Here is a 72,089-nt window from a genome sequence, read left to right on the forward strand (position 1 = left end):
TGTGTGTGTGTGTGTGTGTGTTTGCGTGTGGTATTTATCTTCTGGGACCACTTCCAGTGCCAATTCTATCACTCAGGGTCCAGGCAAGAGACAGAAACTACATAGGAATTTGATCAGGGAAGATTAATACAAGGAGTTACCTACAAGAATATATACTAATAGAGAACAGGGCAGAGGGAGAGCAGCCGACGAAGGAACAAACTTGGAAGGGCAGCCGCTTCCCCGTAGTGGGATTCAGATCTCCTAGAGGACAAGTCTCCAGCCTACTAGATAGTGGAGAAGCACTCCAGATGCCTAGGGCCAGACCTGGTCCAAAGTGGGTGAGCTGAGGCGGGTCCACTGTGAGGCCTCCTGCTGGGTGCCCGCAAGCAAATCAGCCAGGCTGGGCACTGGCAACACAACTTGCTGGAGGGTAAGCGCCACTCTGTGTCCTATATATTCCACAGACAACCAAACGGGAGTTCACTTCAAACAGGAAGGTGCCCCTGCTTCCTGCCATGTCCCTCCAGCACCCTCTACCGGCAAAGGCTGGCATTGCGCCGGACGGCAAAGGAGAAAGGTTTACAGTGTGGCTCCGCTATCAAGGCAGTGAAGGGCCCATTTGGAGCTGAGGGGCAGTAAACTGGTAACTAAAGTATTCACTCGCTATTGCACCCCCTTTTCCTTCACCCAGCCCATTAGCTGTCTGGGGCTCTTTACCTGGCTCAGTACCCTAAACCCTTATTCCCAATGGGGTTAGCCCTGGGTAACACTGCCTAGGGAGTGCCACTTGAGCACTTTGCTAACCTTGATTATGGACACAGTAGTCCCAAGACAGGACGGAACCCAAGGGAAGCCCTAGACATCTGCCATCCATATTTCTCTACATCCTCCTTGGGCAAGGAAACGTTCCCTTGATAGTTTCATCAGTCACTCCGGTCTTACATGTGGGTCGTGTTGTTTTTCATTTTTGTCCATTTGCCTGGTAGTGACTCCTGCAGCTCTAAGTGTCCAGGTGGCTCTGTCAATATCCACACTCAATAGACATATCACCGTGCCTCCTGGAGGAAGCATTTGTCCTTTGGGCACTAAAACCTCTAAACTAGCCAAGCCCAGATTCACAGGGACAGGAAACACTTCGGAAGTGAGTTATGCTATAATCATTAGAGGGAATGGAGACAAGGTTCCAGAGGAGAAAGCTGAAGCACATAGAGGTTAGATACCTCACAGAGGTTTCACGGTTACAAACAGCTAATCTGGAATTCAAAATCATGCCTGACTCCAAAGTCCACATTGTTTCCAATCTACCGTGTGGCCTCCCGACTATCTGCCAGGCAGCTGTGAAGTATTAATGATAAACACAACATCGGGCCCCAAACCTCCAGTGCTGTCTCAGCCTCTAAGAGAATCGCCTCCATCTCACAGACACACAACGCCTTGAGCTGTGCTTACCTGCTTCCAGCTCTCCCTGCCTGTCTGTGCTGTGCATCACCCAAAACCCAGCATCGTTCACCCAAGAATGTTGAAACCAAGGGTCCTACCTTTGTGGCTAGAGTTTTCTTCCCTTATGTCAGAGCTGCTGCACTTTTTCCAAGCTCGAAAACATTACAGCAGCACTAGCTCATGGGTCCAGACCTTCGGCAGTTGTCCTACCACACTTTTTACCCTGCGGGCGGTGGACAGGTAGTCTGGCTCAAGGGCGGCCATAGGAGTTTTGCGGCGGGGCGGTGCGGGGGGGAAACACAACTGACCATGAGTGGTGGAAATTTTAAGCTGCTGAGGGAGGAACAGCTGACCTTTAAGAACGCCTCCAAGCATGAGCGTGGCTGTTAGGAAAAGGAGCAGCAGCTGCAAAGGAACGAAGGCGCCCTTACAGGTGATTAACCACCACTAATGCCTCTCCTTCGAGATGGTGGGCGTGGCTGCCCCAGCCTCAAGATATGTGTTTTATGATGAGCTCTCCCTTCATGGCACCCTAATGGGAACACGTGGCTCAGATTTGGGGAAAATATTAACTAAAACCTACATTAATACAGAGTCTAATAGAGTCCTTTTTTTTTTTCTTTCTTAAAGAAGCAGCTGGCCATAACCTAACAGGGAAAGAAATGATCATGATGTAGCTGTTCTCCTTGCAGATGAAACTTCATAATAATATAACTTTCATGCATATAGGTCACCCCCAAGACCAGGCTCCACTGTGGGTTTTAGAAACATGATCTAATTTGTGTAGCTCTAAGTGCTCAGTCAGGGTCAGGCATTATTCATCCACGTATCCCATTTTACCACTGAGTCAGGTGAGGGATGAGGTAGAGCCCACCTTGGGAAATGGTGTGAAATGAGGAAAAGTATCTTCAGCTCTGGGCCAGCAGGGCACCACCCTCCACCCCCCTACCCTCCTTCCTCCAAGTTCCTGGAGCCTGGCCTCCCTCTGCTCTGCTCTCCACTAACCGAAACCTATTTCCTGTGTCTCATGCTCTCAGACCTCAGACGTCAGGCAGTGAATCTGATTCACAAATCAGTGCTCGTGTGAAGAGACAAACAGGCAGTGTACCATCATTTAAGTAGATTTTTAGTAAAATCTAGCTTTCACCTCTTAAGGGACAAGTAACAGCAATCACTTTGCTTCTGCTTTTTAAAAAGACGAAAAGAGTGAGTGTGACCCTGTGTGATTTGGAAGGGCCTGCACTGCCCACATCCCCTTTCTGAAGAAACAGCCTTATAGGGAACTATGTGATTCTACCCCATGCCCTCCATCCACAGCACTGGCAAATGCCTGACCAAAGGGTGGTCAGTCTAGACTTCTGGTCTGGCCCCAAAAGATGAACTTTGCAACTCGCGTTTTTTTCTTCGGAATTGGAAAACCGAAAGCAGCTGGAATGGCACATAGCCAGGGTATCATGGTCCAGAAGAGACTCTCCAGCCAAGAGAAGGGGGAGCAGGAGAGAGATGGTGAGGGGTGTGGCTGCCTTGAGAGTTTCCTTAGTCCCTGGCTACTTTCTAGGCTTCCACAGCTAGTCCAATGAGACTTCCACTCCTCTTAGCCTGTTCTTGGATGTCCATGACACTTGCTCTTGAATTTCAACACCAATGAGACTGCTACCTAGAGGGTGAACAATTGTCCACCAGTTAACAGCAGAATATAGAGCAAAATCCTGGCCTCCAAACCCGAACTGATGTATCTGTCCCCAAAAGTAGGGGTGATCCTGAAAACACCCAACAGTTGTACGGCAGAGGCCCCACTCATCGGAATGGTCTGCCCTGTCAGATACCAGCGCATGTGTCCCGGCCTCTAGCTTCAGTCAGGATGGTCGTGGCAGTTGGAAGAAAGCCATCAGAAATGCCTTCACACCCCTCCCTCGCTGAGATGACGCTGCAAGAGCTTACCATAAGTTATCGTCACATGTTTCCCACCCAGACTTGGTGCCTCCGGCATCCCTGCGATTCCCATGGTGCCTGAAAGGGGTGGGGTGGGCCCTTCTGAAAGGGAAAGTCACCCTGGTCTGGCACACGTTCCAAATCCTTAGGTGGAACCAATCCTTGGTTGGTCTGTATCCACACGAGTTAGAATGAGTCAGGGTGTGGCCATCAGAGCTGGGAGAAAATCTCTCTGAAGCTCTTGGGGGAGATTTTATAGGTCCCTGTGGAGAAAGACACACAGCATTGGCGGCCATGGTAAAAAGCACAGGCATGCTGCCTCTGTATACAGGCAGAGGACCACTCACTCCTTCACACAACTCCCGTTGAGCCCGTGGGCACTACCAGTCCTGCCCACTTTTACACAGACTCAGATGGAATTTGTAAAACATGGGTACCCCGTGCATATTTTTAAGCTAATATCTAAATTTTTCATTTTGAGTTTAAACAAACAGTGTCACAATGCAAATATTGACATTAAAAAAAAAAAAAACCTGTTCCATTATTCTCTTAAATGTAAAAATAGAAATGGCTAGTGAGATAGACTATGACTTGAGGGTGAGACAGAAGGGTGAGAAATCCTCTTTAAGCAGCTGAGATCATCAGTATCCAGGCAAAGCTGTAGGGCCAGAATGTTCTAAGCAGAGGACACAAGTGCAAAGGCCCTGAGGCGGGAACAGACCTGATTTATTTGAAGAACAGGAGAACGTTAGTGTTGCAGAAACACAGAAAACAAAGAGTAGTAAGACACAGGCCGTAAGAGAGAGGGGTAGGCAGGGGCTGGATCGTGCAGAACTCTGGAGGCCATTTGTGTTTACTTCTTTTTGTCCCTCCACACTCTCCACCCCTATGTCCCTCCCTGCCTGGGCCGCAGGAGCCTGACCCGTGCCTCCGTCAGTAGGCTTTGTTGACTGCTGACTTCCAGATGTGCTTAGCCAAGGGTGTGCTCCAGCAGGTGTGAAGAGGAAAAAGCAGCATTGCAGGGCTTATTCCCCTGGCTCCCTTCTTGCAGAGTCTCACGAGCCAGCTGGGTTCCTCCAGTGAAGATCCCAGCCCCTGTCAGGGAGCCTCTCTACCCTGCCTCTGGTTCTGGTCACCACTTTCTTTCCCCGCCTCCCCACACCCCTTCATGCCTGGGGTGATCCCACTTGCTGTTATAGCAAGGGAAACTCTTCTGGTTTCCCTAACACCCTCTCCACCTTGGTAAAAAGTGCCTCCATTCAACTCTTCTCCAATTATCCTAACTTGTGTGGGTCATCTATTTCCTCCCGGGACCCCGCTTGGCACGCCATGATAAAGTGCTTACATTTTATTAGCAGTATTCTTAAATCCTTTGGTAATCGTCTTCCATCCTGTGAAATTATAAAGTCGTATCACAGATCTTTTTTATTCTGGCTTTCATTTCCAGTGCTTCCATGGCGTTACAGGAAATGCAGTGACTCTATACACGATGCATGACAGAGCTACGCGACACTTGAGAGACAACTGGTCCATTGAGAACAAAATACAGTTGGAGGCCATGAAGTTCAAGTCTTGAGCGGCATTCCCATGCACAACCCTCTCTGGGGAATGCAGCCACAGTAACTGCAAAGTCCATTCCCCTCTCCAGGTTAAAAACTTCCTCTTCACCCTCGTGTTGTTATGTGGAAGACTTTCAGCCATAACCATATTTAGTCCTATTTGGGGAGGGGTGGGGAGTGGTGGGCCAAAAGCTAAAAAGAAAAATAAAGTCTGTGTCTATGCTTCCATAGCTGAGATCGGTTTACTCCTAGCATACTTGCTTGGGAAAGCCTCCATCAGAGGCCGCGTGACCAATAAACCAGGACGAAAACCTTTCCTTTCAACCGGGTGGACCCTGCCTGCTTTCATTCATCTCAATCCAAGGACCATCGTGTCAAGTCATGGCTCCGTTACACTGTGGGACCCATAAGTGGCTGCAAGGCCACTGCGGACGGAAGACGGTCCACGCTAATCACGGCAAGTCACAGCTGTCTTTTTTTGTTTGTTTGTTTAAAGCATGTTTCCTTCATCAAGATAACATAAATGTACTGACAAAGGGAAACGTACAGACAGCCCAGAGAGGAAGCAGAAGGTAAGAGTGGATGGCCCAGTTAAAAACAGGAACATGTGCAGAGGAGACAGTTTCCCTCCCCTTGCAGGCTGAGCCAGGTCCCCAGCACCCTGAGCGGCTGCTCCAGGATGGAAAACCCCCGGTGCCGTATATTGTAACCAGACGTTCGGCTCACACCTTCTGAGAACACCAGGGAAGGCCAAGAAGCGTGGGGGCTCCTGAAAATAAGAAGCGAAGAAGAAAGGATGTAGGGGTTGGTTAAAAATAAAACTTATCAGATGAGAATTAAGTCCGCAGAATGTTATCTCTCTTGGCAGGAGGGCTGGGGGGGGCGGGGGGGGGGGGAAGGTGGGAAATAGGCACGTCAAGGAGAACGCAGGCCACAGGATGAATAAGCATAAAAATAGGAGGAAATGACCAAGCAAAGGAGCCAACCCTGCTGGGGGAGGGCCTTTCTAGGACAGGCGAGGCGATAGCCCTCAAGGGCCGCATGAGAAACCAGCCAATGCACTGTTTCTCCTGCAGGGATCTATTTTTTTTTCCCCTCTGTACCTTTTTCAAATGGGTTATTCTTTGTCGCCTCCCAGGTGCATTTATTATACTTTCAGAAAAAAATAAAGGTCTGTGGAAGAGGTTCTTGGGGAATTCCTACTTCCCGGCATTTTTTACGGCAGGTAACCTTGTCCCCAGTGAATTTTTCAAAATCCAGACTGTGGGCAAGTACTTAAGCCCTCGCACCGCTGGGAACAGCTGCCCGCCTCCCTACCCCCACCCACCTACAGCTCATCTGAGATCTGGCAGGAATTTGGGCTATCCCCAAAGCTGCCTTCCCAACAGGCCTACCACACCCAGACCCTGTTCTCTTTCAACTTCCATTTCCCTGGAAGTTCACGAATGATAAAATGCTTCTTCTGCTTCTCAATCCCAAGTCACCTTCCTCCTGTACATCCGCCAGGCATCTGTCATGAGGGATATGCTGTTCTCCCTCAAAGAACAGGCACAAAACAATGTCTACTTGTTAAATTAATGTTTAATGACCCAGTGTTGATCTGCTCCTAAAATGATGAATTTCATTCCGCAACTGCTCTTAAATCTGCAAGGCAAAACTGTGGCAATAAAACACAACAGCCGTTCTGAGATGTTGCTCTAGTTTTAAAAAAAGACCCACAAAATCATCTTCATACATTTTCTGAAAAAAATCTCAGCACTCAGGAGCACGAGCAGCAACCACTTCCAAAAAAGCTGACTTTTCTAAGGGCTAAGTTTATCAAAGGTCAAACAAACAGGATTCAAGAAAGAAATCTGGTGCTTTTTCAGCGCGCACAGCATTTAAGTAAGCAAAAGAGCTGGGTTAAGGAAATTAAAATGACATCCTTTTAGAGGCCACCTTAAAAAGATTCGGCAGAGACTGTCCAAGGGCCTTTGAGAATTAAAAATGTTTATAAATTTCCACTCCATGTCACTCAGAGGTGATGAAAGCATTCCTAAGATGACAGAGCCTTGCTCAGTCTCTTCCCTTAGTTTCTATTTCTCAGATGGAGAATTGTCAGGAACAGAATTACACTGACATCTCAGCTCTACCTCAACCCCAGAGTGGGAAGCTAGGTGTGTGAAAAAGAAAACTCGGCTTTCCTCCCCCAGAGTGCATCAAAACAGGGACAGGAGGGTAACAGTTTACACGCTGCCCAAATGTCACGATGATGCACTGTGGCCCGCTGGGAAGCCTCCACATGGCAACCCAGGAACTCCATTCTGTTTTCCCTCCCAGTGGCCCACCCTGCATAACTCTGCTATGTGGGTGATGGCACGCCCATCCTGCCCACGCCCAGCGTGAGCCCGAGGGGCCAACATTGGACATATACCCAAAGTTCCTCCACGATCCTGAGAGGCAGGCAGGAAAGAACCCATTACAAAGTCAAGGGAGAATTCAACTATGAAGTTGGCGATTTCTGTTCACGTGGTTTACACTGAGTAACTGACATTCCTTTGGGAGGCTGGGCACTAGACCCCTGTGGATAACCAAATACTTACGTAAATATGCAAGCAGCTAGCATTGAAAGCTCCCCTTCTCCCTACTCCACTCATTCCTCTCTTGTTTTACCATCTCCTCTGCGGGAAGGAGACACCAAAGACAACAAATACTGAGGAGCTGGAAGTCCCAAGTCAAACCCAACCACGTTGTGCTACTCCATTACCCTGTGACCTTGGACAAGCCACCTAACTGTCCTGAGGACATTTTCTCACGTGTAGAGAAGAGCTGTATCCCATTGGCTGCAAAGAAGAAACACGTGAGAGTGTGCAGCACAGGCCTGGCATATAGGTATTCTTGAGTATGAAGTCATTTTACCGATTGTTCTGTGTCAAGACTCGTTAACCGCTGACCGTGGCCTTGTAAATAAATGTAAAGGAGAGAGGCCATGGTAAATGCAGCCTCTCAAAGGACCTAACCTATCAACATGAAGGATCAGCAATAAAGTAAAAAATCACATTCGGAGAGGAGTGGAGTGGGTCTGAAAGTTGATGGGTTCTTTAATATAAGGCAGCACATACGATCCAACAGAGCTCCACAATACCCAGCTTCATTTTGAGAAGAACTATTTACTCTGTTTTGGCAAGTCTCTAACCACTTTGTTAACCAGTAGTATTCTCTTCATGTCATTCAAAGGATTTAAGACTGAAGCTAAGTCGATCTGGGATGATTTTTATTTAAAATAACTTGACCAAGAACATCCTTTGGGCCAGTCCTCATAGTTAATCAAATAGAAAAGCACCTGACATGTCCAAACTCCTATTTCATACAAACTGCTGACCCAGCATGGCATTTCCCATCATGGCTTTCTAAAACACAGGAAATTTCAGGACTGAATGACAGAAAGAAAGTAGGATGACCCAACCTCTAAAAAACCGGAGTTATTTAAAGAAGAAAAACAAAATCATGTCTGAGTGGATAATTCATGATTCGGACAGCCTAGCATTTAATTGGTATTAACTACTCTACTAAAGATCTATTTAATGCACTTAGGTAAGACTTTTTATTTCCACGAAGTCGGATCTTTGGTTCAAAATTTAATCTCCTGCCAAGGGCTCTGTACTATATAGGTGACGTAACACTGAGGTAGGCTCTTAACATTTCATTGCCAGGAATATAAAGGAAATTGATCAAATTATTTGCCAAATAATGTTTCTTCAGCAGGGTTAAGTCTTCCCCTAAGTGGGCTGTCAAAGACAGGAGCAAAAAGCAGACCCTCTTAAAGTTTTATTTTCCAGGTTAAATCTTCCAGGGCTCAAATTCAACCATGAAAAAAATCAGTGCATTAAAAATTGATTTCATTTATAGTTTATTAGTTTATAGGACCTTTGTCTGAAGGAAATAAGCAAGGCCTAAGGGGTCAGATCTTCTGGCAAATCAAAATATTGACTAAAATGAAAGATACAAGACATACTATTGGAATGACAGGATATTCCTTCAGAATCTTGTCACTAGCATCCTCATGACATTAGCAACCATGGAAAAAAGTTACAATTTTATAGAATATAAAATTCCTAGTAGATGACGTTCTTTCTTTTCTCCTACTGATGTATTTCACCAAAAGTGTTGAAGGATGCATCCTGTCCTATCTGAAGTTATTCTTTTTGTTTAATTTTTTTTTTAACGTTTATTTATTTTTGAGACAGAGAGAGACAGAGCATGAATGGGGGAGGGGCAGAGAGAGAGGGAGACACAGAATCTGAAACAGGCTCCAGGCTCTGAGCCATCAGCCCAGAGCCCAACGCGGGGCTCGAACTCACGGACCGCGAGATCGTGACCTGAGTCGAACTCGGACGCTTAACCGACTGAGCCACCCAGGCGCCCCTGAAGTTATTCTTATGTTACTCCCATAGTCCCAGGCTATTAAAGGGCAGAATTCTTCTTTGTTCAATTTTCAGATTCAGAGTGTTCAACGACCTATTCCAACAGGTAAACAAATATAGAATGACACTATGACCAAAGCTTTCTAAAACTCTTAGCCTCGATTTGTAGGTCAACGAGAGAAAGATATGCACAAAAAAACTCTAGCGAGCCCTTTCTGCCAAAAGTGGAGGAAATGAATCAAACCATTAAGACACTAAAGTAGGAGACCAAGTTTATTCAACAAGTATTTACTGAGCCCTTAATGTGCCAGGCACTATTTTAGGTTCTGGGAATACATTCCATTGATTAAAAACATACAAAAATCCCTGTCTTCATTGTGCTTATACTCTAGAGAAAAGATATAAGACAGTAAACATAATAAATAAGTAAATTACATAGTAAGTTAGAAGATGATAAGTACTATGAAAAAAAAATAGAGCAGTTGTGAGAATGAAGACAAGCCTTATCTGGAAATTTTCCAAAACCAGAAACGGAAAAAAAAAAAATAAGCTTCTTTCTTGGAAAGTGTATATATCTGTAAATGACAAAAGAAGATATTTCTGGCTCTTTAATGTTCAAGAGATTTGCAAGCAAGAAACGAAAGGGATTTTAAAATATGAAAATGGAATTGAAAACCAGGAAGAGTAACTTTCGTAACATAGGTGCACAATACAGGGTTCTTGAGACGGTGGAATCTGTGGCTCTACTGTAGTGGAATCTTCCACATTTCTAGCAAATTCCATGATTCTGGACATACTGCCAACCACAGTGGATCTGAAGAGTCAATTCTGTTGAAGAAAGGCTACTAGGAACAGAAAATGTGGACAAACTCAAATAGCTTTTCAGGATTTTTTTGTTTTATTTCCATTTCAATTTTAAAATACAATGCCCCGTTTTTTGTTATTTTCTCATTCTGTTAAAGAAGGGTGAGCTCATTAAAAAGGAAAACTGAAACATGGGAAGGCCTACATTTCTAACACCACTGCCATTCTCAAATTGTTCACGATGCATACTTGAGGAATATTGTGTATCGGCAGACGCACGTCTTTTGATACCGTTTTTAGAGGTTGTGGTCTCCGAACTACCTTCCAGGTAGGTTCTTTTCCCCTTTGATTTAAATTCAAAATCCACTTCAACAAAGTAACCCGAACAATTGATGCCTGGTTTTTGCCTCTGGGGAATTAGGTCCTCCAAGTAAGAAGTGAAAATAAAAAATAAATGGTGTATCATCTTTGATCAGAAAGTCCTAATGTCAGAAAAATGGGGCAGAGGCAGAAAAGTCCAGGTTGCAGGACCAGGAAAAAAAGAATGTCCACCCACAGGATACTTACAAATTGATGACTATGACAGCAGCCCTTTCTAGAGTTAATAATGTCATTAGATTGTGATAATTCTCCAGAAACCCCAAAAGCCCTGGATTAAGAACATCTGGAAATTGTTCCGATGACACAAATTTCTCCTTCCTGCTGTTAAGGCTTTGATGATGCCTCTCTGTGGCATCTGTCACCGTTGCTTTTTCTTGGCAAACCTCCTCCTTTCAAATCAGGAAGTGTACATAAAGTGCAAGTAAGATTCACTCCCTTGCCCATGCTTCCATGATCTTGTTTTGATAGCTAGTATTACCAAATCTATCAGTTAAACCGCTGGCCAGCTAGGTCGTCTGCAGGCATTTCTGGCGTTAGCAAATGAGTTCATCTTGCAAGGAGAGTGTCTGAAGGTGGATGCCATCTCGGCAAGAAAACACAAAGTACCATACGTCAGACAGGGTTGTGAATGATGCAAGCAGGAGGTGGATTTCTTGTCACTGAGTCACCGAAGAGGCCTTCTTTGGATCTCAACTCTTAAAGAGAATTCGGGAACCATTACTAAAATGAATGAGGCCAGTGGATTCAGAGCACAGTCAGTCTTCAGTGAGGGCAGATTCAGTTTTCCCTGCGTTGGGGACAGGAAAGAAAATAAAGAGGGGAAGGAGCCAAATCTGATGAGTTTAATGTCCCAAGTGTCATCAAAATAGCTTCCAGTGAAAACTTCCCATCTTATAATACAAAGTTGAACACAGTGCCCCATGACAGCACTTAGCAAAATGTGTTTTCTTTGGTTTTTGATAGAACTACAGTCCAAATGGGTCATGGGTTAGGCAATGTTACATATATCTTTATTTTAATCTTATATTGGCTTGTCTTGATTAATATGCCAATGACCACTGTGACTCTTCAAGAGAGGAATATAGTATGTAATACATTTAAGGGGCCAGAAATTTACCTTTCGAAAACCAACTTGGCCAGACTAGCAGAATGTACAACAGATTTTGCGAAATGCTGGCCTACAACTGGAGGCAGGACAGGAATGGTGCTAAGTCACATTCGGTTTGTATTACATGAGCCCAGTGTCTGTAGACAGAGTCACAGTCTCACACCAATAGAATAAATCAACCATTCTAACTGGCCTCCACAGGATCCCCTATGAAATGTGCCAAAATCAGGGGCCAAATTGAATGTTATGTTTGATGGGTGAACATTAACGAAAAAAGTTAACTATTTCCCATGTATTATAACCTGTCACACAATCAGTGGACATTCATGGGAGATGAATGCCCTTTGCATTTTTTCTGATTTTTTCCAGCAGAGCCCAGGCCAGGGGTTCAGGATTAAGCCCATCAAGATGTCATTACCTCTGAAGCTAAGCCAAGGCTGAGACAGAACAGAGTACAGCTGACCCTTGAACAATATGGGTTCAAGGTTTGTTTTTGTTTTTTTTTTTTTTTATTTTAAATTTTTTTTTTTTCAACGTTTATTTATTTTTGGGACAGAGAGAGACAGAGCATGAATGGGGGAGGGGCAGAGAGAGAGGGAGACACAGAATCGGAAACAGGCTCCAGGCTCTGAGCCGTCAGCTCAGAGCCCGACGCGGGGCTCGAACTCCCGGACCGCGAGATCGTGACCTGGCTGAAGTCGGACGCTTAACCGACTGCGCCACCCAGGCGCCCCAGGTTCAAGGTTTGTTGAACCCATACACAGATTTGTTTCAACAAATACAGCACCGTACTGTAAATGCATTTTCTCTTCCCTAGGATTTTTCTTTTTTTTTTTAATTTAATTTTTTAATTTAGTTTTGAGAGAGAGAGAGAGACAGAGCACAAGCAGGGGAGGGGCAGAGAGAGAGGGAGACACAGAATCAGAAGCAGCCTCTAGGCTCGGAGCTGTCAGCACAGAGCCCGACACGGGGCTCAAACTCACGAAGGGCGAGCTCATGACCTGAACTGAAGTCAGAGGCTCAACCGACTGAGCCACCCACCGGGCGCCCCCCCTTGGATTTTTCTTATTGGCATTTTCTTTCCCCTAGCTTTTCCTTTGTTGTAAGAATACAGCACATAAATACATAAAGCATACAAAATATGTGTTGACTTCATGTTTAATGCTTCCTGTCAACAGTAGGCAATTAGTAGCTAAGTTCTGGAGAGTCAAAAGTTATATGCAGATTTTCAACTGCAGGGAGGTCGGCACCCCTAACACCCGCCCCCACCCCCACCCCCACCCCCGCCCCGTTGTTCAAGGGTCAACTGTACATTAGAATATATACAAAAAATCGTAAATAAAAGTCAAAGACTGACTTGATGAAAAGTCACAGAAAATTTTCGCACACGTACTGGTTAAATTCCTGAATTTCTTTTTGGCTTCTGCCCTTTCTTCAGCATCAAAGTACCATACAGTCATAGCGTATCTGTGAAAGATAAGCAGATATAATAAGAAGCTTAAAAACACTACCAAAAAATTAAAATGCTATGAATCTCACATCAGAGTCCTTTATAAAGCCAGCGTTTAAAGTTGTCCCTATTATTAGAAGTCCATCCCAATTTTAATTTAAAATAAACTTCTCTGGTTTCAATTCTATTTAAATGTAATAAAGCACGTGAGGAATTCCAAGTATGCACCAGGCATTATCCTGAGCAATGGGAATTCAAATGATCATGAGAATATATCTGTCCCTTTCTCAAGGAGCGCAGGCTTTCACAGGGGAGGCAGGCCACTTTACAAATAATGTATCGGGTCAAGATGATCTACACAGAAAAGGACTAGAAGGGTGTCATTCTGCTAAAGACTGGGAGACCCAAGATGTTGGAGACAGCGCAAAGAGGAGGTGACAGTTGAGTAAACCTTTGAAGAGCAATTTATTTAAATGACAGAACACTTAAAGCTCTTGGCTGGCTTTCTCTAGTTTTGGATACTAAGGCAAAGATACAAGGGAATAATGATGCCCTCAAGCTTTCTACTGTGTTCCCATTAATTTGCTTTATCCCATCTATGGGTTAGACTGTAACAGGAGTCATTTCATTCACGAGTTTTCAAAAAGTTTCACTTTATAATTACTATTAGCTACTGGAATTTCTAGAATAGCATTCGAAATTTTTTCAGGTGCTTCCCATCAACGTCTAATGTTTCTCCTGTGACTTTGGTCATCTAGGGATTGGGGAATGACGAGGGAATTCTGGCAGAAATGACAGGGTCCAATTATCATACCCCATTAAACAAGCCACAAGCAGGCTCTGGTGGTAGAATTAGTTACCTGCTCACCTAGGGCACATTCCAATTTGACATTTAATATGCAACTCTGTGTGAGGCTCAGATCGGTGATTTCTGGAGGGGCACAGCTATAAATCTTAAATACTTTACACATGTGATTCTAATTTAATTAGGCTTGTTAGGGTTCAGTCATTACCCTACCCAAGTTCTCTCCCCCTGCCCCCAACTGCGACTCCCCGTGCAAACTGCACCCCCACAGCACTCCAGCTGCACCTGGTTAACAGCTCTGGCCACGAGACAAAGGTAATAAGAGGCAGAATCCGAAGTTAGGATTATGTCAAGAGTTTCTAGATTAATACTAAACAATACAAGTTTATTTACTTATTTATTTATTTTTGAATTTTTTTTTCCACGTTTGTTTTGAAAGAGAAAAGAGAGCACAAGCCAGGGAGGGGCAGAGACAGAGGAGAACAGAGGATCTGAAGCAGGCTCTGTGCTGACAGCAGAGAGCCCAAGGTGGGGTGCGAACCTGCAAACCGTGAGACCTGAGCCTAAGTCAGCCGCTTAACCGACTGAGCCACCCAGGCGCCCCCTAAATGATACAAGTTCAGTTATTCAGTTACTCTGAAAATCTCAATGCTTGATCTAAAGATGGGGCTTTTAAAAATCCAATTATTGGGACAGGATGGGTATAGTGGGCCCACACCAATTTTCAGCAAAGGAAAGGGTAAAAAGGAAAAGAAGTAGGAACAAATTCCTCTTTCTTCTTCAAGGTTCCTTCTCTGTTTGCGATTGGCAACGTGTAAATTCACCCCGAGTTAACCATGAGAATTTCTGATATGAGATAGCCAGCATTCTCCAGGGACAGTTCAATGTTAAATTTGTTTAAGGTAGAAGTGGCAAAGAAAGAAGAGAAAAGCACTGTGGGAAATCTGGAATCCACAACGCTCACCTAATGGAAAACAATTTGTTAACAGTTCAAATTGGCATTAGGTTTTGTAAAGAACCTAAGGAATCTAGTTTCCCCTTTAACTGTTATTGCCTCCAAAGAGGTATGCTGTCAGCTTTGGGGTGTGCTTGGTCCCTCAAATGCACAGGACACAAGTTTAGGGAATTCTGTGGGAACCGAGTTGTACAAAAAGCTTCTAAGGAGGAATCATGGCCTTGGCTGTTACCTGGTCGCATAGGAAGGCTGGACTTCATGTGGGTTCCTGCGGTCTGACCAGAAGAACAAGAGTCTGTCAAAAATGGGCTCCACATCCGCTATGAATGATTTCCCTTCTGGAAATATCCGCAGGACCCCACCGTGTAGCTGAAGGCCACAAAGGAGATGGATTATTTCCTAGCCTCACACATAATTAACTAACAATGGTATTTCAGCCGCATCTAGAAACAATGCCATCTTCCAACCTCCACTCCCGGTGTATATTACTCCCCAGATTCTCTTCAACCTTACATCATGTACTAAATTTTACTTCAGACTTATCTGGTCATACCTCTTGCACCACCTCATACCAAATGAAGCCTTCCTACCCCCATCACAAAATCCACGGATACAAAGTGGGGGTGTGGTTAGGTCCAATCACACAAAATTGCCAACATTTGACAGGTTTTGACCTACAAAAACCCACCAGCAATTTCATACGGTTCAACTTAATATTACGAACTTCCTAGGAGAGTCATCACACAGAACATCTCATTCAGTTAGAATTTATAGTTTTCGGGGCGCCTGGGTGGCTCAGTCGGTTGAGGTCCGACTTCGGCTCAGGTCATGATCTCACGGTCTGTGAGTTCGAGCCCCGCGTCGGGCTCTGTGCTGACAGCTCGGAGCCTGGAGCCTGCTTCGGATTCTGTGTCTCCCTCTCTCTCTGCCCCTCCCCCACTCACGCTCTGTCTCTCTCTGTCAAAAATAAATAAACATTAAAAAAATTAAAAAAAAAAGAATTTATAGTTTTCTTTTGAAATCCTCCAACTCCTAGGTGATCTCATCAGTTGGAACTTCCATGCTCTTTTTTCTGAACGCAGACCGCCTCATCTGCACCTTGTATTAAATGTATCGCTCTCTTCCTCGGACTACTTTTTAAAAATACATACACCCAAATCTCCTGTTAGGATAACCATATCAAAGTAGAATTCAGGTCTCACACATCAATGTCTCCGCACAGCACAATGCCTGGCATTAACAGGCACTCAAATATTTGTTGAATGATTTCATACTCTGTGATTTATTATCACTGACGTGATCACTCCCTTGCCTGTAACACTACCTTTCACGATTTTAAAAGACAACTAAGGGACATATTCCAGTCATGTTACCAAATAGGGAGAAGAGATGAGCCTTGTCTCTTCTGATTCACTGGTTTCCCAAGTTTTGTTTTCCTGAAGCCAGATAAAATATCTTTGCTTTAGGACAACCAATATCTGCCCTAATGAACAGGAAACGGAGATGCAGAAGGTTCAAAAGCCAAATGAGCTTGAAAAGTTCTCTGACTTCTCAGACTCCTAAATCATCCTTAGCTTTCAGAAAGCATACAAATTCCAGACAAATGTTTGTAAGCGTGGAACCAGCTTTCATATCTCTATCTATCTATATGTTCAAAAAAAAAAAAAAAAAAAAAGCCAGAAAGCCTTTGGCATTCACAAACCAAGGACAGCCATGGCAAGTGGCCACCAATGAAACATATCACCCCAAGAGGACTGTGTGGGAAACCTCGCTTGGGGCTGGTTTTATATCCTACAGTTAGTTCTATTTTTGTGGAATTCTCTCAATGTTGCTGCTGGAAGGGAAAAGTATATATCTTACTGTGTGCACTGAAAATCCTATCAGCTCTGGAGTAGACGAAAAAAAAGAACTGATCCCCATTCTTAAAATACTAAATTACCTTCTCTTTATCAACCACCCTTCCCATAACCTAGTAATGACCCTCCCCTACGCCCTTTCCCATCAAATTAATTTGATATCTGTTATTTTCATCTCGTCAACTTAAGTACGAATACCACAGTAGGAGAAAAAAGGGAAATGGTGATGTAGAAAAGATTCATTCATGGGAATTATGAATTCCAAACCCTTCTCTAAGTCATCTGAATTAGCTTCCTATAGTTTCTAACCCCACACTCTACTCCCTTTAGTTCAAAAGTACCTTGGCGTCCCAATTCTTGTTCAGATAGTAGATACAGGTGATGCAGCGACCGTCACCGTTGGGGTTGTCTACGTGTCGAACATAACCCGTTCCATTTCCTGGGTAGCAAGCCACCATTGCCTATGGAGAAATCCCAAGAAAGCTGGTTAACAAAGCTGAGACAATCCACTCCTATTGGGGAACAGCTGAGTAACAGAAGTCTCCTTGGGTGCTATGTGACATTTACAGGCGGCTGCTGGCTCCTTAACTGCATGCACAGTACGTACATTTAGATTCTTCATCATATAAGATTAACAGCCAAGTCATACCTTAGGCTCAGCCCAAGTGGAAAGTGGTTCAGCCATATTCCCACAGTTCTAGAACGTTTCAGACCGTAATCCAGCTACATCATCAGGATGCCCTGCTTTTCTCCAATCTTTCTTTTGGCAAAAGCAGGTTCTGGGCTCCCACCCTAGACCCACAAAATCAGAATCGCTAGGTAATGGAGTTTAGGGATTATGCCTGGTGTAATAAGTGCTCCTGAATCACCAAATCACCCGCTGTCTTAGAACAATGGTGATGGTTGCATTGACAAAGAGACAGGAACCAACCACAAAGGGTGAAAAGATCAGGCTTGCTCAATAAAATGCTTAGGACAGAAAGAACAGGAAAGGAAGGGTCAATCAGAAGGAAGCTATGCCCCAATTTGTTAGGACAGGCAGTGTGATCAGGTGCAATTCACAAAAAAGCCACAGACACGTCTTAGTGTGTTTCTCAATACTCTCCTACTGTCTTCTCGCCTACTGATAATTATCACATCAGATGACATCCTGAAGTTTTCTTCCTTTGTCCAAGCACTACCTGTATCAGCCAGGTGGAGGGATAAAGTAGAAAGCCATACAGACAAATCCTACTGAAAATTACTATTAAAGAATTACTATTACTAGGGTACCAACCCTCTAATTGTCCCATGGGAAAATTATAGCAAGGAGTAGAAAAAAATGGGCAAAGTGCAAAAGCTAGTTCTTTCCACAGGACACTGCCTTATTTCTAAAATACTTTCATAGGGATGGAAACAGATAAATAAGTAAAACATTTTCATAGGGATGAGATATATGCAGGGAAGATATGGGAACTGACAACATAAAATGAAGAAAGGGATATTTTTCCTGTTTTGTTGGCCAATGCATCTTAGTGCCCAGAACAGTACGTGACACATGGAAGGTGTCTGTTTAAAATTTGATAAGGGGTGTGTGTGTGTGTGTGTGTGTGTGTGTGCGCACAGTGCATGGGCGGCTCAGTCAGTTAAGCATCCTACTTCAGTTCAGGTCATGATCTCACAGTTTGTGGGTTCGAGCCCTACATCAGGCTCTGTGCTCAGAGTTCAGAGCCTGGAGCCTGCTTCAGATTCTGTGTCTCCCTCTCTTTCTCTGCCCCTCCCCCACTCGTTCTCTCTCTCTCTCTCCCTCTCTCTCTCTCTCTCTCTCTCAAAAGTGAATATTTTAAAAATTTAAAAATTAAAGGGGTGCCTGGGTGGCTCAGTCGGTTAAGCGTCCGACTTCAGCTCAGGTCACGATCTCGCGGTCCGTGAGTTCGAGCCCCGCATCGGGCTCTGGGCTGATGGCTCAGAGCCTGGAGCCTGTTTCTGATTCTGTGTCTCCCTCTCTCTCTCTGCCCCTCCTCCGTTCATGCTCTGTCTCTCTCTGTCTCAAAAATAAATTAAAAAAAAAAGTTAAAAAAAATTTAAAAAAAAATTTAAAAATTAAAAAATAATAAAATTTGATAAGTGAATTAGCAAGTGGCTCTCTCCTCTGAAGAGTAAGTTTACATTCTACCTAGATCAATAGAGATTTCTGTCATTTTTTTTTAAGTTTATTTATTTTCAGAGAGAGAGAGAGAGAGAGAGAGAGAGAGAGAGAATCTAAGCAGGCTCCATGCTCACAGCACAGAGCCTGATGTAGGACTCGGTACCACGAACCGTGAAATCATGACCTGAGCCTAAATCAAGAGTTGGATGCTTAACTGACAGCCACCCAGGCGTCCTGAGATTTTTGTCATTTTAAAAACCTATCTCCAAACATACATGTAGTGATCCAGTTGGTATTTTTCCTCATCAAGGGCAGGGTTGTTTCACTGGTAAAATGATCAGTCACGTAGAGAGGCCCAAACTAATGCACTAGTGGCTCGAAGGATCAGCTTCAGTGCTGTGGGGCCAAGTCACTCCCAGCTGTAGCACGAAAACATGAACGAAGCGTGTAGCTTCAAAGGCTTCACGCACACTACATACTAGAACAACGATAAGGCTGAAGAGTAACTCGGCTTTACAATGATCTTAACGCTTAAATCACCGTCCCCCGCGTGCAGCTATCAATCCCCATATCCTGCCTCTGAACATCTAAAATGTCAATGCAATGTCATCTTGGAGCTGAAGTTAGGCTGTTAGCCCTAACCTCGTTCAGAAAGTGGAATTCTGAGGCTCCTGCAATCAAGATTTAACAAATGTGGTACCATCAGGCAAAGGATGGCTTGGAGAAAGCTAACTGGCAGCAGGCAGAAATGATGGGCCTGGCTGGGAAGAAGAGATAAATGAAGTCCCCTATAATGACTAGGGAATTACTCATCCCTGGAAGCAGCTATTAGGATTATAAGAGCCACCACTGAGCCAATAATGAAAGTCACTTAAGCCACAAACAATTATAGGCTAGATTCCCCACCATCTCAGCCTCTCCCCACTGTGAAGTCTTGAAAGGAAGAAGCGCTCCATCAATGCTATATAATCTTATATTCTTAAACAGCTCTACTCTAAGGAAAAGGTCAGTGGTCTGGATGCCTGCCATCTGGTTCACTCAGCAACTAATTGTGTGATCCCAGGCTCAGTGTCTTTTCTATAAAGAGGGGCTTGGGTTGGAGGGCCTCTGAAGGTCTAAGACTCTATCTAAGCAGCAACCCCAGAAGGAGCCACAGGGTTCTTCAGGGCATCATGAAGCACTCATCTGCCTCAGAATTCAGTTTGTATTAAATACTGGAAAAAAAATAGACACAAACGCACAGAAGTACATCCTTTACGAATTGCTGCATCTATAAAACATATACACTGAAAAAGAGCTAGCACATCCCAGGGACTTGGGACACCAGGCATAATCCCTAAACTCCATTAGGCACAAAACCCCTAAGTGCCAGAAAAGTATCTGATTGCTTAAGGAAGGGGAATGGAGGACATTTTTCTGGCCAGGGTGAATCTTCACCCTCTCTCCTGGTTTCTGAAGCCACAGCATCAAGTTTGAAACAATGGAAGGAAATTATTGTGGGCCTCAGTGGGCCTGTCGAAACTACATAGGCCAATTTTATCAGTGTTTTCTGGACAAGAGCCATTGGAGATAGGTCTTGGCTTGGGCACACTCCCAACTATTTGCTGGTCTCTGATACAGTCTAGAACCAGGAGGCTAAGGATATGCTGAGAAGCAAGGCTCACTTCAACAACTAGTCGTGCATTTCTGTGCCAATTTGTGCACGGGGCAGAAACAAACCCCGGAAACTGACCGGTTCAACTGCATTGCTATCTAAACCTCATCAAGCCTGGGAAGGGATTTATAATGTATAAAGGAGGAGAATGCTTCCGAACAGTGAAGAACAGGGCCAGAGTACTTGAATTATTGTGTGACCAACATGCCAAGCAGTAACACGGACACTGATCAGGAGGATGACTCATTTATTGTGGACCTTTTATTTGCCAACACTTCCTGAACGGATTAATATTTGAAATTTATAGAAGTATAATAACATATTAGTGTGGTCCACAATAGCATGTACAATATAGCCCTAGAGTTGTATTCTTGGATGTGTAAATAAACCCACATGTCCCCTTATGCACTTACCATTCCTTCTTCTGACCCCACTGTGCCCCCCCCCAGCCCCCAACCACTCCAGGAGGCCTTTCCAGAGCTCTGTAGCAAAAGGAAATGAGCAGAGGGGTGAACCCCACCCAAGCTGGCTCTAGACCAGAGATAAGTGCTCTAGGCCATCTAGGCGGCCATGTTCAGGCAGGAACTGTGTATGCATTCTTTGAAGATGCACACAGATACACAGAACTTTAATAGCCAAATCCAACTAACAAAATCTGTTCCCCGAATGCCACGGGCAGAAAAGAGAACAGTGGTTCTCTTGGGAGTTATCATTGAGCTGGCTTCATAAAAAGCCATATCTCATCAATCCAAAAGGCAAGGTTGAAAACTGAAAGTCAAAGATTTCCATTCTGATGCCTACACAGAACACTCTTGACTGAAATCAGCCACAGCTTGATTGTACGTATAAACCATTTTCAAAAAGTGCCATCATCAACACCCACTGTCCATTCAGCAATGATGATCATTTTAGACCCACAGGTGGGAAGGGGGTGCGTCTGCCCCATCTAGCCTCCAGTAAGACTCATCACTTTTCTAATAACAACCAACGGCCTAGATTTTCATGGAAACATATTTCACATTGCTCATGACTTTGAAGTCCGATTCGCCAGTCTGACTTGATCTTAAGTAATAAAGGGGCCTTTTATGTAATTTTAACTTCACAAATTAAAATATTAATCAGCTCATTTTATTTATAAAATTTGCAATAGGGGCGCCTGGGTGGCGCAGTCGGTTAAGCGTCCGACTTCGGCCGGGTCACGATCTCGTGGTCCGGGAGTTCGAGCCCCGCGTCAGGCTCTGGGCTGATGGCTCGGAGCCTGGAGCCAGTTTCCGATTCTGTGTCTCCCTCTCTCTCTGCCCCTCGCCCGTTCATGCTCTGTCTCTCTCTGTCCCAAAAATAAATAAACGTTGAAAAAAAAAATTAAAAAAAAAAATTTTCAATGGATGTGAATCCGTTTTTTAAAAAAATTGGCAAGAATAGCATAAATTCGAAGCTACCTGGCTGAGTGACCTTTATATTGGTATTTTGGTCCACTGCTAGACCCCCCCTAACTAGCAGGCAGAAATACCAGTCAGTCTTTGTAAGGATTTGTTTTGAATTATGAATGGTCTTAAGCACAGCATACTTTGAATAAAATGCCACCTAAGTACAGGATAACCTGTGCTTAACCTCTTCATGCCTCAGTTTTCTCATCTGTCAAATTGGCTTATGAGGATTAAAGGAGTTAATCCATGTAAAATGCTAGCACAAGGCCTGGCATACACTAAACACTGCTTCTTTAGCTATTTTTAATTCTTTTAATGTTTATTTATTTTTGAGAGAGAGAGAGAGAGAGAGAGAGCATGAGCAGGAGAGGGGCAGAGAGAGGCGGAGACACAGAATCTGAAGCAGGTTCCAGGCTCTGAGCTGTCAGCACAGAGCCTGATGCAGGGCTCGAATCCACGAACCATGAGATCATGACCCGAGCAGAAGTCAGATGCTTAAACGACTGAGTCACCCAGGGTCCCCTTTAGCTATTTTTAAAGTTGATGGCGTGCACAGTTGTCTTCCCCTCAACTGGGGCTTCTGAGTATCTACCTCTTCTTCAGGGATCCAATTCTACTTAAGCGTTTTGTAGCTTCAAATCCAGGACTGGCTAACTCAAATAGCTTCTGGCGCTTCCAAGTAACATAAATGATTGAAGCCAATCAGGCATATATGTGTCAGAACTCCGGAGCGTGTGCTATGCTGCCTACAGCCAGGGAATCTGCTGTCCTTTGCAATGAAGGCTCCCTCTTCCAAATCTTCAGATTTTCAGAGGGATGCAAGCAACTGAACCAGATTTGCGCATAAACTCTCCTGAATAGCTTTTATCCCAATTGTAAAATCGGGGCCACAAAAAACTACATCAGGCTGTACTATGAGGTCACTGTCTGCGGTCTCCTAAGAGGTCAAGCTGCTCGGGGCACCTGGGTGGCTCAGCTGGTTGAGCATCCAACTTTTGACCTTGGCTCAGGTTATGATCTCACGGTACAACATGGAGAACTCAATGTGTAAAGACTTGAGAAGAAATACACGAGACCATGCACCTTCTTCAGCTTGGAAAAACAGCCAAGCAGCTCACCACAGTAGAGAACACAATAGCTCAAACCTTCTGGCTAGAAATGGGCCCAGTTTATAGTTGGGTGACAACAACCGAGGCAATAAACTTGCCCATTTTTCTAGTCAGCTATGGGTAGAGGAGTTGAAGGCTATACCTACTCCCAGGGTTATTTTTCTGGGTGGTTTGTGGTCAGCACATATTTTAACATACACATGTGATGAGGACACAGAGCAGAGGAGCCCCGTGTCTGTACATTTTATGTCCTGTATTGACTAACACATCCTCTGAGAAAGGGGACCCATCTGGTAATTTGGGGGGTGGTGAGGGGATTGTTAACCACTGCAACAAAGGCACTAGCCCTAAAACTGGACTCCTATTTAAACTGAACTCCTCCCTTAAAGCAAGGCCACCTGGGTGGCTCCGTGGGTTAAGCGTCTGACTCTTGATTTCAGTTCAGGTCATGATCTCATGGTCCTGAGACTGAGTCCGGCATCAGGTTCTGCGCTGACAGTGTGGAGCCTGCTTGGGATTCTCTCTCCTTCTCTCTCTGCCTGTCCCCCAGCTCAAGCAGACTCATGTACCCCCCCTCTCTCTCAGAAATAAACTTTAAAAAGAAAAGCAAAAATTTTTTAAAGAAGTCTTCAAACTGCTCTAGGTATACCATAAGGAAGGCTAGAGAGAAAAACTGGAAGAGGCATGATCTTTGCAAGTTTTGTTCCAAAAGAAAGAAAGAAAGAAAGAAGGAAATAAAGAAAAACTAAGGATAAATTAAGCCAAAATGTCATTTTCCATTTGGCTCTGACAAGGACTAGAGGAGAGAACCACAAAAATCCTTTTCAAGGGCAAGTCACTTAAATCCGGAGGAAGAAAGCAAACTGGGATTATTGCTTTAGACTTTCTCAGTCTTCCTGGTTCCGGGCTAAGTAATCTTTAAGGGTACCTTGTAGGACCCACTCTTGTCACTTAATTTCCCACTGTGCACTATTCATAAAACATCTTGACAAGATAAAGGCAACCGTGCAAAGCTTTCTCCAAGAGTTTCCAACAAATGACACTCTGCAAAGTTCACACTATTGGCCAGTCCCATCCTGTATCTGAAACTGAACAAAAGCTCTCCAGGTGATGATGAGTAGCTCATAAACATAAAAAGTGCTTTAGAATCTTTATACATTCATTCCAACTTCATCCAGATTGACCTAAAGAAATTAGTTGTAGATAATGGAGATACTTTAGAGAAAAAAGTAGGAAACTCTATGCAAACTGTCACTAGTTATCTCGGTATCTTGCCTGTTATCTATCTCATTGGTTAAGAGCAAACCTAGCTACCTCCTTCCTCCTAGTGCCTCTAGTTAAAGAGCGATGTAACAAAACGAGGGGAAAATAGGAAATATGTTTTTGGTGGGCAATAACGTGAGCTGTGGCCAAGCTACCATGTTCCCCTTCCCAAAGTTGTCCGAGCAGACAAATCAGAAGAAGCAAAACACCAGACAGTCCAGACAAATACATCTGTAAGGCAAGTAAACCTTTCAACAAACTTCAAGTTATTCATTAAAATGTTTTCCGTTATTCGACTTGTACACGGAGAACCACTTCTGCCTTCCTCATTTGTTCTAAACCCACACTAAAAATGCCTCTACCTGAACCTATGTACCCAGAACACTGCTACACAAAACCCCCCCTTCAGTTTAGAGCAATAATCATCACACCCCTCGTGCATTAATTTTTTTGGAATGTGACAGCTTCAGTAATTCTGAAAATGAAAAGTAAGAAGGTATAGCCAACTCTTGGTTGCTCTGGTGATGTGGATCTACCCAGCCCTTCAGGTCAGGTGAGAGCATCATGCCTGTAAAGGCTGAAATTTACCATCTTCACTTGAAAACCCAGGCAGACCTTTCCATCAGTGTCCTTGTTCTGCTCTACGAGGAATTCGGTTCTAGTGTGGGGATCATTCAAACCATCAACAACTACCCAGACTTTAGAACCTTCGATTTAGTTCTCCTGGCTCAGCGATGACAGTTTTACCGGATGGCAAAACCCCTTGAGATTCTTACATTAAAGAGTTAGGCTCCCACCCCGACCCCAGAAATATGCACACGTATACACACACACAAGTCTATATAAAATCACAGGGGATTCACAGCCTTGTAAAGTCTAACTGCACTAGATCAAGATTCTATTACAGGGAATCCTGCACTTCGTGCATGAACTTGAGTGAATCATCTTCCCCAGAGAAGCTATTGAAACTCTGCAAGGCCAAGAATTTAAGAAACTATTGTCATTCCTTTCTGAATTGTGGTTAATTCCTCTCCTTGGAGAGGATTCAGCCAGAGCTCTGCAATTAAGCACAGTAAACAGGCCGGGGAACATCGACATATCAATACAGGCTGTTTGGGTTTGGAAAGGCGGCCCTTCCCCCCCCCCCCCCCCCCCCCGGAGGCCTGGCTCTGGGCCAGCAGGGTGACGGCTGAGTGACAGGGCTACGTGCGCTGCGTGAGGGTGGCAGCCAGCCCACACCCGAGCACACCGCAGGGCAGACTGCGGAGGGAACCGGCACAGGACAGCCCTCCCCCAGCACTACTCCAGTCACCAGAGAAATGTTTTGAATAAGGGCTTCCTTGCACTTATGAAATTGGCAAAAGTCAGCCAGACTCAGGGTGAAGGACATTAAGACGGGCGTTTAACCATATCCTTTCCTATACCTTTCCCCATATTGTAACAGCTGCCATTTCCCCGAGGACCTATGTAGCCAGGTGGCACTTTGGGGTGGTGCTTTACACATACCATCCCATTTAGTTTCCTGATTACGGGGAAGGTAAGCAGCAGCTGTCTGTCCTGAGTCACGCTGCTCACAAGTTCTCAGTAGAAGTCATTAACCCTGAAAGTTATCAGGTGAACCTACAAGTTATCTTTGTTGTCTAGAAAAACAAATTCATGCGTGATCCCTGAGGCGATCTGGGGGTAGGGACTCACAATATTTAACTTCTTTTGATGTGAGAAATAGCCTTATCAGAAAAACAAAACTTTACCTGCAGCTCTCTAAAGTCTCTGAAAACATCTGTGGTTGCAGGATTGTCAGAAAATTAAATGCGGCTGTCCTTAAAGTCTTATCTGTAATGAATCCTAACATATTTCAGGGAATCTATGATAACTCAAATGTAACTGGTAAGACAAGATTTTATAAATGGGTAATATACAAAAAAAAAAAGTTACCAGTCAAAACACATCATGAAAAATGCCTTGGAACAATATTGTTAAGCCAAGAAAAACCGGGAAAACACTTCACCTGCAATTCCCACTGGATTTTCAGAGTATTGACTAGGAACACTGCAAATATGCTGGAAAAAATAAAGTCAAAGAACTTTCTAGGAAACCAGATCTTATATTTGTGTGTGCATTTCAGCACCTAGGAAGATATATCTGCTCAATGAAAGAAATGACACATGGCAAATCAGTTAGAATTAGAACGCACGAAATTCAGTAGACACATCTGTTTACCGAACAAACATTTGTATAGTGCTTACAACGTGCCTGGCACTGTTGTATGAGCTCCACGAATAATCTCTCGTTCAATATTCATAATAACCCATAAGGCAGGAACCATCATTATCTCCGTTTTACAGATGAGGAAACTGAGGCACGAGGAGGTTAGGTAACTTTCCTTTTTGAACCCAGTTAGTCTGGCCGCAGAGCATGAGGCCATCATCACCAAGTCATGCTGTATCTGCACAGCTTACTTAATGTCCAACATTAACCAGTTCATCCATTTTTGAGGGAACAGAGATCTTCAGTTCTACCTGAGGCATTTGAAGGCCTTCTCACCCCTGCCTATAACTCTTTCCACAATCATAGAAAATTGTAAAATGCAAAAAAAGAAGAAAATCACCAACTATGAAAAAGCAGCATGCTTGGCACGGAGTCTGGGAACCAAGGCTCCAAGGTGGTGGAGGGTAGGCAGCGGTTAACAAAAAGCACAGAGCCGAGGAAACTGACTCTGTATCTTGCCTCAAAGTACCAGCGGTCCACATGGTCTCTGCTTCAGTTACTCCCACTGGAGGACAAATTCACTCCCATTCTAAACACTTAGCAGCCCTGGCAGGGCCCACATCTACTTAGGATGCAACTGCTCAACAACTAGCCCAAGTCATCCCAGGCTGCTCTTTCCAGGCCCAGGTTCTACGGGAGGAAATGAGCCTCTCAGGACCTTTCCTTGTTAGCTCAGGTCAGCACCAGTCAAGGTTTTCAGACTTGTTCCAAAGTCAGAAGATAAATGACCAATTAAGCAAAAATTTTAGGGGGAGCCTGGGTGGCTCAGTCAGTTAAATGTCCAACCTGGGCTCAAGTCATGATCTCATGGTTCGTGAGTTCAAGCCCCGTCTCGGGCTCTGTGCTGACAGCTCGGACCCCGGAGCCTGCTTCAGATTCTGTGTCTCCCTCTCACTCTGTGCCGCCTTCCCCCGCGCTCACGCTCTCTCTCTCTCTCAAAAATAAGTAAAGATTAAAAAAAAATTTTTTTTAAGAAAAAATGTTAGGGGTTCCTGGGTGGCTCAGTTGGTTGAACATCAACTCGATTTTAGCTCAGGTCATGATCCCAGGGCCGTGACAGACAGGCTCTGTGCTGAGCCCCACATCAGGCTCTGTGCTAAGCATGGAGCCTACTTAAGAGACTCTCTCTCTCTCTCTCTCTCTCTCTCTCTCTCTCTCTCTCTCTCTCTCTCGCCACCCTCACTTGCATGAGCTCTCTTTCTCAAAAATGCAAATAAACAAATTAAAAATATCTTTATAAAAATTTTAACGTAAATATAAAAATGAATTTGTAAAAGGAGCAGCACCTGGTAAACTCAGAGGAATCCCAGGGATGAGATGAATTTTCCTTCCTCATGGCCAAAGCCTGTTTAGGAGACAAACCCACTGCTTCCATGTGAACTGGAACTCACTGAATACAGAACTTCTTAAAATCATGTTAATTAGAATACACTGGACACAGACCTGAGACTTAGAGGGGGGATAAGATCTAGAAGGAGGAACTTAGAGGAGTAGAAAGTAAAAGGCTCCTCTGAGAATAAAGTATAAACCATTTTAGGAGCGGCAAGGGGACTAGAAATAAAGGAGTGCCTGGCTCTGAATTCGGGGGACAGGGGTCATTAATTTAATTCTCCCCATGTTCTCCTGATATATATACAAGCCCCATTTTACAAACATAGAAACCGAATCAGAAACCAAAAGTAACTCATGGAACGTTATAGAACTAAGCGTGACCTTTCCACCACTAAACACTGCTTCTAAAATATCAGGAAACATTTGTTAACTGAAAACAGGTGCTCTTATTTCCAGAGCGCCTGCTTCCACTCCACGATAAAGCAGCAAGGGTGAGCCTCGGATGACTCCCGTGACTTACCAAACGCAGGCTCGAACTTTGAACGGGGAAATTGAAGGCCTCCAAGGCAAGCAATCAGAAGAGGCAAAGAGCTGCTAGTCCCCAACCTCCTCCCGGTGGCACCTTTGATTCCCATCAAGCTGGATTCAGTTGTCCATGTTCCCCTCCCCCACCCCCTTCCCCACCCCCAAAGGGCTCCTCACCGCAGCCTTCCCAGGTCTCCCACGGGACAAGGGCCAGGGACCACCTCAGACTTCTGTGTGGTGTCCACGGGGAGCACAGAAGAGTGAGCACGAAATCAAGGCAGTCTGTGCTTCCAGTCTGTGCTCATCCCAGATCACTAGTATTCTTCCCCCTTCCTCCTGGTGCCTTCAGCTCCCACTTCTCGCAAGACTGTTGGACACAGGAGGGAAAGCAACACCCTGCAGTTCATTCCCAAAGACTCTTCCTTCCGCCTCCGTTCACCGTGAACAGGCGGGAATCGGTTCCCAATTTCGCTCCAATTCTGGCTCTAGAAAATTTAAGGTAACTGATACAAATAATACAAAAACAATGTGTGAACATGTTAATAACATGTGGTGGCTTTTTCTCAAAAATTTCCCGAATAAACTATACATGCTTGTATGTTTTAGTTCTAGCAATGAATTAGCTCACATCTGATCAAATGACTGAACTTTGATTTTCTTACTAAGAAAGTATAAGAAGATATAGCACCACCCCTATTTGGCCTCCTCTTATTTTCTCAGTGCTTCTCCAACTTTAGCACGTGTGAGAAGCACCTGGAAGACTCGTGAGTTTCTGACTCACTAGGTTCGGGGGGAAGGCCCCAAAACTCATATTTATGTAGCAGATTTCCAGGTAATCCTGATGCGGCCGGTCCAACAAGCACACTTCGAGAACCATGGCTGTTCTGTGGCAAAACCAAGAGATTTTGTGCAACACCTCGCCCCGGATGATAAAAGGTAAAGCGTAAGGAGGCGACTGTCACTAGTGAATCTGGGGAGGGTGGTCGTTGGTGGAAGGGGCGGTGCATAGAGCAGGAAGTGAGAGAATTCCTCAGGCAGTTTCTGGCACAGGCTTTGCAGTGTGATTCCTAAAGCTGGCAGGAAACATTCCAATTGTAACTCTGTAGCATTGTTGAGGATTACTGTCATGTCAGCGCTGGAGTGTGACTGCTGGTAGGAGTCTCTTTGGGAATCAAATAAGAGGCACTGAGAGCACCTATTTGCCCTCTCAGATGGAAATTTAGTCTCAATTTTCATTTAACTCCCTATCATCTTGGAGGTAGTTAAATATTGTATCCATGTTCTAGAGGAGGAAAGTAAGGTTCGGAAAACTGATTGGCCCAAGATCACAAAACCAGCCAAGGTTTTCAGACTTGTTTCAAAGTCAGAAGATAAATGACCAATTAAGAAAAAAAATTAGGGGCGCCTGGGTGGCTCAGGCAGTTGAGCGTCTGACTCTTGATTTCGGCTGAGGTCACTGAAATAAAATGTAAAGTACCCATCCTAGGGTCTAGTGGTAGCTCCCAATTAAATTAAATTAAAATATAAAAATAAAAAATCCATCTCGTTCATGAAGAAGTGGAAACTGAGGTCCCGAGACACCACTTGCCAGAGCCAGGATCAGAAGCCAGGGCTCAAACATCACGGTCCTGGGTATTCTTGCTTCTCTGAGCCAGACCCATACGGTATGAGCTGCCAGCATCTGGGTATGACCTGGAGACCTTACCCCCTGGGGCCAAGAAAAAAATTTCAGAACTGAGAAAAAAAAAAAAAAAAAAAAAAAAAAAAAAAAAAAAAAAAAAACCTTATAAAGCCAAAGTCCTTTCTTTGAGATGCTCCTTTGCAGCACATTAACGTAATAAAATATTTAAACACTTTGACATGAAATTAGGGGCCACACTGCAAAATCTTTTTTTTCACCTAACAAAATATTCATAGCTTTTTTGACACCCTGACAGCCTTTGAAATCAAAGTTCCTTTTGAAGATGAAATTAAGTCAAACACTGATGAACTGTAAGAGACTATATATATATATATATATATATATATATATATATATATATATATCAAGTTTACCAGTGTCTGCCGTTGAGGAATTTATAAGTAAATGGACGGCAGGGTAAGCAAGTAAGTAGGTAAATAAATACATTCATGTATGCGTCATGTAGTGGGGAAGCTTGACCTGAGCTACCCACAGAGTTCTAGGCTGCAGAAGGGAAGACTTCATGGAAAAGGCACCTAAGATGCATTCTGAAGAGCACAAGACAATAGGGAGGCTCAGTGGGCCTGGCAAATCAGCTTCTAGTATTTCAGGGACTGGGACTGAAGGTAGTGGGTCAGCAGGAGATTAAGCAGATGGGGTCAGATGGGGTCACATGGAGGGCCTTAAATGACAGGGTAAGAAGTTCACAGCACATACAGTGGACAATGGGGTGAGAGCATGGTTGTTGTTTTTTTTTAATGCATGGAGACTACATGATTAATGTTGAGTTTTACACTACTTACATTCTGGCAAAATCACATTAAAATGGATCACAGGGAGAATGAGAAACAAAGGCAGGTGATCTATGGTTAAAATAAGTCTCTTGAAAATAATTCCCTCCTCAGGGATTTCTACTATGAAAGCAAAAAAAATTTTGTTAAGAGAAAAAAAAAAGACAAACCTTGAGGTTCCACAGCGAACCTAAAACAAAACAAAGACAAAAAGCCAAAACAGTACAAAATAGGCCAAATTTTGACCAATAATACTTACTGCATGTTCCTGCCTGTGTTGAATATTTTGTTTTAAATTTTAAAAAAAATTTTTTTAATGTTTATTTATTTTTAAGACACACACACACACACACACACACACACACACACACACGTGTGAGCAGGGGCAGGGGAGGGGCAGAGAGAGAGGGAGACACAGAATCCGAAGCAGGCTCCAGGCTCTGAGCTGTCAGCACAGAGCCCGATGCGGGGCTCGAACTCACGGACCGTGAGATCATGACCTGAGCCGAAGTCGGATGCTTAACCGACTGCGCCACAGAGGCAGCATCGCCAATATTTTGTGTTTTAAAAAGATTCTATTTAGGGGTGCCTGGCTGGCTGGCTCTGTCCACAGAGCATGTGACTCTTGGTCTCGGGGTTGAGTGTGAGCCCCCAAAATAGGTGTAAAGATGTAAAAACAAAATCTTAGAAAAAAATAAAATAAATAAAATGTTTTGTTTATCCACTCCCATCATTCAAATTAACCTGCAAAACAGTATGAGGCGGAACGAAGCCATCCCAAACACACAGACACACAAAAGACTCACTGTCAATTCTGTGTGGGGCATGAAACTCTGAGTAATAGTCCCTCAGGTTTAACTAGAACGATGAGGTAGAAATAGGAGGGAACGTCGAGGGAGGGGCCCAGGCAGAATCTATGTTCGATGTGTTGCATCCCGAGAACACAGAGCACGCTCCAAGAGATGCTCAGTCTGTTTCAAACAGCCGTGTCCTTACTACTCCCAAACAATGCTCAGAAGAGTAGTACCCTGAATACTTCAAAACAACTTCACGTCCCCCCTCGTAGAACCAAAAAGAGATGTCACTGACAGCTGGAATTGAGTTTTTCATTTTGTTTTCTTCCCAGTGAAGAACTAATCGGGACGACTATCCTATTCTTGGAGTCTTTGTATCTTGGAACTGTTTTTACATGGGAATAGTATTTTGGCCCCATTTTGGAAGGAAAAATAATATCTACTAGGAAACAGGCACTTTTATTCCAGAACTTGAGAAACAGTGATCACTATTATCTCCCCTACAGAATAAAAAGCTGGCTTGGCCTAATAAGGAGGTATATATAATCACATGACACTGATCATGAGGGACGCTCAGTAAGTAGGTACCGAATGAGGGAATCCAGTACAAGATCTGAAAGCCTGCATTATACGACTATAAACCCACATGTCTGGAAGGCTGGGATTGAGTTGGGGAGGGAGTGAAAAATATAACCCTCAATCACTACCAGCACACCAAACCCAAGAATAGGAATGTAACCCACAAATCATTATCAAAAGAAGACACAAAATTAAGGCAAGTCCCATGTTGGTTTAAGATTGAAATAATCGCTGGAAACGGGGTATAAATTGTATGTATAATGAACCAAGCTAACTAATCTTGCTTGGTAAACAGACACATGGCTCTGAATCAGAGCCAAATCAACGGCTCCTGGCAATCTGCCAAAACCGAATTCCTTAGTCTGGCAACATAAAATGATCTGTCTGTCGCATTTACAATTCCAGTGCCTCTGGATTCCACTACCCGCTGGGCACCCCTGGCAGTTGCCCAGCAGAAGACATCTGAGCTATCATTACAGTCAGAACGGCAGCATTTGACAAACACTAGAGAAAAATGACACCCATTTCTTAGAGCAATATTAGTTAACAACTACAAAGTGATACTACAAAGGAATTAGCAAATCTGTTGCTGTAATAATTAACAAAGAATTAATAACCTCCTCTATAGTGCTAACCTGTAAGCTGCTCCTTGGTGCTCAGTAGACTTGGGTCAATATGTCACTTACTGTACCCAAGACCACAAAGGTGATTCAGAAGCAGAGGTCTTGCCAAACTGAGCAAACGTGGCCCACAGGCAAGGTCCTCCAAGTTTTATCCTGGAGTGCATGATGCTGGAAGTGCCTGGAGATGCTTCTCAGATGTGCTCTGCTCATTATGGGTTAACTCCACCCCACTTTGAAGCTTCAGCGGAGAAATCTTCCATACATGGTGTGTTTTCAGAATGCAGTTGTAATATGCAAGACTGCGTGCTATTTACAAATTTGAAATGTTTCTAGCCAGAGTCAGGATACAGGGAGGAATTTACAAATTTGGCTTGAGCTGAGCAAGGTCAGAAAGGGAAATCATTCATGACACCCAAAAGTCAAATGCACATAATTCCACCTAAGGGTGGATGCACATAATTCCACTTAAGGATGTTTATTAACTTAAAGTCGTAATTATATTTAAAATCCCCAAATCATGTGCTGGTGCAGGTGAATTAACCTAACGACCCTGTCTCTTGGTCTACCTGACTCATGGAGCAAGCCTAACCAGGAGAGCCCCTCTCTAAGGCACCTTTGCTCAGGCCCAAGACACGCCCCAATCCCTCCTTCCAGGGCTTGTATAAGGCTTCATCTTTCCAAATATAAAAACACCTTACCTGTGGAACGACTGACAGACCGCACAGGTGTGATTTCTCATACCTCGTTAGCTCAAAAACCTGTATTATTAAAGTTCTGTGTATTTGGGGCCACTTACTTTAAGTGTATTTTGGTCACTTCTCATTTTAGGTAAATAGAGAAGTTGCTGAAAGCCCAAAGAAGAGAAACAAAAATGACAAATCACTGGATGAGTGGACTACTTAACCAGAAAAAGAGAAAGCAAAGTTAGTGACAACTATCTCGCCCCACTCTCGGGGCACCTGGGTGGCTCAGTCGGTTGAGCATCTGGCTTCGGCTCAGGTCATGATCTCATGGTTTGTGGGTTCGAGCCCCACGTCGGGCTCTGTGCTGACAGCTCAGAGCCTGGAGCCTGCTTCGGATTCTGTGTCTCCTTCTCTCTCTGCCCCTCCCCAACTAGCGCTCTGTCTCTGTCCCTCAAAAAATAAAAACATTAAAAAAAACCCACAAAACTATCTCACCTCACTTTCTATTTTCAGCATACTTCTTCAGGTAGTTCTGTAATCACTTTCTACCTCCCTGTGTCAATCCATGCACAGGTCTACCTCAGCACAAGGCATTTAATGATTTGTGAATAAATAAACTCATACCCGCTGATTTGCCACTTCACCGCAAAGCAGGTAAGGTTGTGGTGGAGGAGCCAGTGGCCCAAAATTGAGCAAAAGAAATTATAAGGTAAACGCACACACATGCGCCCCTATTGTCTTTTCTTTGCTCCTAAGTGTCATTCAACAAAATGGACCAGGAACATGATAAAAATTCACCCAATGGGGAAACCTGCTTCACTGTCAACTGAGGCTGTATTTTATAAATTATTTCCTTGAATTAATACCCTGCCTCCAGGAGCTAAGCTATTTTTAAATACAAAACCTTTTATAGAAATTCCTCACATCCTTACAAGAAGATATTCCAGTGCTTCAAACTCCATGCCTCCTCCCCGCTAAAGTACCTTATTCACAGGCAGACTTTTAAGATCTTACTTACAGAGACACCACGCATCGTGTCTCGTCCTCAAACACCATATTCTGAGAACGGGACCTTTCATGGGCCCTGATAACCACTGTCTCACATGATTCTACATGCCCCACTACCACCCTCAAGCCAGGCTGTTAGGTCCCCAGGGCCAAGGTGAAACCATCAAACTTTACTCCAGAGAATGAAAACAGGGATTCCAGAATGTTAGTCAAGCCTCTGTTGATCTCAGACTGAGGCTGAGGTGGCCTCCAAGATGGCTGTGGGGCCGCCATCTTGAGCCATATGCATGGAGAAGCAGCCAAAGCGAGATGGTAAGTAGATTGGGGAAGAAATCCAGAGCGGAGCAAAGACAAAGGCCATAAAGCTCCAGAGAAAAAAACTAATACACCAGCTGGCCTTAGGACTTTCTGGTTCCAAGTTCGTGATTCTGGTCTTCTGTGAACCCTGATGGTGTTTCCTACGCTAGGGTCCTGAGACATATCCTGATTTGTGAAGTATTTTATCCCCTTTTTATTTAAAGCAGCTTTCAACCATGATAATAAGCCCCCTTGAGGAAAAGACATTCCTGATATCACGAGAAGGGTGGGCCACAACTGCTACTGCTCAGCAGCAGACGAACAAACCCACCACCTTGCAACATGTTTTCTTTTATTCGTAACTTATTGCTGAATTACCATTTGTCTGGACCGGCTCGGGACTGATCTATCTGTTCACGGTACAACTTCCTCCCATGACCCCATCCTCCAGAACTACTCCAGTCAGGGATCCTAACAACCAACCTTGTTAACAAATACATGAGCACAGGACTCCATGCTTTCTTCTTCAGTCTTTGGGTTTTGTCTTTTTGCTGTTTTCAGCTTGCAAATTAATCAGGTGTGAACTAGGGAATCCTACCATTCACAAGCCCATGGGCATAGAAGCTCCATGAGGCAGTGTCTATGCCTGTTTACCTCTGTATCCCCACCCCCTGCGGGTCAGATAAATGAAAGGACAAAAAGCAGAAGCATTATAGTCAAGAACACAAACTCTGGAAGATCCAGGTAAGAATTCTCAATCTTAAAAAAAAAAAGAAAAAGAAAGAAAGAAAAGGAAAGAATTCTATCTAAATCTTCCGGTTACAGCTTCGTAACATTTATGGGGGCATGGAATTCTAAGAATTTTATGTACATTATCTTGTTTAATGCTCCTTCCCCCCGAAAAGCTTTAAGGTATTATTATCCCCCATTTCACAGTTGGCGAAAACTAAGCAACTTACCTAAGGCCACAAAGTTACTGAGCTCAAGCCTAAACCCCTAACACCTATAATAAATGGTTTCTTCTGGCTCCCTTTGCGACCTTGGGGAAATGATTTAATCACTCAGTGTGCTGAAGATTGTGGTTCCGAAGACTAAGTCAGATACACAGTGTTTATAAAGTGCTGAGCACAGTGCCAGACAGGGCAAACTGCTCAATAAAAAGTAGTTCTTATTCTTAAAGTTACTAACTAGTGAGTCTGCAGTGAGATGCTTCAAGCAGGAGAACATTTGGTTCCATAAATTACACGTTCTCTGGAAAACAGCCATTTTCAAGATCTAGGCAGCCAAAGCAAAAGGAGCAAATTATGACCAATATTTATCTTGGATATGGTCTAAATTCTCCAAAAGGGAGTAATAGATAAGAAATCTCGATAGCCTGAAAGCAATGACCATGCTTGAAGTTAGGGGGCGCCATGCTGCTGCACATTTTAGGAAACCCGCTTCCCCAGAGGGTCTCCAGCACCCTTGGATTTTTCTCCAACAAACTGGAGGGAGATAAACTCTGACTGGTGACAACTTTTTTGGCAGGGAGGGGGAACCTTTTAGTATTTCTTTCCATACTCTTCCACAATTCCAATTTTAGGTCCAATATATATACCTCTATTTTACTCCCAATGCCTTTGCTTTTGCTTCATTGAGATAAAGGGCACTCTTGCATTATTCAATGACCTTTAAAAGTCCAGGGGAAAAAAAGTATTTAATTAGGATGAATGGGTTAACAGACGAGCCCCAAGAAATATCTAAAAGAAATTGGTGTAAAATAAATGTATAAATTGGCAATTGTTGAAAATGGGTCCTAGGAGCATAATTCATTATACTAACCTCTCCACATTATATACATGTTTGAAATTTTCCTTAATAAAAAGTTGCAAATAAATGTTGAAAATAACTGTATAAACTGTGCCTTTTAAAAATTTAGTTTCTACTGAAAACCTGCTTGGAGGATGCAGCAGGAAACTGGGTCTGTATCGCTAATCTGGGAAATGGCACAGAGTAAGGCACTCGGTTGAGGGAAGAGAAGAAAGTTAAACTAACTTGAAACTAATAAAAATCATGTATTAATGGACTGTTTTTCTACCATGCCTTAATAATGGACATCAAACAAGAGACCCAAGGCCACAAAGCTAAGGAGAATTCCTTATACAGGCAAATCAAACTTTTTTATTTTTTGACTCTTAATAAAATTTGCTCAAGCCTGGTTTACATTGGGCTCCAGTTGACCAGGGAGTATCCCAGTCTAGAGGTGATTTTTCTAAAGGACAGGAATGAAGAGTTTTGTGCCACGACAACCAAAGAAAAGCTGGAAATCTAGGTATGGACAAAAGATGAATTTCTCCTTTCAATTCACAGTCACCTTCTGAAAGGGTTAACTGAGGAGTTACTTGTTCCACCCAGAAGATAATCTATAACTAAAGAATCTTATCTAGAGATCTTTCTTTTTCCTTATCCAGATGTACACAGTGTTTTTCATTCAGTTTGCCTGAAATCTAGCCTAAAACCCAACCACTGTCCTTCAAATCAAAGCCAAATACAAATACTTAACTCTGAAATATGTTAGTGATGTCTTTCTACCAATTAATTCTGACCTCCCTCAGAACACAGTATGCTCCTAGAATGCTGGAGGTAAAACTCTTAGCACCTGAGTTTAAATGAAACTTTAAAACTGATAAGAAGCCATCTGCTCTTCCAGATTAAAGCAACAAGCACTTCTGTGACACTGAGGCTAGCCCTTCCCCCCTCCCCATTCCCAGCCCGGTAAGCAAGGTCAGTCACTGCAAAAACAAAGCTAACCAAGACAAACAGCTTTCTAACACACACCCAAACGACAGACTAAGAGTAAAGAAACACTTGAACGTCAATCTTCTTTACAGTCCAGGTAACTCTGGATTTTCCCCAAATCAAAATAAAATTTAGAAAGCAGCATTTTCTCCTAACATTTACTTTATTTGCGTCCGATTAACAACTGTGGGTTCACACATTCTATTCATGTCCTCCTGGCTTGACAGGCATACAGCAATCTGCTTCTCCCCTACTCTGTTTCCCCCACTCCAACCCCTTCGTTTCTACACATTTCCAGTCTTCACCACTTGCCCTATATTAGCAGTGTCCCGGACACCTATGAGACAAATGTGACAATAAGGGTATGTGTCATCAAAAGGTTAACCTTAAACTGAGATTATACTGCATATATTGTTAAAGAATGGTGCACCTTCCTTCCCGTGCTAGCATGCCTTGCCTCTCTGTGTTACAGTGAAGTTTTCCACAGTTCTGAGTGCCCCTTGACCAGTCCGCAAATTCAAGTGCAAGTCACTCAGAACTGCCACCGGAAAATGGCCGCATTATCATTTGTAGAAAAGACTGAGTAGATGGGACTACCCCAAAGTTATGTACATGGACCAATATCGTGGTGCTACACGTTCCCTATTTCTGCCAATCTACCTGCAAATGTTTCCAAGATAAATTACCACCCAGGGAGTCACTTTGGGTGGTGTGAACAAAAACATGGTTTCTTTCCAGAGGTACTTGACTACTTCTCCCCATCTCTTAATTAGTTCTGAGTGGATTTCTCCATCGATTGATAGTTGGGAAAGGGAAGGTGGTGGTGTAGGGCTCAGGACCAAGAGACTTTTCCCAGCCAAGGAGATGATCCAATAGTGTCCTGGGTGCAATTAGCCAAGGGCAACACTCAAAAGTGAAGAGGAGCTTTCCTCTTTCCCAGGTCAGACTTTTACCACACCTGCCAAACTCCACAAACGAAAGGCTACATTGCAAAATCACAACCGGCTCCAGACTTCTTTAAGAGAGCTTTGGCAGGAATACCCTCTGAACGGGGTGAAGTACAGTATTAGGTGACTTTTGAGTGGACAGAGAATATCAATAACTCACACCTGTCTCAGATCACACACAATGCTCCTAATATCCTGACCCCCATCTGGACCTTTGAGAACCCCCATGTATTAAAATCAGACCAAAATCCCACAGCTTATCCGGTTTGTACGACCCACCAGACCCATTATTTCAGTGAACAGCAGGTCATCGGAATTATACTCCTGAGTCCTCAGCATAGATTTTTCGCTCCGAGGAGGTGTGGGGGAGGGGGAACCAGACCGACTTCTCGCTTCTTGGTTAAAAACTAAAGTTCACTTGCAGCCTCGCGAAGGCAACAGACAACGGGCTCCGAATGTCCCGGGTCCCCGCGGGCTACAGCGGTGGCGGGGAGCCCGCGCGCGTCCTACCTTGGACCTTTCCTTGACGTAGTATTTGCCCAGCCGGCTCCCGCAGTACAGGACAAGCCTGTCAATGAGAGACAGGAGGAAGCTGATGGCCTCGCAGCCCTCCTCATTGCCCCCGATCCACGTGATTTGGTCTCCCCGCAGGTGCCGCTTGGAGACGCCGGCGCGGGGCCCCGCCAACTGGCCGTCCCGCAGGGCCCCGTTGCAGTGCAGCTGCTTGACGCGCTCCAGGACGCAGTCGCCCACCACTTCGCCCAGGAAGTTGTCCAGGTAACAGAAGCCGACCTCGTGCAGACAGGGCACGATGTACTCCAGGGCGATCTTCTCCAGATCCAGCCTCATGATGTGTCCCAGGGGCATCTCGCCCGCAGAGCCGAGCTCGGGGATCCCCAGCGTGCACTGAGACCCGGAGCGACCTACGCGCGCGCGCAGCCGAGGCTCGGGGAGCGTGGCTCGGGGTTCAGCTACCTGCGGCGGCCACGGTCCCCGAGCCACCGCCGCGCCAGGCAGAGGGGAAAGTTGCTCGAAACTCTGGAGGAGAGATCCCTTCAGAAACCGGCGGGAGTTGCGCGGGGTTCCACGACCCAACGCCGGACTGGCCCAGCGAAGAGTCGGAGGGCCCCTTTTGGAGATGCGGAGCCACCCCCGGTGCGGCCGCGGCCCCAGGCGGGGAGAGGCTGAGGTCCAGCCCCCAAGCCGGCCGACTAGGCGCGTCACCGGCCCCGCCCAGGCCCCGCCCCGGGACCGCCTCTGGGACAGCCCTTCCCCGGGCCAGTCACCCACTCCCCGTCTACCACTGCCCGGCGCCAGCCTCACTTGTTTGTGACCCAGGGAGGGGCTGGAGAACACAGGGAATTTTTAGAATGCTATCGATTTGCATATGTTTTACATAAAATCCCATAACAAACTTAGATCCCAACTCTTAAAATGTAAATGAAATTAGCACAGTTTACTGCCACGTTCTGGGCTAGTCACCCCTTGAACAGAACAACCAACCCACGAACAAATATGTATATTAAACAGTGACCTCCTTACAGCTTTACTGGTGCCTTTCCTTATTCCCCTTTCCTCTGCTGTTTGACCGACTTCAGGAGGCTCCAGCCACTGAGAGACTGGGAGAAATCCAGTTTTAACTAAAATTAACAAACATTTCCCTAACCCCTACTATGTGCAAAGCCCTGTGCTCTCTCAACGGGGAGGGGGGCGGGGAGGAGTGGATGTGCACAATGAAAAAATGCTGGGTATTATCTGATTGAACCCTGGAAATGCTGTGTTTTGCTTTGCTGGATGTTTCCATCAACTTCTCTTTAAAGCTTCTTACTGAAATAGGATGCTCTGAAAGCCTGCCTTCAGAATCAATCACATGCTCATGTAACAGCCCTATAGGTAAATCCCCTCAAAAATAGACTAAATTTTAGGTTTCCAATCTCACTTTTTCTACAAGAATCTACACCTACACAGGAGGGACAGACACCACCTGGAAGACTTTTTAGTTACCCAAAGGTAAGCTGACTGCTTTATGGATTTTTCATTCTGTTTCCTGCCAAACACCAGAGATCAGAATCAGGGGAAAGAGATCCATAAATTGCATGCAAAGTCATTTCCATATTTTAAATTTTACATTGGATTGCATTCAGGTTATTCATTTAAGTTGAACAAAAGAATGTACAGGCTTTACAGGTATTGTGTATTTTGTACACAATCCTCTGCATCTTTTTTGTACACCCCTCTCCTCTCTGCATGCCAGAGGTAAGATATGCAAGGGAGCAACAGAGGGAAATCCAGGCCAAGAACAAAGAGTAGGATAGGAAAAGACACCGCTGCTACATGGTGGAAAGAAGCAGACAGAGTGCCTGGTGGCCTAAGAACCTGAGGAATGTTCAGGAGGAGTGGTCCATAAGAAACCGTGGTAAAACTTCTGTTTTACTGAGAGGAGGTTCCCTGCCAGGATAGTGACTGTTGGCACTGTCAGCATGACCTTTCAACAGGAGCTGCACCAACTGGGGTAAAGGCTTGACTTGGCCAGCCTCAAGGAGCTGTTGTGCAAATTTCCACAGCAGCTCCATAATGACAGGAGCCCATCATCCTGGGACCCCCTGCCCCTAGCACCTAATAGGTGCCTAATAACAGTGACTGGGAATCTGGTGTGCAACCCTTAGCCATGGCAACCTCCACGAGGGTCCGGGGCATGTCTGGACTTGTCTGAAAGGCTGCAGGGGGGGTCTATTGGCTTGAGGACCTGGGGGAACCTACCCAAAGAAAAGTCACTGTAATGGGAATGCAAGCTGGTGCAGGCACTCTGGAAAACAGTATGGAGGTTCCTCAAAAAACTAAAAATAGAATTACCCTACAACCCAGCAATTGCACTACTAGGCATTTATCCAAGGGATACAGGCGTGCTGTTTCGAAGGGACACATGCACCCCCATGTTTATAGCAGCACTATCCACAATAGCCAAAGTATGGAAAGAGCCCAAGTGTCCATCGATGGATGAATGGATAAAGAAGATGTGTTATATATATATATATTTATATACAATGGAGTATTACTCGGCAATCAAAAAAAATGAAATCTTGACATTTCCAACTACGTGGATGGAACTGGAGGGTATTATGCTAAATGAAATTAGTCAGCATAAGACAAATTTCATATGACTTCACTCATATGAGGACTTTAAGAGACAAAACAGATAAACATAAGGGAATGGAAGCAAAAATAATATAAAAACAGGGAGGGGGACAAAACAGAAGAGACTCATAAATATGGAGAACAGAAGGTTACTGGAGGGGTTGTGGGTGGGGATGGGATAAATGGGTAAGGGGCACTAAGGAATCTACTCCTGAAATCATTGTTGTACTATATGCTAACTAATTTGGATGTAAATTTAAAAAAATAAAAAATAAAATAAAATAAAGTCACCGTAAGAGTGTCAGGCAGATCTGCCGGTCCAGAACAAAAACCTCTGAGGCCAGTGAAGGAGACGGGCATTCTGCAGGGTATCTGTCTCTTGGCTTTGTCTCCCCATCCAGCCATCGTAAATGTTCAAATCCTGGGAGCAGGAAACCTAAAGTCAAAGCTGAAGGACTGTTCATTTGTGGCAAGGAGTGAAATGGAGATGCGATACCAAAAGGGAGGAAAGCCCTTCTCCCACTTCTGCTTAAACCCCCACTTAGCCAGAAACTGCTTTGGCCCATTCAGTGATCTCCTCCGGGGGCATTACAGATAGTGGGGAAACCAGGAGAAGTGTGGCCGGAGATGACTTGAATATGGGCCCTATTAGGCAGTGGCTTGTAGTGTTTGCAGGTTTGGTGTGTTGTTGACCTTAGGGGTAGATATCCCTGAACAAAAAAAAGAAAGAAAGAAAAAGGAAAAATGACAGATAATCCTTGGTAGTTGGCTGAAATTTTTCTAGCTAAGGGTTCTTTGACGTTTATTTATTTTTGAGACAGAGAGAGACAGAGCATGAACAGGGGAGGGTCAGAGAGAGACAGGGAGACACAGAATCTGAAACAGGCTCCAGGCGGTCTGCACAGAGCCCAACGCAGGGCTCAAACTCACGGACCGTGAGATCATGGCCTGAGCCGAAGTCGGACGCTTAACCCATTGAGCCACCCAGGAGCCCCTAGCTAAGGGTTCTTTGTAGATACACCTGACGCTCATAGGAATAATTAGGAGGGAATTTATAGAGGACTAGAAATCTGTAGTAGCAGATGGAGGAAGCGGCAGTCAGCAAAATACCGAAAATCGCATACCCATCTCCCGGAATGAACATGTTGACTCAGGACTTGAAATCGCAGGCCTGGGTAAATTTGGCTTATCAGTCAAATAATGTTTCAATAATTTTAGAGTCTAGTTGTAACTAGAGCAATCGTCTATAAACAGGTTATAGTGACTGATAGTCTTAAACTGTTCCAGATGATTCAGTTGCAAAATGTGGGCAGTCTAAAAGGATATTATCCCTTGCCACCCTCCCTGCTCGGCAAGGGCACCTATTAATCAATCAAGCGCCTCCTGATCAACTTGGGGCTGCCAGCACTGCGCTTGGCAAAAGAACCCGAGATACTGTGACTGGCAAAAAGCACAGTGTGTGATTACACAGAGGGGCGCAGACAGGCTGGAGCCGCGTGCGGGCTCAGAGTCCGAGCGTCAGCGTGGCAAACTCCAAACCAATTGTTAAAGCATATTTGTTTTAGTTATTTATCCATTAATTTGTGGCATTATAATAATATTAAAATATGTTCATATTACTAACCAAAACAAATGAATTTCCCTGTCATTTAACTACAATCCTATCGTCTTCCGGGGCACATCCGCAGTACAGATGAATCCATTTTCAAGCAAGTGCCAGAGTCAGGGAGAAAGGAGGATGTTGGATTTCTTTGCCTTAGAATTTGAACTCAAAGGGATCCCAGATGAGAGAAGCAAGGCCCGAAGGGGCTGGACGTCAATCAGCCCCGAAGGAGTCTCTAGTGGGTGGCAGGGGAAGCCTGGAGCACCTCTGTCTTCTCTAGAATAAAGAGAGCACTCACTCTCATCCTGGGCTGTATTTGGGGGCTTTTTTCTAATGAGGTAAAATTGACCAAACATATTACTCTTTTAAAGTGAACAATGCAGTGGCATTTAGTACAGTCATATGTTGTGCAAACCGCCACCTCTCTCTAGCGCCAAAACATTTTCACCACTCCAAATGAAAACCCTGTACTCGCTAAGCAGTTACTCCCCAGTTCCCACCCACCCCCAGCCCCTGACGACCACCAATCTGTTTTCAATCTGGATATTCCCCATAAGTGGAATCATAGAAGATGTAATCTTTTGTGACTCACTTCTTTCCCTTGGCATGTTTTCCAGGTTCATCCGTGTTATGCTGTGTTATCAGTACTTTATGCCTTTCTATGGCTGAATAATATTCCAACGTATGGATATACCCCATGTGTTTACCCGTTCATAAGTTCATGGACATTTGGGTTGTCTCCACTGTGGGGTTATTTTGAGTAATGCTGTTAGAAGCATATATATGTAAGTATTTGGGTGCCTGCTTTCAATTCTTTTGGGTATATACACGTAGGACTGGAATTGCTGGGTCATGTGGCAATCCTATGACTTTTTGAGGAACCACCAAACTGGTTTCTACAGCAGGGGCACCATTTTACATTCCCACCAATAATACGGGAGAGTCCCGTCACACCCTTTTTAAATTTCTGACAGAGACTGGCAACATTTCTCTTGCCCCTTCAGCGTCCCGCTATGCCTGAGGTTCCCTCTCCCCTAGCTGCTACAAATATTCTCTTTTGTGTTTTTGTCATGCCATATCAAGAGGTTGATCATTACATGTGAATGACTTTAATGTGCGCAAGGGCTGTGCTATTTGTTGATTTATCAAACAGTTTTGCAACATTTACCACATTCCAGGCACTGTGTTCAAGTGTTAACATTACTTCTATTAATTCTGATGACATCGCCGAGCAACAGCTACTCGTATATTTCTGCATCATGAGGATGACGAAAATGAGACACAGAGAGGCTAAGGAACTTGTCCCAGTCACGCAGTAAGAGATTATAACAACACTGGACAAAATCAGAGAGATTCCAATGGAGTAAGATCAGGGGAAACACTCATCTTGAGCCACTTGCTTGGCATAGTAATGTTTTTGCCCTTAAGTACTCTCTTTTGTTAGAACTCTTAATTATAACACTCTCACCTGCAATGACAGTTTTAATTATTGGTTCCCTTACCGATAGTTGGTGCAGAAGGGAGATAAGCAAAACTTAGCATAAATTAGTCGCCTACATTACGAGTAATCTTCCAAACTACAAATTAGGAGTTGCTCCTTGCTCCATTCCAATTATGACCCAGTGTTTCCAGAAATCCCACATAAATCCAGTGACAGTCTGTTGCTGGCAGTTGAGTAGTCCTTGGTGAGAAGCCTCACCTCAGTCCATCGGGTTGCCGGGCTCACCCCTCAGGACACAGGAATTGCATTTAATTTAAATGGAGCTGAGAAACAAGAGGAGAGTGCCTGAAGGGAACTTATGTTCCAGCTCACTGCTATGAATCGGGTTTAGAGAAAGATGCATATGATTATGTCCCATTCCCTGTGAGTCAAGCCAACCTACTCCTTTCCAGGTCTAGAGGGATGGCAATGAAAGTGACTTTCTATATGGGCTCTTAATTGTTCTAACATATGGACAAGCTTAAGCCTCTCTCACTTGTTCTTTGATAATTCAGGCCGTGGGCAGATTCTGGAAAGTGACAAATATCAGGAATCTTCATTAATATTTTCCAGTTCAACTCTTGTTTAAGCTGAAAATGTTTTAAAAGCATTTGCTCTGGCTAAAAGCATGATACTGATCATAAAAATACAGCAGGGTCAAGTTTCTATTAACATGGAGTACTTTAAAGAATGTTTTATGCTTCGTTTTATGAAATCTTTTCCAAAAGTGTTCTCATTCATTAGAATTTCACATCTTCGTGTATCGTATTTTTTAAAAATGTTTTATTTGACAATAGTAGATTTACAGGAAAGTCGTGAAGATTTATACAGAGTCCTCATGTGCCCTATGTCCAGCTTCCACTACTAATATCTAATTTAGTACAGATATGGGCACATTGTCACCATTTGTGAACCAATATTGATATATTATTTTTAACAAAAGTCTTTATTGTGTTCAGATTTCCTGTGTTTTTACCTAATGACCTTTTTCTTTTCCAGGATCCTGTTGAAACTGCACCGTGGTTGAAATAAGGTCACAGTGTTTTCAGGAAAGTGTAGACCAAAACAGTCTTTCCAGCCCTTGAGCTCCTACAGAAACTTGAGCTCTTACAGAACATGCCTTCTTCCCGTCCTATTCCCAGTCCACTGTGGTGGCTGAGGCTTGCTGGCACCATTGGGAGACCATCTCTGTAAAACCAGGGGTCTCTGGGGTTCAGGTCACTAATCCTTCCCCTCTCCCCGCTCTTCCAGGCTGACTATGAAAGGAAGGGGTGCTACAGGCTCCAGTGACTTGGGGCTCACTGTTCTCGCAGACCTTGATTTTGTTCACATATTTACCTCCTCCCTAGCTCCACAGAAGGAGCCTGACTGCTCTAAGGCTATGTGCCACAAACCTTAGCGTCCATCAGAATCACCTGCCAAGCTGGCTAAAGCAGAGGTTACTGAGCCCCACTCCCAGGACCGATCAGGTCTGGGTGGGGCCCAATAATTTACATCTCTGACAGGTTCCCAGGGGCTGTTTCTGCTGGTCTAGGTCACACTTTGAGATCCACTTTTCTAAGCCAATCAGTTCATGACATTACCCTGGTAACGGTCAGTCCAGGGGGTGGGCAGGTGACCTAAACCAGCCTTATCCAGTGGTTCTCCGCCCTGGTTGTACATTGGACTCGCTCGGCAGCTCCTAAAAACTACCTCCAGCTGGGAAACTAATATTTCCAGCAATAAGGCCCAGGCATCCAGCAGCTTAAAAATTAAAATAGCAAGTAAATACATACTACATCATAATCACCATCACCATCAGAAATGAGTAATAAATTAATAAAGATCAATTAATTAATCATAATGAAATAACAGCAACAAATAAATAATTAATAAAGCGCTCCTGGTGATGTTAACGTGTAGCAGCATTTGCACTGAAAAGAATTTATATTGGAGGGAGATGTCTCTCTGTTTTTCTCTATGCTAAACGTGCAGCCTCGGTGGCCTCTGGCCGTCATCTAGTCACCACGAAGAGAGCCAGCCTCAGGATGGAGCCAACACGGAGGAAGGTGGAACAGAGTGTTGAAAGAACTTGGGACCTTGGTGACGTCACTGAGCGGCTTATCTTACTGTTCCGGGAGTCTGTCCTACCTCTGGACTTCTAGTTATGTGAGAATGTGAGATAACGCAGTCTCTCATTTTAAAAACCAGTTCAAGTCACGGTTTTCAGCTACTCGTCCTCAGAAACATTCTAACAGGTAACCCCAGAGAAATGGTCATCCTGCACCCGTAATAAAGAGCCTCTACTCTTGAAGGACACATCAGCTCTGTGGCACCCCTTTTGTGCACCCCAGGGCACCAGCTTCCTTGTCAGAAATCTGACTCACGGAGACCAGACAGATGAGGCAAGCACAGTTTTGGTAGAGTGTGGGGCTAAGCACCTCTCCCTCCCCAGACCACGCGTTTCCAGTTCTGCCCTGAGTCCTAGTTTCTTCTCCCCAGCAGGGAGAGAAAGACCTGGCATTCTACCTTCTGTTCAAAATAATTAGTTTTCTCTATCTACCTAAGCAAATAATCTCATAATAGTCAAGTTGGAGATTACAACTGTATTCTTCGTGAACTGTTTTCTTAAATTGCAAATTTGCTTTCAGGCAATAATTCCTTTTTTTATATATTTATAATAGGAAAATGTTAGTAAAACATAAATATTCAACACTGGGAGCTAGTTGGAACAAAGGAAATGTCCAGCAAATGTTTATGGCATATAGTTAGTACAATAGGTTACAAAACCGAAGGTAGGGTAAGAGTCTCTTTTTGAGAGAGAAAAAGAGAGAGATTGAGACCAAGATGTTATTAGTAATTATTTCTGAGTAAGTGGGAATATGAAAGGTTTTTTTTTTATGTTCTATTGTTTCTCTTAATTGCTAATGTTTTTCCAATGGGCACATATTGTTTTTGTAAAAATAAATCCATATTTGTAAAGGATATGGGATTATTTTTTCTACATGAAACAAATCTTTCATTCTTCCATGTGTTGGTCATTGGCCGGTTGGTGCCAAGTACCGTTCCCGCCATTCTGTGCGGTGCTCTGTCGGAGGTGACTAGAATCCTGTGAATTGCACTTCCCAGACTCTCTTGCCAGCTGGCAAAGTTAGATGCTGCCAGTGGGAAGCATTGGTGGGAAACTGGATGAAATGATGGGGAGACACCCTCCCCTTTGTTAAAAGCTTCTGGCAGTGGCTGTGGCAGTGACCAGCGGCTAGGGGCTCCGATAGCCTTTGGCAGCTCCAGCAACAGCATCAGCGGTTGGGGCAGTGGCCGGTCCAACGGCACCAGCGGCTTCCCACAGTGTCAGGTGCCATCACCGCCTCCCTCTTTTCCCTCCAGCATTAGGAATGGTCCTGGCTTCCTGCAGATGCTTACTTACCTCCAGGTTACCACACCTTCCCTTTGTGTTCCTCTAAATCTTTCCAACACTTGTGACCGATTCCTTAAGTTGAATTCCCTCTGTTTGAAATACCTAGAATGATTTGTTTTCCCAATTAGAGACTCACTGATATGCTTAGTACTCTCAGTTCCGGCATCAAATTCACCAATAACTCCTCTACTGCCAAACTGTAACTCTGTCCTCTCCTCCCTATCTCCATTGCCACGGCCCGTCTGGCCCACCTCTGTTTCCCATGTGCATTACGAAGCCTTCTCTCAGGTCTCCTCCCTTCTTTTCGACTTGCCTTAGACATAAATAAGGTGGCATCATTCTCCTTTGGGAAACCCCTGCTTTTAAAGTCCAAACTCATTAACATGGCCTACAAAGCCCCAGGCTGTCATCATGCCTTGTCTTCTTCACTCACTGTGAATCAGCCACACCACTTTTCTTTCAGTTCTTGAAACAAGCTAAGCTCTCCTACCTCAGCGTTAGTGCATATATGGTATCTTCACCTTGGACTACATTTTTCCCTACCCTACGTAAAGCTAGCTTCTTCTGATCATTTCCAACATTTTATTTCTTCACAAAGACCTTTATTATCACCCTAACAAAAGTAAGTTCTGCCCATCTCAGCTCCTTGTTTATTTCCTTCATAGTAACTATCAACACTTGACTTGTTTGTTTGTTTTGCTTTTGGTTTTGGTCTGTTTTACATTCTTTTCTCCCAGAAGTCTGAAGGCAGGGACACGTTCACTGTGGTATTTTCTGATGCCCAGCACAGTGCCTGACACAAATCAGATGCTTGCTATACACTGAATGAATGTGCTTCATATTTAACTGTGTTTCTAAATTCATGTGTAGAACTCAAGGAAATCTGATTTTCTCGATAATTTTTTCATTGTTGGATGTTTACATTATGTTTCTGTAGAGAATAAGCCAAAAGTTAATTAAAATCTAAGAAGTGGAAAGAAAAAAGTAAACATTTTGGGAAAAGAGACCAAATTGACAAAAGATAAATAAAGAGCTGAAAAATCTTCCCATGATGTAGTGGCAAAATGTTCTACCAAAACTGATTTCGTACAAGTTCTTCAGCTGACAGATTTGCTTTTGCCTAAATTGATTTAAGTCCATTAGCTAAAGCTGATCCAGTTATCCAACCTGGGTTCTGAGTCACTTTTAAGGCTCTACGAAGGTCAAGCAGAGAATTTCACTTAGGATCCGATCTCATTCTTGAAACACTTTTACTCTTGCATTCTTATATCCTTCAGGTAGGCATTCATTCATTGAGTCTGTCAGTCAGTCAACAAATATTTTCTTGCATGTTTTCCCTCTGCCACACACTATACTAGGTGCAGGATACAGAGGTACAAGACAGATGGGATTCCTGGGCTTCGGAGGCCTACCAACAAAAGGGAGACAACCAACGAGGAAGCACATAAAAAGCACAATTTCAAAAAAAAGAAAAAAAAATAGTCTAGGAGCTCCTGGCTGGCTCAGTTGGTTCAGCGTCCAACTTCAGCTCAGGTCATGATCTCACAGTTTGTGGGTTCAAGCCCCACGTCGGGCTCTGTGCTGACAACTCAGAGCCTGGAGCCTGCTTTGGATTCTGTGTCTCCCTCTCTCTCTCTGCCCCTCCCCCACTTGTGCTCACTCAAAAAACAAACAAACAAAAAAAACAAAACACAACAATTTCAGGTAGTGATTAAGTGCAATGGGAAAATGTAACAGCAGAATGTGATGGGTGGCAGAGGGGCACCTTCAAGTCACTGGTCGAAGAAACCTTCCCTAAGAACACCCCATGAGCAGGGCCACACCAAGACTTGAACACGTCAAAATTAGGATGTCTCTCTCCTTCCCACTCTCCAGGTCATGAAAACTTTAAAAAGCCAACCAAGTCTTAAAATAAGTGGAAAGAGTGTCAACAAAGCCCCGATCTCTCTACCCCCCACCCTCAATACAACTACTTGAATACTTCATTCCAAAATATTTTCTCATTTTTAGGGATTTTTTTTTTTTTTCTGAGTCTCCGAGCATACTTTTAATCTGTTTAGTGAGTTAGCTACCACTTAGAGCCATCTATGCAAAAATCTTAGGAAAAAGTATCCCAGAAAGAAGGGAGAGTGAACACAGAGACTCTCAGAACTTGGTGCATACAGCCTGTGGGCCAAATACGGTTTTACTGAAACGCGGCGTACCCGTTCTTGGTGGAAGCGTCTACCTCCACATTTGCATGACAGCTTTTTTCCCTTAGGCAATCTGTTTTTTTTCACCCTAGCACAGCCCATCACTGCACAGTAGATATCAGGTCAGACAACACCCAAAATACTGAGTCGCCCACTACAGAAAACGTTTGCCGACCCACAGATTTTTTTTTCTTAATTTATGAAATAAGATCGAGAGCTGGTAGAGACTTTTCAGTTGCGGAGGGAGCACGATTGCATCCTCCCTTTTTATTATTTGTGTCAAATGTTTATTTATTTTGAGAGAGAGAGCATGCACTAGCAGGGGCGGGGCAGAGAGAAAGGGAGAGGACCCCAAGCAGGCTCCAAGCTGGCGGCGCAGAGCCCAATGTGGGGCTCGAACCCAAAACCCGTGAGATTATGACCTGAGCTGAAAATAAGAGTGGGACGCTCAACCGACCGAGCCCCTCGGGCGCCCCTCACTTTCCCTCTTTAAAAGAGGACTATGGCAGCTGTGCAGAGAATGTGGGGGGGAGGCTGGATATAGCAGAGACCAGGTAGAGGCTTTGACAGCGGTTGTGGTGAGTCTGGGGAGCTCGGACTTGCGTGGGAACAGTAGGTATCAAGTGTGCCGAAAAGCCAATCCTTCCATAGCTTCCCACAACAACATGGGCTTATTTTTCTCTTCAAAGGGCTTGAGGTGTCCTCGCCAGTGTCTAGCTCTTATCAGTAGGAAAAGGCACCTTTTGAGACATCCTATTTGATTAATCATCTTACTTGAGAAGCCTTTGATGTTCTTCTGCCCGTTTCGGGCCTTCACAGGAACCTCTGGAACTCTGGTATCCCATTTAGCTCCCAGATGCCTTGGAAGTCCCCCAGGGCCTCTGCCAGCTGAGCCATAAGAAACACACTGTAGATGTTGGTGTCACTCTCCAGCTTCTCCTGGTGGCAAGCTGGTGGGAACCCCCGGAGCTTAATGGCAGGGTTCTGGTGCTGTGACCCCCTCTCTGGTGCTTATCACAGGGCATGGAGTCTTCTGGGGTTCTGTCGATGTGCCTGCCTGCCTGCCTGGGCTTCACTGCTCAAGAGCTGAGACTTTATCCAAAGCAGGCCTGCCTCTCTTTAGTGTGATCCACAGCGGTGTGGCCTCTTTGAGAGCCCCGACTCTGCTGCACCTCTGGCGGCCGCCTGGGTCCTCTCTGGTGTCTGCCTTCTTCTGAGTTGGCTCCTACTGGCAAGGGAAGGAGAGTGGGCTGTGTTTGACAAAACTTCCTGGACTGTCCCAGAGTGGCTGGTTACTGCCCTACCTCACGTGTTCATTCTCAACACAACTGTAGTCAAGGTTCAATTCAATTTTTAAAAACTAAATTGCTTTCCTCAAATTATTTTGTGGATTTGCGTTGAGATCTTCAGCTGGGTACTGCCTGAAGATGCCTTTGTCTTCTACGTCTGAAGCAAAGCAGATGAACACAGAGCCTGGGACGTACCCCCAAAATAATATTAATAACCAAAAAAGGAAATCTTTATAGAGTATTTTTAGCCAATTTTATTCATTCAAAGAAAGGAAGGGAGGGAGGGGGAAAAATTTAGGAAAGTAAATGGAATCATGTCTGACCAAATATGGTAGAGCTACTTCTGAGTGTCCCTCCATTTTTCAAAGTTCTATGCCTCACTTACTTTTTAAAAAAATTGATTAAAAAAAAAAATCCAAGTAGCTTCACTTCTTGATTTACGACACTGTAATCTTTCCTGCCAGCCCCATTTACTCCCCACCCTCCTCAAAATTCTCCAAACCTCCCCAGCAGCAGTGTGCTTTATCTGATAACTGGCAAAAAGAGACAGAAAGGGAATACCCAAGGGCCCCTGGGTAGCTCAGTCAGTTAGGCGGCTGACTTGGGGTCAGGCCATGATCTCATGGTTCGTAGGTTCGATCCCCGCATCGGGCTCCGTGCTGACAGCTCGGAGCCTGGAGCCTGCTTCAGAATCCGTGACTCCCCCTCTCTCTCTGCCCCCTTCCCAGCTCATGCTCTGTCTCTCTCAAAAAATAAACCTTAAAAAAAAAAAAATTAAAAAAAAAAAGAAAGGGAATACCCAGGTGACTTTAAAAAGAACTGTTTAGAGGCTGCTTGCTTCCAAGAAGATTGAGTGGCTTAGAGAATGATCTGGGAACTTCAGTTCTTGCCACCCTTTTGATAAACACGCGGTGAACAGTAGTGGTGTTTCATTCAAATTAGAAATGGAAAAAGCCAGAGAGAGGAAACAACTCTGGTCTGGCTTCTCGGGGCACCTCAAGGGCCTAGAGAACTAGGCTGACCAAGGCAGGGAGGTGCCATGAAATAGAGCTACCTGGGCTTTAACTGCAAGGTTAGTCTTCATCTGAGAGTGAGTGTGGTTTCAGAGCCTTATAGGAGAAGCGCGGGTGGCCGGGCAAGACTGGGGACCTGTGGGTTGAACACACAGCAGTGGTGCATTTGCAAAGGAGGAAGCGTATCAGAATCACCGGTCAAACTTTTTCAACCTCGCCATTTTGATCCAACCGTGTCCACCATGGCCCCCACTCCCACGCCCATATCCTCCTCTTCCTCATCACTGTAGAATGAACCTCTGTTACTCACAGGAGGGTGTTTGTCAACCAACTGTGTTGGGACCAGGAGCACATCCAGATTTTGTGGGGCCTGAAGCTGATACAATTTTAGAGGCTATCCTTAAAAAAAAAAAAAAAAAAAAAAGCAGATATAAAATGCCTGTAAGCTAATATAAAATACACCCAAAGCCCTCCAGTGCCACAAACAGATCTGCCTCATTCTTTTTAATAACTGCATACTATTTTATTGTAAGGATGCACTATAATTTATTTATCCACCCCCCTATTGATAGATCCATATATTGTTTCCAGCCTCTTATTATTATATAAAGCGTTGCCATGAGTACATTTGTACATACATCAATTCCCACATTTGAGAACATATCTGTAGGGCAAATTTCTAGCAGCAAAAATCGCTGGGTGAAAGAAGCATTTGTGTATTTGTAATTTTGATAAATATTATGAAATTACCTTTATAAAAGCTGTTCCAGTTTACAATGTTACCAGCAGCATATGAGGGTACCTGTTTCTCATAGCCTTGCTGGTGTAATACTATTATTTATTTATCTTTGCCAATGTGATAGATGAAACTATCTCTTGCTCTCTCTCTTTTTTTTTTTTTTTGAGTAATTTTGCATGTGTTTGAGCAGCATATGTGGGTTGTTTTTTATTTGAACTGTTCCTATCTTTTGGCTGTTTTCTTTTCTTTTACAGTAGACCAATAACCTAATTGGCCGTTTTCTTTTATTCCATTTTTTTAATGCTTATTCATTTTTGGTGGGGGGGGGGGGGAGAGAAAGACAGAGCACAAGTGGGGGAAGGGCAGAGAGAGGGAGATACAGAATCTGAAGCAGGCTCCAGGCTCCGAGCTGTCAGCACAGAGCCTGACACGGGGCTCGAACCCACGAACTGTGGGATCATGACCTGAGCTGAAGTCGGATGCTCAGCCGACGGAGCCACCCCCAACTGGTCTTTTTCTTACTGAATTGTAGAAATGCTCTCTATTTTAGGGAAATTATCACTGTAACATGTAATATGCAAATATTTTTCCCAGTTTTTTATTGGTCTTTTGATTCACATAGGGCATATAGGAGCTTTGCAATCAGATTTTTTTTTTTTTAATATCACCAAATTTAGCCTTCTAAGATTGTGCTATTTTAGCTACGGCAGTGCGGGCAGGCTCCTCTCAAAAGGTGGCACTGGAGCTGACACCTAAAAGACCTCACATGCATCTATTTGTGCAGGTGTTTCATGCAAAGAGCAGGAGACAGGAGCCCTTGTCAGGAGGCTCTCAGGAAGGAATGTGCTTAGTGTGTTAGAGGAACTGAAAAGAGCCACAGCAAACATGATATACAAGAAGTGCAAGAGCTAGACAGGACCCAAATCACAAAGGTTTCGAAGGCCACAGAAAGAAGTGTGGGTTAGCTTTAAGGCCCCAGAGGGGAACCAAAATCAATGGGGTAAAAAACCATAGGAAGCAATTTTAGATTCTACGTATAATTAGACGAACATTCTAACAGTTATCACTGTCCGGCATGGACTGGGCTCCAGGGGTATTCATCAGTGAGTTGCTGGCCTTGGAATTTTTCAAGCAGAAGTATAACACAGCTGGGAGGAGATGCTAGGGGAAACTGAAGCATTCGACGGGAGTTCAACTCGGTGACATTTCTACCTTTACCAAGAATACCAAGATTCAGACGTTTTCTGTGGTATATCGTATATACACCCACTTTCTCTTCCTTTGTGGTTTCTCCCTCTTTTTCTGTTCTTAAGTCTTTCTTCCTTCCAACCTTCCTTCTTTCCTTCCTTTCCTTTATCCTCTCCCACTTGATAGTACTGCCAATGGTTCATTCTTGGCTCCACTGACAGCATTAAAGGACATGATGTGGTGTTTACATGGAAATAACTTTCTATTTCCAGTGACACCCGTTTATAGAGATGCCATGCACGTACCTGGCACCGGAACCCTCTTTGACCCAGGAGTCCCTGAGGGCAGGAACCACATCTTTTCCCTCCTGTGTTGTATTCTGGTGCAGGGACATGGATATACTATATGCTCAAAAAACAGATGATGTTAATATGCATTCACAGGCCGTGTCTGCAAAGTGGCTAATTGCAAATAATATGGTATCCTCTGAGCAGGTCAGATCTAGAAACGGTGAGGGCAAACACTGGTCTGAAGGGTCAGAGTAGGAGAAGGATTTGAGAGTCTTCCCTATAGATGAGGCACAATTACAGATGGGATCACTAGGTCAGAATGCAGTGGAGAAGGTATAGAGGGGCAAGAAAACAAAGCCTATCCATAGGATTTCTAGCAAAGGGATGCGTGTAAAACTTTAGGCAGGCAATATCATGTGATCCTAGATTTGGAGAAAGGCTGGGGTAGGACTGGAAACTGAGAGGCTGCTCTCAGAACCTGGCCAGAACTGCAGCAGTGCAGCAGGGGGGTCAGGGAGGAAGGACAGAGAGCAGGCTGCACAGAGTCGGTGCCTTTGCTAGGACAGACACTGCTAAGTGATTTACATCTTTAATTTCAGAGCAATTCTCCAAGTTACTAATTAATATCCTAGTTTTACAATTGTGGAAACTGAGGCGAAGAAGAGCCAAGCGATTTCCCCCAGGTGACACAGCTGGTAAGCAACAGTGCTGAGGTTTACGCCCAGTCTACCTCCAAGGCCTCACACACTCAATCAGAGAAGAAGTGAAGTTCCCCTGCTGTCACAAACACTCGCCGGGCAGGGCGAGCACAGAGGGGGAGGTCTCCAGTGAGTGTGGGATGTGTCTGGAGCCAGGTGAGATGGGCCAGCAGATATGCTCTGCTCTTGGCAGTAGAGGGAAAAGAGAACTGTAGTTACAAGCTTTCTCGGCTTCTCTCCCCAGCCAAGTCAACGTCATGTTTGTTCTAGGGCCATCTTTTATCCAAATAATATCTTAGTGTTTCCTCAAAGGAAGATGCACCAAAGTTTGGAAGCACCAACCTCTTTCCAATTTCTTATTTCCCTGGGGCCACATTCTCTTGACACGTCTCCCTTCCACACATAGCAACCACACTAATTTGGAATTGGAATCCTACACAAAGAGGGAAAACACCCAGTAGGAAAATAAATCCTAACATGTTTTTTTTTTTTTTAACCCACCATAGATTGAGCTGGAGATGAGAGGGGTTCTGCTTCAAACACATTGCAGTACAATTAAATACAAAAGCAAAGAACCCTAAATGTTATGATTTGCTTACTGTTTACATGACAAAATTAATTGAATACAAGAACAAAGGCAAACATTTGCAAATGGGGAAGAGGGGTAAGCGGCCAAAAATATACCAGGAAGCAGGAGTTGATTTTCTGCTTTAAAAAAAAAAACTGATGAATCCATTCCACATGATTTCTTACCTACCGCATATTTTTCTTATCAATGGGTACATAAATAAAGTACCCATTGATACATCCAGAAAGCTGTTATTATGGAACAAATTCAAACAAAAAAGAAAAAAAGTTACAGAACACAGAGAATATTCCTTATGCAAATCCTGAATTAGAAAATGCCAAAAACCAGCGGAAAATGAGAGTGTCGGCTGAAGCAGGACTTGGGACTAGGCCCTCAGAGACGTTTCTGCTCCCTAAGACTTCACATTTCAGCCTCTGCCTCACTCCCCGTTGGCCATGGGGGCCCTGGTTCTGCCATTCATTTGGTGAGTGTGTGAGGCTTGGAGCAGCCACTTCTGCTAAGTGTCAGGATTCTCACCTATCAAGTAAGGGGCAAGGGAGTGACAGATTCTCCAGATACCACCTCCCCTGGTTCAACGCAAACTGTACATCCCAGCACCTGGTCCCATTCATTTTCTGATCTAAGCCATTGCTGCTGGAGGTGTTAACACTGGGGAATTCTGTGGGGGGACGAGATGCACCTGGTCCCTCGGTGCTTTTCTTGGAGTAAGACACACTGTGCATGTGTAGCATCCCCCACCCCCAGCACTTTCTCCTTACGGGGCAGGCAGAACTGCTGGTTCTGTAATGTGATCACATAACTCAGGGATCATAAAAGTTAGCTATCTTGTGCACCAAAATACTGTGGCTCCATTTTACTCAAAATCTAGTCTGGCCTGTCCATAAGTAAATCATCTCACATATAAAATTACTTAGAGGGGTTCCTGGGTGGCTCGGTCAGTTGAGCATCTTGACTCTTGATTTCTGCTCAGATCATGGGATCCAGCCCTGCGTCAGGCTCTGAGCTGAGCATGGAACCTACTTGGGTTTCTCTCTCTCTCTCTCTCTCTCTCTCTCTCTCTCTCTCTCCCCCCCCCCCCTGCCCCTTTCCCCTACTCTCTCTCTTTCTCAATAAATAAATAAATAAATAAATAAATAAATAAATAAATAAATAAATAAATATTAAAATTACCTAGAATTTAGTTCATTAAACTAAACTGTTTTTGGTTTATAATTATTTTTATTTGTTCTTTAACATGAATGGTAATAATAGACAGTACACTGTTCACCAAACCTCTGTTTGCATATCTTTGGTAACACATTTTCATTTGATGAACGTTGATACTGGGTTAGGAAACATGTAATCTCATAAGAGCAAGTTTCCTCAAGACAAACCACTCTTGAAAACAAGTGAGAAGTTTTTGTCTTTAATTCCTGTTTTACACATGTTATAAACATGCAAATTTATTTCCCAGTTGATTCAATCTGCCACCTCTAAATCTTTAGGGAGAATTACAGAAATGGAGATAAAATCTTGGTAATTTATTCAATTTTATCACTTCTACTGATCCCATAAAAAGACTCCATCTGTCAAATTATCTTTTCTTTAAAAAAACCCGAAAAACCTTTTATAATTTTCTTTATATGGGAATGCTGAAAACGAGTAGTTTAAGTATCTGTGTCATGAAAACTATTGACGTTCCAATAAAATCTGTTCTTTCTAAATTATCTGTTCCTTAGCCTCTTTTGAGAGGAAACTTCAGCTTCTATCATTTGTTTATAATTTGCTCGTGCAGCTTGGGATTTATTGCTTTGGGTGAATATATTATGGCATGTTTGGGAAGTGGAGAATAAAATATTCTTATGTTAACATATTCTGTGATTTGGATTCCAATCCATAATCAGTACATCTTTCTTTTTAAAATTTCTGCTGCCTTGGTTTTATTGAAAGCACAAATAGTAAGCATAAAAAGATGAGAAACCTAGCTGAATTCCATCTTTTATCATATATTTTAAACCTTGTTTCTGTAATCCTAGGCTGCGTGAATGCCAATGCACCTGAGCCTCTGGGCTCCGTTAGAGAAATACCCCACCACCACCATCATGAGGTTTCTGGTGTCTAATTCTAATCGGGCCCTCATTGTACTAATCTTTGGTTAGCTCTCTCAGTCTCTCAGTGACGATTCCAGAGCCTCACTTTTCTCTTGAAAGGCCCACCTAGGATTGTGAGATAAAATACATAATGCCCAGTTCAATTTGAATTGCAAATAGGCAATGAATAATTTTTAGTGTAAGTATGTCCCTTGCCATATTTAATATGTCCTATATTTTGATTTGCTGGAATCTGGCAACCCTATCCGTAACGTCTTTCTCTCGCAGCCACCTTTGTCTCATGGTGAAATCTGAACTTGGAGGCCCAGGTGACTCCCTTAAGCATCTGACTCTTGATCTTGGCTCAGGTCGTGATTTCACTGTTCCTCTCTCTCTGCCCCTCCCCCACTCATGTGCATGCGCACACTCTCTCTCTCAACATAAATACTTTTACTAAGTAAAATCTGAAGCCATTACCACAAACTCCCTCAACTTCCTGCCATCTCCTCTTCAGATTCTCCAACCTTAAGACATGCACTCACCTGTCTCTCTCCCACCCCGGTGAGTAGCCTGTTCAAGACCAGCCTCCACACTGAGCTCTTGACAACTCCTGTGCGAGGTGTCCTCACACAAAGTCCAGAGCCAGAGCTGTACTGAAATATAAATGCCCCCACAGAGCTCAGCGCTGGATGCATGTGTTTAGTGGAGAAGCAGGTTTGAAATGTATGGAGCCAGAAGCCAGTCTATGGAAAACTCTTCCAAATTTTACAGCTCAAAGAGGAAAAGAAGCCTGACGGTTTTCCCAGATTTGACAATAATCTTAAATATTTGCATGACATATCATCAGTAATGATTGTGAGGCTCAAAGAAACCGTTCTAAACTATCAATTTTTAAAAGTTTAAACAACTATGCTAGAGGAAAGAGAAAATTACCTTTCTATTTACTTTACAAGAAGTGATATTGCAAAATCGTTACCATATGAATCGTTGATTAAAACTATGAAGTCACAAATTTAGGGGAAAAGTATTTTCGAGGTACTTTGTGGAGTTAATTTTTTTTTAAACATCTTATTTATTTTTGAAAGACAGAGACAGCATATGTGGGGGAGGAGCAAAGAGAGAGAAAGAGGGAGACACAGAATGCAAAGCAGGCTCCGGGCTCTGAGCTGCCAGCACAGACCCTGATGTGGGGCTTGAACCCTCGAACTGTGAGATCATGTTCTGAGCCAAAGTCAGTCGCTTAACTGACTGAGCCACACAGGCGCCCCTTAATGGAGTTCATTTTTTAAAACTATGTGAATTTCTAGATTTTGTGATACTGTGGCATTTGTCAACATTAAAAAATGTGTAATTATTGTCATTTCTCTTTTCATACCAGATAAATGTATTTTTTTAAGATTTTATTTTTAAGTAATCTCTACACCCAACGTGGGGCTCAAACCCACATCCCCAAGATCAAGAGTAGTACTCTCCACCTAAGCCAGCCAGGTGCCCCTAAATAAATACTTCTGTGTATTATTTTATATTTATAATTTTGTATTTTCTTTTCTTAAAATGGCCTCCACTATTGTGTGAACTTCAAGGTCCCATTCAAACCTGGATTCATCCCTGTGTGGAGAAATACCAGAACAAAAAGCACAACTGAGTCATTACTGATCAAGGTGGAAAATTTATAAAACCCACACCAAGTGGAAAGGGAAGCAGACAAAGGATCTAGAAAATCCCTTGAGGGAAACAAGCAGTGAACTTGTTAAATTCCAGAAATGAAAAGCAAATGCCTTTGGCAGCTCTTGACACATTCCTGGAGTTCTCTTCACTGACAAGTCAGGTTTAGTTTGGGAGAAATGGTTCCCTTTCCTTTGTTCAGCTTTCAAGTCATATTCTTCAGGATTCTGTGCTTGTCCTTCCCTCCTTACTCCACACAATTAAAAATTAACTAAACCATTTCATCTATTCCCATGTTTATAATCAACTCCTACAATCTAATGGTGTTTGACTATCTCTGGGGCTCACCTCTCTCTCAAGCTTCATGCTCAGAGGGACCTCTTCAGAGCATTTTTCCCAACTCACAGTGACCACTCCAGCCGCTGCCTCCCCCGCAGCCATCTTGTGGGATGTGCTCTGGCCTCCGGGCCACAGCTAGTTGAGGAACGGGGAGTCATCTGAACCCCACTCTATAGATCCTTTTTCTATAGATTTGGAATTGGGAGGCAGAGGGCAAAAATCAGCTGACTTTCCTTCTTGAGAGAGCTGGACATGTAAAGGATAAGTGAGGTTGAGTTGTGGGGCAACAGACTCAGGAGAGGCCGGTGCACAGGCAAAGACAAGGAGCCGGTTGGTAGTGCTGACTCCCAGCCAAAGCAGCCACCCAACTTTCCAGGTCTTTGTGTCAGAACCTCCCCAAGACTCCATTGACACGACACTTCGGCATTCCCATAACATATTTCTCATTTTAGCTTAAGTTAGCCTGAACTGATTTCTGGTACTTGGAACCGGAAAGGTACATCTAACTAATATAGTCACCAGGTCATACACAAACTCAGATTAATCAACCCCGAAACATTAACAGAAAAAATTCTCTTTGCAGAGGAAATCCTGCCATTAGATTTGAGGGCATCTGAGAATTTTTTCTAGATAGAATTTTTGGAGCTCACTTCAATTTAATTACAGAAAACTTTACTGTTAAATATCATCAGCTTCATTACAGTCATTTGGATCATAGTCCAGCTGTTTCTTTATGGACATATAACTTCATGTAAATTGGATTTCCCTGTAGGAGACTGAGATTATTCCAACTTTTCCTGGAGTGATAGAATGAGTTGCAAATTGATAAAAATTATCCTTATGAGGTTTACCAATAATAATTACAGGAAATATTTTCTAACATGGTATATTACATTGGAGCATATGCAAATAAAGCCTTTTTTAAAATTTTTAAAGAGCTGCCTTTACCTAATGATGCAACAACATAGTATTGTTTTGATAACATTTTCATTTTCTAAAATGGCTTTACAACAGCATCTTAAAGAATTTAAGAAAGTGAAGAAAATTAGACTCCCGTAAGCATAAAATGTGTGGTAGAGTGGTTAATTTCAAAAGTTTTCAGGCAAGGAAAACTTTAGAAACTGTCTTCATAAAAGCTATGTACTAGAGCCCTTATTGCTACATGATCTAAAAACTGGAAACAACCTAAATGTCCAACAATAGGGTGTTGGTTAAGTACGCTGCAGAAATCCAGGTAGCTATTAAAAATGATGTGGGCTGGAGTGCCTGGGTGGCTCAGTCGGTTGGGCGTCTGACTTCGGCTCAGGTCATGATCTTGTGGTCCATGAGTTCGAGCCCCGCGTCGGACTCTGTGCTGACAGCTCAGAGCCTGGAGCCTGTTTCCGATTCTGTGTCTCCCTCTCTCTCTGACCCTCCCCCGTTCATGCTCTGTCTCTCTCTGTCTCAAAAATAAATAAACGTTAAAAAAAAAAATTTTTAAAAAAATGATGTGGGCTTAGGGGCACCTGGGTGGGTCAGTTGGTTGAGCGGCCAACTTCGACTCAGGTCATGAATTCACAGTTTGTGAGTTCGAGCCCCACGTCAGAGCCCGATGCCTGCTTCGGATTCTGTGTCTCCCTCTCTCTCTGACCCCCCTATCCCCTGCTCACGCTCTGTCTCTCTCTCTCAAAAATAAACATTAAAGAAAAAAAATTTTTTTTAATGATATGGGTTTATAACTGTTGATGTGGAGCTATATTCACTGGGGAAAAAACAGGTTATAAAGTGGCAGGTTTCAATCCATCTTTATAAAGTAAGTAAATAAATAATACTGTATAAATCTGGAATTTGAAATGATGTATGCCAACATGTAAATGGCAGTGCTTTTCTCTGGGTAAAGGAAATATGGGTAAATTCTTTCAATTTCTATGTTTGTATTATCTGGTTTCTTTAAAACAGTGTGCACTTATTACTTCCATCATTAGAACCAATAGTAATATTATTTTCATTTAAAAATATCTCAAGTTCAAGGGTAGAATCCAAGAGTTTTGATGTAGAAGGAACAGTAAAGTCTTCCCTAATTCAACTTCCCCAACTTTTTACTGCCAGGGCTGGAATCCCTTCTGCATGATTCTGTCAGACCCTCACCCAGACTTAATGAATGGGAAACTCACTACTTTCCAAGTATAACAAGATAATTCTGATGACAGCAGAATTACATCTGGGATGAGAAGAGAGTTGGGAGAAATGCAGAATACTGTGGGGCACTAGGGTGTGGTAAGCCCCCAAAACCATGGGGTATCCCCATGCTCAAGCGCTCTGTATGAGACAAGAATAATTTGTGTTCTCCTGATGGGGATGGAGGAGAGCTTTGCAGAGAAAGATGAGGAGAGAGGGCATATCACAAGTTGGAGAGAGGCTGGGACCATTGCAGCCATCTCTGAGAGGGGCTGGCGGGAGGTCTTTCTACCTAGTGTGCCATGAGAATGTTACTTGGCTTGTTCGGGGTTTTTCCCTCATGATGTTAACAGATCCTGTCTTTTCTGCTTTACTTCCACCCACTCTAATTTTTTAGTGAAAATTAAAGTTGTGGGTGACTTTAAACCTCGAGTGAGACGCTGCGAAACAGACACAGCACAACTGACGGCAGGTACCCAGAGTCAGCATTAACCATAAGACAAGAACTCGCCAAACTCTTGCTCACAGGTCTGGACTCTGGTACAAGCCGAGGGAGGAGGGCAAGTCCATCTTGCTTGGGTTCCACAGGCAGAGGCCCCAGTGGCGTGGGGGTTACGTGGGGCAGCCCCTCCCACTGCTTCACAACTTGGCGTCTGCCTCAGAGCAGCTCCAAATCTGCGTCTGCCTCCGTGCCTTTGGCTCTGCTCTGGAACAACTCAGTCCATTTAAGCTCTGTTCCAAATGAAAGATAAAGGAAAGATGATGCCCTTGAAATATTAAACCAAAGTAATTTTCATTCCCCATAAGTGGTGCTGTCCTATGACCCCCTCACTCATTGAATCAATGGGTTTGACTACTTCAGGGAAAGGCTGAATACTTAAGTAGAACAAAGTCATTACTCAGCTTAGAGTGTCAAACTAAATTTCTTAAGTTCACAGCAAGATAATTCCAGGCTTTGTTAAGAGAAAAAAGGGTTTTGCCTGATTCAAAAAGTTTTCTTTTTCAGTGTTTAAAGAGCAAAGCTCAGGGGTCTAGCACAGAACTTCACACGGCTTCGGTCTTCACACTGGTATGTGTGTATCTCTGGGAGTGCACGAAGATTTGCTAAGGGATGTACGGTCACTGGGAATTTTAAGGGAACTGTTTTCCAAACGGTCCACTTCCATGTGCATTATTTCCTAAAATTAACCCTCTTTTAGAATTTGGAGATTAACCTGCTTTTTCCAAGTATTCTCCTTCTTTACAAAAGAAAATGATACCTCTCATTATCCAGAATCCCAAGGGTACCACAACCTCTGGGTCACCAAATGACTGGACATTTGGAGAATGCACGCCACCAAGGAAGGGATCTCTGGGAGCAGTACCGGGTGAGCTCCCAGGAAAATACTGAGGGCCACGGGGGCCTCATTTCATTCAGGCTGCATCGTCATGCATGGCGGCTAAGTGCCTCATCTATTTATCTTTGTTTTTACATATTAGAATTCAGAAGTGATGTGGTTGTCATGAGGACTTACACTGAAACACTGACTTAAACTGAGAAATAAAATCTAGACTTGTCCTGACAGAAAGCATGGCGGATTTGGCTGACTGGATAGATAACAAAAACTGACTTAGCCGGTTAGGTTCTCTGTGGTTATTTTCCATACGTTGAATGAGCAAAACCTAAGGTTTTAACAAAAATATATTTAGAGCATACATGCAACAGAAAATACATCAGAGACAACATCTTTTGTAACTATTAAATGGAGATAAAAATGTTCAGATGTCAACATAAAAATATGGAAGTTTTTCAGAATTTTTTAAGGGCCTGAGAGGAAAAAGTTTGCTAAACAGTGTACGGAGGCAGGGTAAGGTGGAAACCCATTGGGGTTAAACATGAAGTAGCAGTGAGGTGAAGGGCAAGAGGTCATCTGTCAGTGTGGGAGCTCCCTCTTCCACCCCCCACCCCCAGGCAAACCTTAAGATCCAAGAGCCCGCAGGAAGTAGGAAGTACTTGGAATGAACAGATAAATTTGAGAGAATCCAAAGCACAAGGACTTATTTCTTGCCTTCCAGGACACAGTAGCTCAGGAAAGCCTCAAGCATCTTAGCCCACAACCTGAAGTAACCCCGGGGCAGTGGAAATGGTGGTGAAATATCCTTAGAAAGAGAAAGCACTGAGAGACCACCAGTCCTGACTCCCTGTGGCAGTCACATGATGTGAAAGAAATTCCCACAGCCCTACGGGACCCACCGAGGGATATACAAGGTGCCTAGGAGTTAGGAATGGCCTGATCTTTAGAGGAAGGTGGCTGAACTCCCAAGGTGCAATCATACTCCCTCCCCGCTTCTCCTTTCTGGGCTCTGATATCATCCAGGAAGAAGAAAGGAGACCAGATGTTGGAGGAAACCTGAAGGAGGAGGTTTTTTGTTTTTTTAAGTTTATTTATTTTGAGAGAGTAAGAGTGTAAGCACAAGTCAGGCAGGGGTAGAGAGAGAGGGAAAGGGAATCCCGAGCAGGCTCCACACTGTCAGCACAGAGCTCGACACGGGGCTCGAACTCATGAACCATGAGATCATGACTTGAGGCGAGATTAAGAGTCAGACGCTTAACAGACTGAGTCACCCAGGTGCCCCAAGGAGGCAGTTTTACACCAGGTGTAGGACTCCTAACCTGCATCTGTGAGTCACCAAATAATTTGCACAGGTGACAGTTTTTTCATTAGAGCACTATATATAGTTATTGAGTTTTAAAGCTTGAAGGAACTTGAGAGATCATTGGCCCTTTGCTCTCATTTGATAAATATGGAAAGTAAAGCCCTGACTGATAATATGAGTTGGCCTATGTTTGGGAGCTTGTATCAGAAGTGGTGATTCCCATTGGCTCACCTTAAGACTGAGTCTTTGGTAGTCCTTTATGGTCCCAGCTTTCCAATGTTTTTTAGAATATAAATTCTCCCCACTCAATTTAGATGCTCTGCAATGTGTTTAGAATACCTTCAGTTTGGCTGAGCTGCTGATACCTCCAGAGTAGCCAGGAACACTGGACATTTTACACTGGTTTAACTGTTCCTGAAGAGAACAACAGTGAAACAAACTTCATAAGCACTGGTATTAGGAATCATGAAAACACTTTACAGTAGGACTGGCCAATAGAATCTTCTGCGATTTTGGAATTGTTCTATATTGGCACTGTCCGATTTTGTGGCCACTGTCTATGGAGGCTTTTGAGCACAAGAAATGTGGCTAGTACGACTGAGGAACTGAATTTTACATTTTATTCAGTTATAAATTTTAACTTATCTATGAATAATCGCATGTGGCTAGCGATTCTGTATTGGACAGTATAGCTCTATAATATTCATAAAAATGAGGTTCCTCTTCTTTTTCATCACAATTACAGGAAATTGGTTGAAGCCTTTAAATTTTGGCCTATATAACAATGTTTGCCTCAGATATTTTACTTCCCAATTCTCGAGGAGACAACCCTCATTCTCTGGAAGATCAAACATGTTTCTTTGAAGGTCAAAATTTGAGAATATCTTAGTTACTAGACCAAGACTTATTGGTGTTATTTACTTAATTTTTTATTTACTTTTACTATGCACATGATTTTGAAAACTAAATTGTTTTAATAGGTTTAACTTCTAAATAATGTTTTCCTAATTCCCCTACATTTTCAGATGATATTGGGTCTTCAGTATTACTATCTATTGCTGCATAACAAATCATCCCAAAACTTTGTGGCTTAAAATATCAACATAGTCATTATCACAAGTTTCTGAGGATCTGGAACCAGGTAACAGCTTCGTTGGGTTCCTTGGCTCAGAGTCGCTCAAGAGGCTGCAATCATGTCGTCAGACAAGACTGTAGTCATCTCGAAGCTCGACCAAGGGGAGATGTTCTCCCAAGCCCCCTCCTACAGCTGTGGGCAGGTCTCAGGTCCTGGCTGACTGTTGACCAGAAGCATCAATTCCTTGCCACGCAAGGGTGTTACTCACAACAAGGCAGCTGGCTAGTGGCCGCTCTCCATTCCTTGCCACATGGGCCTCTACACAGGGCAGATCACAACATGGCCTCTTGTTTCATCAGACAGAAAGCAAGAAAAACCAAAGAAAGAATGGGAGCAAAAAGCCTGCTCTTTTGTAATCTACTCTCAGAAGTGACACGCCATCCCTTTGCTGTGTTTTGTTAGAAGCAAGTCATCAGGTACAGCCCACACTCCAGGTGAAGGGATTAGACAAGGGGGTGGACACCAGAAGGCAGGAATCATTGAGAATAATGTGAGGAGCTGGCTTCTGCAACTACTTTAAAGAAGGCTCTTTTTCTTGCTGGTCTAGGCAGTCCTGAATCTTAGCTTCAGGGTCAGCTCTACCCAGAGTCAGAGTGTGGGTGTGTCCAATGTCACCCACCTAGATAGTGGGGGAACTAGACCTAGAATCCAAGTCTCCTAAGAACCTGATCAGTCCTCTCTTTTCTGTCATACATGTTTGGTTAGGACTCCAGCACACCCACATGGAGCCCCACAACAGCAAGCAAAAGTATTTTGACTTTAAAACACAGGCACTAAGGTGTCTAAACAGAAGAGTGCTATGACAGAAATGATTTTTAAAGAAAGACTTTAGTATGATGTAAAGTGGATTGGAGAGGGAAAGACAGGAAATTACATTAATTCCAATTTATTTACACTGAGCATATTTATGGCCTACAGTTTTGTAGTTTGTGATTGTAAAGACATCCCGTGTGTTTTCCTAAGTCCTAATAAAATGGTCTTTGAAAGACTTATTTGGGCCCCAAATTCATCAAGTAAAATGCTACATGGGAAAGTCTATGACCAAGTTTTATAATACACAATATTTCCCCATGTGCACATTGAAATAAACTCTAAAAGTTCTCTGGTGAATTTCCAGAGATGATGTTTTCTATTAACATAGGAAACTCCCGGGAGAGTCAGGACTCAAAAACCTTGAGAAGATATTGTAGCCTGTAAAATGTTTTAAAGTACTGTCCTACGAAGTCTCTACCTCCAGCCATGACAATAACACACAAACTTGCATTTAAATGAGTAGGATGGTGTGGCAAAGTCTCCCACTTATCCATCAATAGTCACCCTCTCCTTCTTTTAATAGTAAACTTTCTGATGTTTAGCTGGGCACATTGCCTAGTCAAGACTACATTTCCCAGCCTCCTTTACAGTTAGGCGCAGCCATTAAGACACAGTTCTGGCCAGTGGGTAGGAGTGGAAGTGACGTAACTCATTCTGGTTGTGTCTTTAACTGGGAAAGGTATGTGCTCCCCTTACTCCTTCTCCCCTCCTGATTAGGTGGTACGCCGATGTGATGACAGGAGCTGGGAGTTGTCAGAGGTGAAAGCTCCCATAACAGCCTTGAACCAAATTTCCAAGACAGTTAACATTTTCTTTCTTGCCTAACTCCCTGTGATTTGGAGTCTCTGTGTTAGAGCAGTTTAAACTATAACTTAACTACTATGATAACTATCCACCTTTCCTCTATCTTGGTTTTCTACCTAAAGTCATGACAGACACCTAGACAAAAGTGATAGACAAAGGTGATAAGGAAAAGGGATGTATTGGATCATATTAAATTCTTGTTATCCTCTCCTAGTTACCTGGGAAGCTACCAGGATCATAGCGGTAGTAGCAAACTCCTAATTATTCTTGCTATTTGACTTTACTCCCCCTCTTTATTAGCAAATAATTAAAGAAGCAATATTATAAGCTCAGACTTGCTAATGAGCCAAGGGTGCCTTTAAGTTTCCCCTTCTCAGGGTTGACTAGGGTCAGAGACTAGAGATCTATACAATTTGGTATTGATAAATGTTTAACACTGGCTCCCTAAGGAAAAACAAGCCCCAGTTGGTAGGGTTTGCCAATTTCCATTGTGTAAATACTCTCACTATGGCTGATTTCAAGCTAGGAATATGAGAAGAGATGTTCACATGTGCACCTTGCAAGGTAAAACTTGCTGGCTCCAGAACGCTGGGATCCATCTATCCATTGCCTCAGCCTGGGACTGCTCCCTGATTTCCTTACACTCTGCAGAAGGATGCTAACTTTACAGTGCTATGCACCAGGAACAGCAAAGACAATGTGGGGTGTGGCTCTGATGCTGTCGGAACTGCATCTGGGGCCTGGCCTTCATCTGATTTATGATGCTCTTGCAGTAACATTTCATCCTTTTGGTTCAAGTCAGTGTTTGGTAAACTTGACTACACACTGGAAACACTGGGGAGCTTTAAAAACTAGCAATGCCTGGGGACCAGCCTTAGAGATTCTGGTTCAATTGATCTGGGCCAGGACTGTTAAAAGCAGATATTTTAATGTGCAGCTAAGGTTGAGAACTGCTGGTTTAAAGTAGTAGACCCCTTATTTACATAGACCCCTTATTTATCCCTTATTTGCTTTTGGCATAAAAAGGAAAAGTCAACCTAGGTAGCCTGGCAAAAAGGGAAGAGGTCAATGGCAAGGCCAGGACTGTTTTCTTAGTGAAAGAGAAACCTGAGCAGAAGAGGTCTGTGTTCTGTCTCCTCTGTGGGTCCTACAAAGAACCTTAAAGGTTATTCTTCTGAACACTTAAAATAAAAAACAAAACATTACTGAGCCTTTCTTTTTAGTTAAAAATTTAAGTAAGCATAGGAAATGCTGAAATCCTGGGAAGCTGTTATAGATCATTTAATAATATCTCTTATGTTTTGAATTTATATAAACTGCTATCTTCATTGTGAAATCTGGTTCCATTTTTTTCCATCCACACTAGGAGTAGATGCTAAACTTCCTGGTATTTAAAAATCAGCAGACATCCAGGTTGTGTAGTTTTTGACCATTAAGTTAACCTCTGCAGTAAGCTGTGATGAGAATTTTACAAATTGATAAAATTGCTAGTTTACTAATGAATCATCTTTCATATAGCATTATTTCATAAAATAATCAATACAAGTCCATGTGTAAATGCACATACAATATAAGCAAGACACTAAGGATCTGTTGGGCCCAGCACCTGGTCAGGAGACGGGCAGCATGAGACGGTGAAAGAACACAGGAGCAGGAAGCCCAGGGCTCAGCTTGGCGCTGTTCATGTCTGATGCAGTTTCCTGAGTCATAAAAAGGAGCACATAGAACAGGATTACTTTGGCCTCTTCAACTTTAATATTTTGATAAGGTATCCTGAGACTGAAATCCATCAGAGTGTCGATCAACCACACAGGTTCAAAGAACCAAAGAGGTTCTTTCCCCTAGGTTTGGCAGACATTGACAAGCTCTGAGAATGCGTGTCTATTTCTAGAGCTTTTCCATCCTGAGCTTATATTCTTGCTAAATCAGGTATTGCAAATAGGTTTCATCTCCAGGTCCAGTCCAGTTGACTAGTAGTGGTCTCCCAAAGCACTCTGTTGGGCAGGATTCTGAAGCTGGGAGCAGAGTCGGTGGGAGTTAAGAGTGCCATGAGAAAGGAAGATGGTCTTGGGTCTGAAAGGAGTAAAACAGCAGTACAGACATATCATGTGCCATCTGTGCTCCCAATCTTTTCATTTAGACCAGTGTTTTCTTCATCTCTCATCAGGTACTTTGGAAGTGAAATGAATCTTGGGACTCTGTACTCTTGCCATCTTTGGCTCGGAAAATTTAGTCCATTATCAAAGCAGAAAGGGATCTGAAAGTAATTCAACCCAAACATTCGGCTACTTACTGAGTCTTTGACAAGCAGCTTCAATTTAGGTAAAATCTTTCTAATAACCAAACAACCAGCAGTTGATTCACTTCAACAACTAATTTATTTAAAGAAAAATAAACGTTATTTAATATTATTTTGGCTAAAACAAAAAAAAAATGCTTTTTGATTCTTTGGCTCTTAAGCTAGTCCCATTAGGCACAGTCTACAAGATAACAGAAATCGTGACCTTCCCTCTCTCCCACCTCCTTAGCCTGGGTGGCAGCATTTTTCCCTTCAGGCTGTGTGACACCACAGCATGATCTGAAAAGTAATTAACTACTTTAGAAGTTAATCCAGCATATACTTTGAAGCAGAAGCAATTCCATTCCTAATAGTTGCTTGGCAGATTGATTCTTACTTCTGGCTCTCGAAACGGTATGTAGTAATTGCCCCAGAATTTAAAAATCATCTGGGGAATCCCTTCTTCCACATCTAGGGTACAAATAGCTAATGACTTTGACATGTAGTGTGTGTGTGCTTGTGTGTGTGTGTGCGTGTGTGTGTGTGTGTGTGTGTGTGTGTGTGTGTGTTGTGGAGGAAGGGGTTCTGCTGCTTTCTAAGCAGTGCCTTGAAAATCACTAGATAATAAGAAAGTTGTCTCTTCTCACTGTAAAGACCTGAAGAATCCTTACTTGACTGGATTGCAAAACTGAGCTTCAAAGCTAGTAAAAAGATCACATGTAGAGAGAAATCTTGACGGGGTAGGTCTTCTCAGAGTGGATGCGCTCTCACTTGGGTACTCTGGTTATAGAGTTGCCTGCTTTCCTGTTGGTTTTGGTGGTGGTGTTACTGCTTGTAGAACAGTGCTGTGACGTCTTCAGAGTAACAACTCAATCACTTTGTAAACTAACCACTCATCTCTGGATCAGAAGATCTTACTTGAACACTGTTCTCATATGCTGACTTCATTTTATGCTCATATTGATTTGATCATTAGACTATGCTCTGCACACTACCCTTCCTAAACTTGCTACATTCCCTGTGATTGGGGGAGTGGGTCAGACCCTCTTTCAATCGTTTCCATCTTCTCCAACTTTAGAGTCTCCTATAGCACTTGACACCCAAGAAAGACCTCACTGAATAGTCTGCGAATCAACTATCATGATGGTTGTGTTTAGTTTATGTTAGTTATTTATACTCTGTCCCTCTTCAAGAACTGAAGATGATTCAGTTGGGATTTTCAGCTATTATCAGTTATCCATCAATCAATATAAATCCTTGAGCTGTCAGGTAGACTTCATTTGAAATATTAAAAGTATGGGGCGCCTGGGTGGCTCAGTCGGTTAAGCGGCCGACTTCGGCTCAGGTCATGATCTCACGGTCCGTGAGTTCGAGCCCCGCTTCAGGCTCTGTGCTGACAGCTCAGAGCCTGGAGCCTGTTTCAGATTCTGTGTCTCCCTCTCTCTGACCCTCCCCCGTTCATGCTCTGTCTCTCTCTGTCTCAAAAATAAATAAACGTTAAAAAAAATTTTTTAAAGAAATATTACAAGTAATTGAACTAATAAATTATTCCCAAACTGGAGATGAATTTCCGATTTGGGGATAATTAAAGGAATCTGTAAGAAAACAGAAAACTCAGGCCTTGCTCTCAAGTTAGGTGCAGTTTGGTTGGAGACAAGACTGATGTGCATGAGACACCATGTACAACAGGAGGCATTTGACTACAAAGTCCTAATCACACTCTGTAAGTTAGAAAGGAGCATGATCTCGGAGGATGGTTAATGAGTGAAGGCTTCAGGGGTGAGGTAAACTGAGTCAGGTATTAAAGGGGAACAAGGTTTGGAAAGGCAAAAGGAGAAGAATAGACATTCTGCGTGAGGCATTGACAGGGGTGAATGCGTGGTGAGAAAAAATAGTATGGCCCGGGAGGTGGTCAGCCTGTCTGCAACAGGGGTTTGGAATACCGTGGTAATTATGTAAACTTGACGGGTAGGGGTCCAATTACAGCGGGGCTTGTGGTCAGTGCAATAGAAAATAA

The 72,089-nt window shown here is 43.6% G+C and overlaps 1 protein-coding gene across 1 annotated transcript; it reads right to left on the bottom strand.

Annotated features, from left to right (window-relative positions):
• Nucleotides 1–9,571: 9,571 nt before the first annotated feature.
• On the bottom strand, nucleotides 9,572–39,747 carry EGLN3 (egl-9 family hypoxia inducible factor 3). The gene is made up of 5 exons (XM_047864187.1): nucleotides 39,073–39,747; nucleotides 17,017–17,136; nucleotides 15,052–15,188; nucleotides 13,003–13,076; nucleotides 9,572–11,288 (listed from the first exon to the last, which is right to left on the bottom strand). The coding sequence occupies exons 1-5, from the start codon at nucleotides 39,427–39,429 to the stop codon at nucleotides 11,257–11,259; spliced, it is 720 nt and encodes a 239-aa protein (XP_047720143.1). The 5' UTR covers nucleotides 39,430–39,747; the 3' UTR covers nucleotides 9,572–11,256.
• Nucleotides 39,748–72,089: the final 32,342 nt, after the last annotated feature.

This window comes from Prionailurus viverrinus, chromosome B3 (assembly GCF_022837055.1).
Source record: "Prionailurus viverrinus isolate Anna chromosome B3, UM_Priviv_1.0, whole genome shotgun sequence".
Taxonomy (NCBI): domain Eukaryota; kingdom Metazoa; phylum Chordata; class Mammalia; order Carnivora; family Felidae; genus Prionailurus; species Prionailurus viverrinus.

Bases quoted from the DNA above. Each gene is read 5' to 3' on its own strand.
- EGLN3 (XM_047864187.1), bottom strand. From the start codon at position 39,429: ATGCCCCTGGGACACATCATGAGGCTGGATCTGGAGAAGATCGCCCTG. The intron at 17,137-39,072 runs GTAGGACGCGCG...ATTTCTCCATAG, and splicing joins ACGTCAAGGAAAGGTCCAAG to GCAATGGTGGCTTGCTACCC. The intron at 11,289-13,002 runs GTACGTGTGCGA...TCCCCAACGCAG, and splicing joins GAAATTCAGGAATTTAACCA to GGAAAACTGAATCTGCCCTC.